This window comes from Anomaloglossus baeobatrachus, chromosome 3, assembly GCF_048569485.1.
Source record: "Anomaloglossus baeobatrachus isolate aAnoBae1 chromosome 3, aAnoBae1.hap1, whole genome shotgun sequence".
Lineage (NCBI taxonomy): Eukaryota > Metazoa > Chordata > Amphibia > Anura > Aromobatidae > Anomaloglossus > Anomaloglossus baeobatrachus.
In genome coordinates this window covers 96,825,183-96,897,271 of record NC_134355.1, presented here as the reverse complement: position 1 = coordinate 96,897,271, position 72,089 = coordinate 96,825,183, and positions in this window count along the sequence as shown.

Here is a 72,089-nt window from a genome sequence, read left to right as displayed (position 1 = left end):
CGCCGAGCGCAGGAAGAAGGGGGGCGTGCCTGACAAAGAGCGCGAAGGGAGCGCGCCATCAGAGCAGAGCGCTGTTAACCCCGCGCGACCCGGAAGAAAATTTGAAAAGTGAACGGAGCCTGGTAAGGTTCACTAAGGGGGAGGAAGATGTCCGACTCCGAGGGAGAGCAGGTGGCTGCCATCGCCCAGGGCGCCGCAGCACCGGCCGAAGTAGCCCCAGTCGCCGTCGCCCCAGCCCCCACTGTAGCGCCGGTAATGCCGATCACCATGCCGTACATACCAGGAGCAGAATGGCTGCCGCAGTACTCCGGGGAGTCCCATACCTTGAGTGACTTCAGAGAAAGCCTGCACAGCTTGTTCCGGGTGTATCCTCTGACTGAGAGCCAGAAGGTGGGCATATTAATGGGACAGCTAGCCGGCGCAGCCCAGCGTGAAGCGAAGTCCTGGCCTGATACAGATAAAGGGACAGCAGCCCAGATACTGGCCAAGCTAAAGAGTACTTTAGACACCCGCACCGCAGCAGAGATAAAGATGAGATTCTTTGGGTGCAAGCAACGGGCCACAGACAGCCTAAGGGACTATGCCTTAAACTTGCAGGAGGCCCTGAAAGCAGTTAAACAGGTGGACCCAGAGAGTGTACGTGAAGAAGACAAACTCCTAACTGAGCAGTTCATAGAGGGGCTCCTGTCAGATGCCCACAGGACCCAGCTGCGTATCCTGGTCCTGCAGAACCCTGCTCTGGACTTTGCCAAGTTTAAGGACCAGGCCATCAGGGTACTGAGAGAATCTACACCGAATGACCCAGTACCCCTCCGGCCTCTTGCTATCACGTACCCCGGGGTGGTGCCTGCAACACGAGCCACTGCAGGGGCTGAGGCGCAGTCCCTGGATAAGGATCCCACTGCGGAGCTCAGACAGCAGTTCCAGGAGCTGACCAAGACTGTGGCTGCCCTTGCCAAGACCGTGCAGTCTCTACAAATGACCCCCTCGCCTGCAAAAATCGAGTTGGCCTCCAGCCCAGAAGACGTCCCATGGATGCGACAGAGGAGGATTCTGCCGACCCGAGGCAGAGACACAGACCGGTATGATTCAACAGGACAACCGATCTGCCGCCACTGCAACCAGGCGGGCCACATTGCACGACGCTGTCCTTTAAACGGGCTGAGCCTGGGGCCAGGAGCCAACCCCCAGGTGTGAGGAAGCCCGGCTCAAACCCCAGCCGCAGCAAGTATGTGGGAGGACGACCGGTCCTTCCCATTGTGCTGGATGGGATCCCTTTGAATGCCCTCCTGGATACGGGGTCCCAGGTAACAACCATCCCCCACAAACTGTACAAAAGATATTGGGCTGATTCAGACATTGACCATGGCCCAGATGATGATTTAACGATTGTGGCCAGTAATGGTCAGCCCTTACCTCAAATTGGGTACAAAGAAGTAACCATTAAAGTGGGGCGGGTGGAATTGCCATGTCAGGGGATGATAATTGTAGATATTGATCGCAAAGAATCTGACCCACTGCTAACCCTTGGTACAAATGTGATAGAAAATTGTATTGCCGAAGTGATAATTTTGTTGCAACAGGCGTCTGAAACTGCCAGCTCCGGGCAGCAGCGTGCCCTACAGAGGGAGATCAGAGCCCTGATGAGGAGGCAGCAAGTAGAGCTAGCCGGAGGAGAAATTGGCAGTGTGAGGGTAAGTGACCCCCTCCCCATTGTAATACCCCCAAGAAGTGAAATGTTGATATGGTGTCGGGCAGCAATAGGCCTCAAGGGTCAGGATTACCATGCCTTGGTAGAACCAGTGTATTCAGACAGTAGGCCTGGAGTCCTGATAGCCAGAGGGGTAGCGGACGTCCGCAAGGGGAGAGTGCCCGTCCGTGTCCTGAATTGTGGGGAGGAGGAGGCCAAATTGCCCCGGTACGCCACTGTAGCAAAACTGTACACTGTCAGTAACAATACCATTAAAGCAGTGGAACCCTTGATCCCGTCCGACCAGGCGGAAGACAATGGCTCCAAGGGGCAGCCGGAAGACTGGTGCCAAAAATTACATGTAGGCACCGACTCCACCCCCTCGCACCAAAAGCATGGGGTTTACCGGGTGGTACAGGAGTACGAGCGGGTCTTCAGCAAACACCCCCTAGATTTTGGGCAGGTGAAAGGGGTTAAACATCAAATCCCCACGGGTGATCATCATCCCATTAAAGAGAGATACCGCCCTGTACCCCCCGCACAGTATCAGTGTGCCAAGGAAATGTTACGGGAAATGAAGGAGGCTGGGGTTATCAGAGATAGTTGTAGCCCCTGGGCAGCTCCACTAGTGCTCGTAAAGAAAAAAGATGGTACAATGAGAATGTGTGTAGATTACAGGCAAATTAACCGCATTACACATAAAGATGCTTATCCACTGCCCAGAATAGAGGAGTCACTAACAGCCTTAAAGTCAGCTAACTATTTCTCCACCTTGGATCTCACCAGTGGGTATTGGCAGGTTCCCGTGGCAGAGGCGGACAAGGAGAAGACTGCATTCACGACACCAATGGGCCTCTGTGAGTTCAATTGTATGCCATTCGGGCTCTGCAACGCCCCAGGGACATTCCAAAGGTTGATGGAGTGCTGCTTGGGCCACCACAACTTTGAAACCGTGCTGTTGTACCTGGATGACGTAATAGTCTACTCCAAGACTTATGAGGACCACCTGAAGCACTTAGCAGAAGTGTTTGAATCCTTGTCGAAATATGGCCTGAAGATCAAGCCGTCCAAATGTCACCTCTTGAAGCCAAAGGTACAGTACCTGGGTCATGTGGTCAGCGCAGAAGGTGTGGCACCTGATCCGGAGAAAGTCACTGTAATCAAGGACTGGCCAAGACCCACCACAGTGAAGGAGGTGCGGCAGTTCCTTGGACTGGTGGGCTACTACCGAAGGTTCATTGATGGTTTCACCAAGATAGCAGCGCCCCTTCAAGATCTCCTGGTGGGCCAGCCAAAGCAGGCTAAGAAGCAGAGCCCTCCATTTGAATGGAGCAGCCAACTGGAAACATCCTTTGTCCGGCTGAAAGGGGCTCTCACGGGAGAAGAAATTCTGGCCTACCCTGACTACAGCCAACCGTTTGTACTGTATACAGACGCCAGCAACGTGGGACTGGGAGCAGTTCTGTCCCAGGTACAGGGAGGCAGAGAGAGGGTGATAGCGTACGCCAGTAGGAAGCTTCGGCCCACAGAAAGGAATCCAGAAAACTACAGTTCCTTCAAGCTGGAGTTCCTCGCTATTGTTTGGGCAGTGACTGAACGCTTCAAGCACTATCTGGCATCGGCCAAGTTCACCATCTTCACGGACAACAATCCGTTGACACACCTGGCAACAGCCAAGTTAGGTGCGATGGAACAGCGATGGATGGCCCGGCTGTCTAACTTTGACTTTACCATCAAGTATCGGGCTGGCAAGAAGAATAACAATGCTGATGCGCTGTCCAGAATGCCTCACTTGCCCGAGTCTGGAGAAGACATGGATGAACTCGAAGAGATAGAGTTACCGGCTTTCCATCACCAAGGTGTGTCCCAGTGTGAGCATGCTGTGGGAGTGAAGCGCTCAAGCCAGCACGGGGTCTCGGTCAACCCCTTACTCCACCATAATTGGGAAGAAACACAGAACGGTGACCCGGCCGTGCGATTGGTCAAAGAGAAGCTAGCGCAAGCTGAGACCCATCTTGGCCCAGACGCTCCAGAGGAAGCCCAGCAGCTGTGGAAGGAGAGGGGACGACTGTTCACCTACCAAGGCAAGCTCTGCAAGAGATATGTCAACTATCGAACAAATGAACTTGTCTGGCAGATAGTGGTTCCGCAGAGAGATGCTCCAATGGTCCTAGCAGCGTATCATGATAACGCAGGACACTTCGGGTGGAAGAAGTTGGAGGCCCTACTCCGTGATCGGTTCTATTGGGTGCACATGAGGAAGATGATCGAGAAGTGGTGCCGAGACTGTGGCCCGTGTAACCTGAGGCGGAAAGACGATGCCAGCCAAAGGTCTCCCCTACAGCCAATTGTCACAAAGCAGCCCCTGGAGTTGGTGGCCCTGGACCACGTGAAGTTAACACCAAGCCGGTCAGGCTATGTGTACGCCCTCACCATTGTGGACCATTACTCTCGTTTCCTGGTAGTAGTGCCTGTGAAGGACCAGACAGCCAGGACAGCAGCTAGAGCATTCCAGGCATCCTTCTGTCGACCTCACGGCTATCCGGAAAGGGTACTGACTGATCAGGGTCCTGCATTCGAGGCTGAAGTGTTCCAAGAGTTCTGTAACATGTACGGTTGTAAGAAAATCCGAACCACACCGTACCACCCCCAAACCAATGGACTGTGCGAGAAAATGAACCATGTGGTTATTGATATGCTGAAGACCCTACCGCTGGAGGAAAGGAACCAATGGCCAGAAAAGTTGCCAGATCTGGTAGACCTGTACAACCACATCCCAGTGAATTCGACCAACTGCAGCCCCGCTTACCTGATGCGAGCCAGACCAGGCAAGTTGCCTGTAGACTTTGAGATGGGGACTGTGTCGCCTGAGGCGGTTCAAGAAATAGAGGATTGGGATACAGAACGGCAGCAGCGATACCGTAAGGTCCAGGAGTGCGTAGAGAGGAGCCTGTCTCAAGCAAGAACGAGACAAGAACAGCATTACAATCAAACAGCCCCAGCAACTCCCTTAGCACCTGGAGAACAAGTCCTCAAGAAGAAGCGGATGACGCATAAATTGGATGATCAGTGGGAAAACGAGCCCTACACCATTATCCCCTCCAACTTTGACAATAGTAAGGTATGCCTCATAAGCAAAGATGAAGGCAAGACCTATCAAGCGATTTCCCGAGACCGCCTGAAAGCGTGCCCTGAACGGTGCAGAATCCAAAGAGAAATGGAAGGAGTACAAGGAAGTCCCCAAAGTCAAGAGAAAGAAGGGGAGATGATTCAAACCATCCTTGGAAAGTTCCCCAAAACTTGGACCCGAATAAACAATGCCATAGTGGTACCAGTTTTGACGTTTCCGCAGTTGGTCGAGCCAGAAACAGAAAAGGTTCCGGATCCACCTAAAGAATCGTCCGCTCCAGCACGAGATGACACGCCAGCAGTGGAACAGGAGGATCAACCCCCTGTCAGTGGTGAACCTGTCATACCCTTGGCGACTCTTAGATCACAAAGGCAACCATCACGCTTACCTATGGGGGTTAGGCCCACCTGTAGTGCTGAGATAGAAGACGCACCACGTAGTCAGGGGCAAACACCAGAGCTACGTAGGTCCCAGCGCAGCACTCGGGGACAACCCCCTCTAAGGTATAGGGAGTCAACTGTATAAGGGAAAGAGTACTTATTAGGATGTAAATAGTTATGCAAAATGTCTGTCATGTTGTGTACAAAATGTTTTCTTTTTCTTTGATTGCGAAAATGGACAATTGGGCCACTGGACTATGGGTGGCCAACACCTAAATTGTTCATAGTTAGCACCAGTGTGCTCAACACCCCTGAAGAAAAACCCGTCCGGCGTGCATAGAGTGGGGTCATCAATGCTCTGACGCACGCCCAGAGCCTACGTTGGGGGTTTGAACGCGGCGGGTCCCCCATGGAGCAGTGTAATGGACACCCGGCAGGGAGCCACACTGGACTCTTATAGTAATGTTTAAGGTTGTAACGTTAAAGTAATTGCGCCTCCCATAATGGGATGAAATGTTCTAACATGTCATGTTTGTCTCTACAGTCCGGGAGTACTGAATTTAACTAAGGGGGAGTGTGGCGCCCCAGGACCTGGTCGCCACAACAGCATTGCCCTCCCAGAAGGGTTAATGCTGAGCCTGGAGGTAATTGGGAGATCTATTGGCCAGTAAGTTAACACTCAACACAGTTCTCCCTCCGGCCAGCAGGGGGAGCTCTGAACCTGGAACTTCAGGGAGCATTCCTTAAGTCTGGCTGGAAGGAGGAAGTGGTAGTTAGTCTGGACACAGGAGTGAAAGAGTGCAGACGCAGAGTAGTGCTGCCTTGTAAACTGGGGCCTAGAGCTGGGATAGCTTGGCCCAGTGAAGCAAGGGGAGCAGAGAGGCACAGCAGGGACTCGGACATCGGAGTCTGTAGTTGCCAGGGCATAAAATCCATCCCTGGTAGCTGAATCCGGAGGGCAGGAGAGCTGTAAGCCCCCTGGCCCAGAAGCAATCTGAAGGTACAACTGCATCCCAAGGGCCTGGTGTGGGCTCCAGCAGAGAAGCACCAGAGAGGGCCTGCGCAGTCTACCACACAGAAAAGGGGACGAACAACAAGTCCCAGCAGCAAGAGGGCAATTGCGAACCCAAAGTGCAGTGTCCTAAAACAGCAGAGAAAGATTAAGGAGTAGGCCTCATACTCAACTGGCCAAAGATCACCCCAGGCACTTCCAGGCCGGCCGGATCATCTTTACCATCTGTGACGGTCTCCCTGGACTAAGTTTCTGCCGAGTAAAAGAGGAGAAGGTAAAGAGACTACTGTTTGTGCCTGTTTCTTTCATTGCTTGTCGGCCCTGCACCGTGTTAGTCACGCAGCACCATAGACTTCCACAAACACCAACTGTGCCCCGGGCATTGCTCCACCTGTGGGGAGCAGTACCACCATTGCTGCCATAACACTATCCCGGAGGCCTCATACCGCAGCGGCGGCTTAATAGCCGCATACCACAGGTGGCGTCACGAACACAAACATTAAAGTCATCAGCCACATATTCAACTGACACCCACCAGGGCCACGGAGCCGGGCCCAGCCACCACTGACTACCACCGGACTAGTCCGGCCCGGCACCGGGTGTCCCATAGCCCTGGGGTGGGCGAGTCAAATACTCCATTAGCAGTCTTGACCCAAAATTCCTCCCTTGACAGTTTGGCGCACCCAACGTGGAGCTCCTTCAAGGACGCAATACCAACCTGCAAATACCGATCGTTTGGATGTCACGGACTGAGACCTCCCTCCGCTCCAACCAGGCTGATCACCTCCGACCCCACGGGTAAGTGTTACATACTGTGTATTCACTACCGTTGTGGTTGGTTTTGGAGAGGAGGGAGTGATGGGCTGTGTGTCCATATCGGTGTTAAAAGGTACCTGATTGTGACTCAGGGGTGTTGCCCGCTGGAGCTCAGAGCACGATCCCAGCCCTGAGGTGTGGATCGAGTGTCACAAGGGATCTAGAGGACGGTTGTTAGGGCAGGAAAGACGGTGGTGGCTGGATATAGCTAGTTAGACTGACCCGGTCTGTAATTAAAGACGCGGGGGGGTTCCCGAGACCGAAGATAGTGAGTTAGGACGTTTAAATATTTATACAGCTGACCAAGTCCGGAGGCCGGGACTTGTTTGTATGTGCATATGCATTCTTGTACGACCTCCTCCGTGACACGGAAGATTTTCACGTGACCGAAGATAGTGAGTTAGGACAATAAAAAATATTGGTGCAGCTGATCAAGTCCGGAGGGAATACATTTTGTACCCCTCCTCCGTGACGCGGGATACCCTTATTACTATATAGCTGAGGAGTTGCCAGCTAGTATAGAGGTGTAGCCTTAGGTGCCGGCCGGACTCTAATGTTCACCGCATAGTTATATTAGTGTAATCCAGACACCACCAACATAGCAAAAATGTTCAGACAGAGAAGACAGAAAGCTGAGAGGCCTGAAGGTTCACAGACTGTGTTAGAGCTAGTTGCAGAGAGAGAAGGGAAGAAAGCTGTACGCCATTCCTTGGAGATTTTTAAAATGTTAGAATTACCAAAAGGAGGTCGGTTACAACTGTCACTATGGGCAACAGCATTGAAAGCAAAAAAGGGCAAGTTAAAAGACAGGAGATTTTTGAATGATGCAGAATTGTTTGGCAGAATATCGCAGATATTGCTATCAGAAAGATATATTGAAGTCAAAGAAGAGGATGAGCGAGGAGATGTTGTGTTTTTCTATATGTTACCCAAGTCTGAGGACAGATCTGAGGGTTCTCCGACAGGTTGTTTGGTTCCTGCCCCACAACCTCATCCCCATTCTATTTCCCGTCCCGGAGATATTCACAGATGCTGCAGTCACTAGACAGCATCCCTTAACCCTTTCCACACCCATACCCCTTTTCCCTCCCATACCTGCAATGCCGTCTCTCCCCTTACCGGCCAGTCTGCCGTTACACTCCCCAATTACCAATCCCCTCCCCTTGGATCCCCCTTTTTCCCTTAGGACACATAGTGAGCCTTACCCCGAACCTGACGAGGAACAGCCCTCATTTAAATATGTCCCTTTCAACCCCACCCAGTCAGCGGCATTAATCCCCTGCCTGCCAGATCCCAGCATTAACCCTATGCGATTTTATAGGAAGATGCTACAGGTCCATCAGTTATACTCAGCTGCCCGGAAGGACCTTGTTAATCTCACCAAAGTAAAAGCAGGAGACAGTTTTTGGCCCTTAATGGAGCCCCATCTCACAATGCCCCCAGGCACTGATGACACCATTTTCCAAAGTGGACAACAGTATTGTGCCGCTTTAAAAAGATGGGCTCAAGATCAATTGGTATATACAAATGTGCCGGTGCAGCCCCCGCCACAGCCCATGCCCCAACAAAGTCCAAACCCCGTATACGTAGCTCCCAATCAACAAAGCCAGCAACAGAATTGTTGGCGTTGTGGTCAGCCCGGTCGCTATCAAAGAAAGTGTCACGCCCCCAAATCTCAGTGTTTGGCCAGGTACCCTCAAAACCGTAACCAAAACTTGCAACACATAAATTTACAGTAAAGGTGTTCCCTGTAGATTCAGTAATGATCTACCTGAAGCCTGGTGTGCCTTTTCCCAGAGTATCACAGTATCCCTTTAAATCAGTCTCAGGAGATTTCCCAAGATACTGCCCACAGTCCGGCTGCACCCACGAGTCTGCCCCAACCTTCCCTAATGACGCAGGGGGGAGCCCCGGACTGCTTGTTTTTGTTGCAGTGATTTCCAGTCCCAAGCTACCCGCTCTAATGATGCTCTCCATTCCATTCCATCAATCTTAAGCTTTCTATAATATATGTTTCTGTAGTACTTTTGTTTCTGCTGGCTGACACGGTACAGAAATATATTTTATATATTTCTATAGTGAAAGTTCTGCCCATGGTTTTTTTTCTTGTATCTGTTTTTCCCACCAGCTGTTCTAACATCGCACATCCTGAAGGAGACAGGGGGGGCATAAGTCAGTGCAGGGATGTGTGGGAGTGTTTTCAGTAAGCTGCTGCTAGTCATAAGTTGTAGAGAGCAGAGGAAAAAAAAATAAATAAATAAAATAAGGAAGTAGAGAAAAGTAAAAAAAATAAAACAAAATAAAAAAAATAGTTTCAGCAGATTTAAAAAGCGGTTTCTGTCTTATGTACTAACAAGTGTTTTTTCCGGCTGGTGGAGTGGATTTTGTTTAATCCTTAGAGTTCAAAATTTCATAGGAGATTGTCAATAGTATTCTGCTGCTATTTAAATAATTAAATTAATTTTGCAGGGAAAAGTATATTTTTTAAAATATACAAATTAGGTTTTTTTCGTTTTTATGGTTATGTTTTTGTTTTCTATTATTTTTGCATACAAACTGCCAATATTGATTATTTTCCTTTTTCTTTTGTAGATACAGAATATCTATGAACCCTGTTGTAAGGTTCCAAAATTTCCCAGTAGAGTATAAGTTATATTTATTTGTTGGTTAATCATATTGTTTACTGTTATAGATCTATATATTTTGTCAAAGTAGTATATATAAAAAGGGAGGAAGTAGATATCTATTATATTTTTCTAGCAGCAGACATATTGGATAGGCTTTAAAGCAGGCTTTAAAGATGGCCTTTCTTTTGCAACAGTTATGTCATGTTTATTGGATTATTATGAATGTAGGAATATATGTCTGTTATAGGAATGATCTAATCTATATTTATTTTAGTCTTTGTTTTTATAGATGAAACCAGATGGTGGTCGATTCTGCACTGGATATGCTACAATTTGCACAACATGAGGTAGTCTAAATTTAGGCCACTTCCTCCCCTTCTATCGGTATGAAAGGAAGTGACGTAAGTGCCTCTCTAGATGGGTGGAGCAGAGGTAGGTAAGATAGTCAAAATGTATGTAGGATGTAGATCTTTCCTGTTGTCAAATAAGCTAGGTATGCCGAAAAGAAAGTCTAGATCTGAGCTGATGGAATCGGATGGAGATCCCTGCACAGGTGCAGCTGACCAAGAAGCAGTGAACGGGCCTAGAGTTGAGCAGTCCTTTACCATGCATAAAGACCATGCCTCGGTGACATCTGTCACGTCAGTGACTTCTGTCACTCCTTGTGTTCTTAAATCCCTACAGGAACAAGCGAATCAACAAGGAGTGCAGTGCGAGACGCAGGGAGCCGGCTGACTGAGGAAGGTCTGTGGATGAAGGGCGGTAAGCTTTCTCTGCCATGAGATCTCTTCTTAATGATGGCCCAAGTAACATGGACTAACATCTGTGAAAGTTGGATATCAGTGTGCGCTTTGGTGGCGCCAGGGTTCAGTACCCAGGTAGGCAAACTCACCCAGTCTTGTGGAGCACGTTTTTAAAACAATGAGGAAAAACTGTAAAGAGTCCGTAGAAACACCCTGCACCTGCTCTACCCATTCTTAGAGACTGCAAACTGATTATAGATGTTTATCATGAGCACGTTGTATGCAAGTCTGTGCGTGTTGTGTAGATTTCTTTCCAGGTCTGGTCAGAGGCATTCCAATGCAGAAAATGTAGTCATTGCTGAAAATCCACATAATGCAAGTGGTATGTAAACAAACAAACAAACTGATAAGTTGTAAATCAATGCATGTTGTATTTCTCTTTAGTGTGTGTTGTGTTTCTCTTTAGTAATAAGCAGGTTCCAATGTAAAATGTTTTTCTTTGGTCTAGCGCAAACCACGTGTAATTGTCATATGATTGACTAATTAGAGAAATAAACAAGTGTATTTTCTAATTCCAGATCCTAAATCAGAGTTAGTAGTATATGGTTTTCGGTCAGGAGACTGATTAATCCTAAAAGGACACAGAAATTTCGATAAAGCTCAACGGCAGGACAACATAGATTCATGCCCCGCATTTCAGAAGGGTCGATCCACCGAAGCTGCACAAAGCGTCCTGCTCATATTTATCCTTTACAAAAAAACCTGTACAGTCCCAAACCATCATTGCCGAAACAGTTAGAAGAGAGGACTTAGAGAACCTTGAGACATGGGAAAGTCCAACTACAAAGGGTGAGGACTCGCCTAGGGGTCCTTGGTCTCAAACCGGTGAAGAAATCCCATTCCCCTCTCCACCCATACCTCAACGTTCAGTCAGACAGGATTTCCCAACAGATATTTCTTCCTCTTTTCCTAAGGGATCACAGTACCCTTAGTATTTGGAGATGGCAGAAGTGAGTCAAGGGGGGACTGTTGAAGGTACGAATTGAGTAGTCGAAAATACTTAATTCAGCCATTTCATAGACCCAAAAATGTGGTTTGGTTAATGTAATCTAACCATTTACAAATGTTTTTGTTTCCTACTAATTTCAATAATTTTCCTTAATATAAAATGCTAGATATGGATTTTCTCATTTCAGGAAAAGTTTTAGAAGAGCCTATCCCATCAGGCTGATGTCTCTCCGGCCTAGTCTGCTGAGCACTGGCAGTGACACGCGAGTTAACGTTATATTTCAAAAACCAATGGACCCGACACAACCGAAGCAGAAAGCGGACGCTATTCTACCCATTATCCCAGAAGGTTTTTCCAAGTCTGTGCCACAAACTGTTCACATGAAGCCTCATCATGTTTTGTTGTTTTTTTTTTTTATCAAGAGTAGATTATCCAGGTTCACAAAGTGGCCCTAAGTGGACTAGCACTGACCAAGCATCCTTCTTTTTGTTTTATATCCGGAAAGAAGAACGATGGACAATTTCCAAATGTCCTTTTGTTTTTTTGTTTTTCAATTATGTGCTAATTTTTAAATAAGGTTTAAATTCAATTTTTCTTAATCAGGATAATGTGCCCTAATGAGAGTAATAACGCCAATTCTAATAGCCTCTATAAATCATAGAGTTATGTTTAATAAATAAAAATAAGTATTTAAGGGGGGAGCTGAAGCCTATAGTGTTAAATTAAACCACAATCCCATAGAAAGCCCACATATATAGATATGGATATAATTAAAGTCCCAAGGGCAGTAGGTCCCAAATAAGTCCCAAATAATAAAATATATCTAAATGGGGAAAAAAAATATTTAAATTTAAGGTTAATAATATTCACAGATATTTTATTAAGGGGGGACTGTGGAGGTCACCTGAGCTGTAGTATGTTTGTTTAAACGTAATAAGAATATCTGTGTATATAACTAAATCAAAATGTAGATGTAAATGCAAAATTATCTGTCTGTCTGTGTAGCAATTGCACAGACCTATAGTATAATTTAAAGTTGTATAGTCATGAAGGGGTTAACCAAAGATAATGAAGCCAAAATGTGAAGCTACAAACTCTTATCAGTAGTGTCCACACAGAAAGAATGTTTTAATGAACATCTGCTGGGAGAAATAGGGGAGTGACACTCCCATAAACTCTGTGTATCATTTTCAAGGCCGAAGGTGCCTTCTGTAATAATTAAGTTTCTTTCAATATAATAATGAGCTCAGTGGGTATTGCTGACTCAAGGAGAGAGCATGTTGTTTGTGTGTTCTTTGTCTTATATACATTGATATATATCGGCACTGGTATACAGCATTAATGGGGCACCGTCTCTGGATCCTAAACGAAGACTCCATTAGCAGTCTTGACCCAAAATTCCTCCCTTGACAGGTGCTATGGGTAACTGCTTGTGTGGCGCCCCTGAGGCTCCAGTCGCCACAGGATATTGCACCTGACTTAAGGTGGGATATTCCTTCCAGGTTCGGAGGAGGACAGTGTCGGTTCCACCACATCCAACATCACACATACACACCATTTCCCCTTCCCTCACCAGGCGAGCGTCGGGTCTGTAGAGTGGCCACCTAATGGTAAGGGCCTCCCACCCACTAGTCCAGAGATCCGGGAGGGGGAGGGGTGATGTCTGGGGGGGAGCAAGGTGACAGAAGAGAGTGAGAGGGGAAAGAGTGAGGAGGAGACGGGTGGAACTGGTGAGACGCAGAGAACACGGTCACTGAGGGGATACGGAGTCAGCTTCCCTGGCATCGATGCAGACAGGGTGCAGAGCCCTAGGTTAGAGGGAACTTTATGACCTTTAACAAATCTGCCAGGTGAGGAGATTTCAAGTTTCCTTCACTCACCTCAAGTGCCTGGGGCACAGCAGCAAACAGAGCCAGGAGCCAAGACCACAGTTCAACAAAGGACTCACGCTGCCTGCTAAATGGGATGGAATGTAAAAGTACAGAGAAGGTACCCTGTGTAGCTATAGGTCACAGGGATCCATTACACACCCCGCAAGAAGGAAGTGTGGCGCCCTGGACAAGCCAGGACGTCACAGGTACTGCAACAACACACCCCACACCCCGGTTAGGAACACCTAAGTCAGACACAAATCCTTGTTGCCTCCCTCCAGGGGCTGATATCCACACCAGGTGGGGCGGAGCCAGGCGGTTGACTCCACCCACCGAGGAGTTCACAGTCCTGGAGGCGGGAAAAGGGAATAGAGAGTGAAGTGGAGTTGAGAAAGGAAGGAGGGAAGTGGTAGTAGAGGAGCAGACTGACCGTGTCCGGGTACGTGGCCCGGGCACCTGAGAGCAAGGTTGGCAGACGGTGGTGACCGTCTGCAGGAGAGGCCGATTGACGCACAACCGTAAGGACCGGGGACGGGCGGTGGCCCACCGGTACCAGATCGGGGGAGCGAAGAGAAGCCAGCACCATCCGGCAGGGCCTACGGACCCTGACCAGGCTTGGAGTCTACGTTAAACCGGTCAAATCCGTCAGCGATGGGAACCTCCGGGGTTTCCCAGCAGTAAAGACCCGACTAAAGGCAACCGCTCAACCGTGAAGGGAAATACAGCTACCGCCACAGCTAGAGTTCCCAGGGCCAGCGCCTGTGGGCAAAAGGGGCTCCTCCGGCAAATATACTGCAGGGGAGCGGGTTACCGGTGGGAAGCCATCGGGGCCGAGAACATAACACCGGTGCAGGGAGAGACAGTTACCGCCAACCTACCGGGAGTGACCGTTGCAGCCGTCTGTGGGACTCGTCCAGCCAGCCGTTTGTTTTACCAGAGACTCCGTGTACGTTACTGGCTGAGTAAGTACCACCGTGCCATCCGGCACTGCGCTGCCCCGCGACCCTGCTCCTGGCCAAGCCTCGCAATCCACCTTACAGACAACAACTCCGGGCCCCGGGACTACCAAAATCCCCCTACCCACGTAGGGGAGGAAAACATCCCAGCTGCTCCCTGTCATCGCTCCCGGGATCCCCGTACAGAGCAGCGGTGGTGCCCCAACCTCACCACACACCGTGGGTGGCGTCACAAACCGACATCCCAAACACCAACAAACCACCCCTTTCACTCACGGGCGAGGAGCGCCGCTCGAGTCCCCGGATCCGGCCCACCGCTCGAGCCACCGAGCAGCAGCAGCAGCGCCGGAGCCGAGCGTGGTGAGCCCGGGACAGAAGGACTCACCGTCCACAACACCGGCACTGGCCTCCGAATTATCCGAGATCAACTGGAACCCATCTTGGTGGAAACCGGCACTCCAAGGATGATAATCTGACAGTGAGTAAAGAACTTGATCTGCAGACCCTGTGTCGTCCCCATCATTGTCGGCGCCATCGCCCCTGCACTCCGGTGCTATAGACTACCACCACCATCATCCTTTCTGGGGCCTAGCTCTACCTGTGGAGAGCTGAAACACCCCAGCTGCGTTACCATCCACCCCAGAAGAGAGAGATCTTCTGCAGCAGCTTCCCTCATAGCCGCATACCACAGGCGGCATCACTAGACAACTACTCCCAACATCCCTGACCCCCCTTCATCTTTTAATGACACCTCGGGGCCACGGAAATGGGCCAGGCCACTGTGACAACCTAAGCCATCGCAGCACCGGTGACGAGTACAACCCAAGGCCCCATGGGTGCGTCACTTGCCTCCGCCCTCTGGCCACCACACTGCCTTTCCCTGCCTGTTATGATAGTATTTGATAGTACTGTGGAATCCTCCCCCTCTGAAATGCTAGCCTCACTCTGGATGGCACCTTCCCAGGTTGGGTCAGTGAATTCATCATCCACCACCTCCTCTTCCGTTTCTGCACCCTAGTTCTCCTGATTTGTTGACTTAACAAAGTCACTTTTTGGCCACTGTGTCACATCATCATCTATCTCTTGGACACTAATTGGCATTCCGCACCATCATCTTCTTCTGATCACGGCTCCTCAAATATTTGTTCATTACTGCACACACTCTCATCATGTCCTTCATGAACCGTGCAGGGGGAGAATCAATAAGTAGAAATGTAAAGTGGAGTGTCCGAGTGTGGGATTGCTTGTTTCCTGGGACTCACCATGGTGGGAGAAAGAAGAATCACTGTGAGAGTTATATAGTGCAGACTCTTGGCTAGTGAGACTGGACCATGTGGAAGGCATGGTGGTGCTGGGAAAAAAACTGGAAGCATTATCTGCCATCCAACTGACTACCTGTTTGCACTGTTGTAGCTTTAAGAGTGGTGTTCCGTGCCCCCTGCAAAGTGGAACAGGAAGCTATGTCTCCTGGATGAGCGTGTTTGTTGTGCTCCCGCAGCAGGCACAGTTTCATCTGGCCCACAGCCTTGTTCTCTGCATACCTTATCAGCATTACATTCACTTCTCCGTCCCTTACCGCACACCTTGCGCATTTTAAATTAGGTATATAGTATTTGCTTGAAAATTTTCCAGAATTAATAAGGAAAAGAAAATATATAGCCCTGAAAATGACTTTTTTGTTTTTAGGTTGCAACAGCTTTAGGCCCGTTTCACACGTCAGTGAAAAACAGTGACGTTTTTCACTGGCGTGTAAAACACGCACATGTCCCTGCGTGTGCCGTGATTCACGGCACACGTGGGTTGTCTAAGTGCAATCTGGGCTCCGTTCTCCGTGGCCCGTGATTGCACTTAGAAAACAACTCACCTGTGCGCGCTCCCGCTGTCCATGGTGCTGATCGCTCCCGCGGTGCAGCATGCGGCCGACGCTGACCCCCGCAGCAGCTGCTTCCGGGTCGGCTGTGTCGCGCATAATGAATATGCGCGACAATAATGAGCCGGCTCAGAAGCAGCAGGGAGAACGGGCTGCAGAGGACATCGCTGGACGCCGAGTGAGTTAAAATGTTTTTTATTTTAAAAGCACGTTTTTTTCTGGCACATGTTTCAGGGACCACACCACTGCGTGGTCCGTGGAACATCAGTGATGCCAGAAAAAAATGGACATGTCTCCGTGCGGCAATCACGCACACGCGGGTACGCCGCACGGAGACACGTGCAGTGAAAAATCACTGACGTGTGAGCAGACCCATTCATTATAATGGGTCTGCGTATGTCAGTGATTCTGGTACATTTAAAAAAAGCACAAACGTCCCAGAATCACTGACATGTGAAAGGGGCCTTAGAAGGACTGTAAGGCAATATACCCTGCCTATTTGCCGCTAATCCAAATGTTATCCCTCCTCTACCAGCTATGCTTACACTGAATGCAGCTACCAGTGGTTTTACTAGAGAAAGGACAGTATGTAGTCTTGAAAAGGACTTTAATTTTAATGGTGTAGTAGTGGTATACAATTACTACAATAGCAATTAAACACTGCCTATATTCCTGCTCTAATCTAAGCTTTCCTTGCTAGATCAACGTTCTCTTAACTGCTTCCAGAGGAGAATGCTCTGAGCATCACATCACCAGGTCTTATATAAAAGCATACTATGTAATAAGTGATGGAGCCATACATAACAAGAGAGGATGCTGTAAATGTGACGCCCTGGACTAGTCAGGTCGTCCCAGGTAGTCCCATGCACACACACCCCCTCCCTAAAAAGGTGACAGCAGCCAAACTTCAAAACCCTTGTCACCTCCCTCCAGGTTTGATGTCCACACCAGGGGGGTGGAGCCAGGCGGTTGGCTCCACCCTCCGAGGAGTTCGCAGGCTTGGAGGCGGAAAAACAGTAGTTCTAAGTAGATTAGCTTTGACAGTGGAGTGGAGTAGTCAAGTTCAAGGGCAGACCTGTGACCAGGCCTGCCATAGTCTACCAGGTGTCTGGGTTGGAGCCCAGTCACCTCTAGCAAGGAGGCAGACGGTGGTGGCCGCCTGCAGGAGCTGGGATTACAGCCGGTGGAACCGTAGGGACCGGGGTCGGGCAGTGGCCCACCGGTACCGAACCGGGGAACTGATTGGGAACCAGGGCACCAGGAGGGGTACTCAGACCCAGTACGAGGCCCAGAAACAACTAGGCTAAGTCGAATCAACTGACTGAGGACTGGACTTTAGGACCTTTCCCACACAAGACCCGACTGAAGACAACAGCCCAACCATTAAGGTAAAGCCACCGCCAAGGCATAGAGACCCAAGGTGCCAGCGTCTGCGGGCAAACAGGGCTCTCCCGACACCCAGCAAGCCGGGGAGCGGGCTACGGTTGCTTAGGCATAGGAGTCATAACTTCCATACTAAGGAGGTGCAGGAGAAAGGCAGAAACCACCAACCTATTAAGGGGAAGCTGCAGCCGGCTGCGGGCACCGTCCATCATCCCGTTTGGTTTACCAGAGACTCCAGTGTGTTGTATCATAGTGAGTACACCAGTGCCTTCGGGCCGCGCACCGAGTCGCACCACACTGACACGCCAGCACCATCCATTCCCCCGCTTCAGCACCTCCCTCGGGCCCCCGGGACCATCACTCCCCTACCCACGGAGGGGGTCAACACCAGGCTGTGCAACACCATCCTCGGGAGGCCTAGTCAACGGCAGCAGTGGTGTCCATCTATTCACCACAATCCGTGGGTGGCGTCACAAACTCAAATCTCCTACAAATCACCGCGGCTCCGGCCGTGGATCTCCCCACCGAAGTCCCTGCATGTAGCGCCAAACCCCCTTTTCAGAGCGACGTGACCCCCGGGTCCATGGAGAGCTCAAGCCACCCATCGAGAAGCTTGGATCCGAGCGGCTCGGCAGACGGCCGAGCCCGCGGGGCGGTACACATCCATACTCGGGGCAGTAGTCATGGGACAGGTTTCCTCCTCGTGGCACACTACAGACAAGGGTTGAGTGTGTATGGAAGCTTTACCTCATCGCAGCAACACTTCTTGGCTGCAGGCCGGCTCCTTATCTTCTAATGTACACTGTGCAGTACTGCATTCATACTAATTAAGGAAGAGTCGGTTAAAAACTACACGTTCTTTACTGGCAACACGTTCCACTTTGCTTGCGACACATTTCAAGCTTAGTTTCTCACAATACATTGACATTTTAATACAGACTGGCACTTCCATTAAGGATATTCACACAGGTTATCAAGGAGAAAGAAGGAGTTCATCTCATCTCTATTCCATGAGTATCTAACCACACGGGTCAATATATTTCACTGTGATTAGGGTACTCATCATGGCTCTGCTACTACTCCGGGGTGCATCCTAGAGTCTATTTCCCTGTGCCAGCAGCCTTCAGCCAGGCAACCTTTTTTTCTCTCTTTAAAAGGGTTCCCATAACAAACTGCTTCTCCCACTGTCTGCACCTTTGCACACTACCTGCATAGTCAGGAGTCCTCTCTTGTCCCTCAATAAGTCTCAGTGCAGCTTGTCTACAGTCCAACTCGGGTAGCCTCTGCTTTCTTCTGCACGTGACCTCTGCCTTAGCTTCCCCTACACAAAACTGATAAAACCAGGAAATACTCTTTACTATATTTCCCTCACTATGGGTCGGCCCTTCAGTTAACCCTGCCAAACCCTGTTCTTGTTTCTGAAGCCCAATCTTTCCCCTTTAACCAGGAAACCCAAAACCGGTGACATCTAAGGGTGGCTGGTAGCACTGCGCTCTTACACGGGGAATTAACAGGTTACCACAATTATACATATAAATATACATCACACATAAAAGCAATGACATCTTTAAGGGGCAAGCTTATAGATCACCCTGCTACAATGCTTTCACACTAGAAGAAAAGAAGCGCAATAGGGTCTTACCCTGGTAAACCAGGAGATATGATTGCAATGAGGCTCACCTTGTCAGGTTATGAGAAGCCACAACCACTGAACCGCACATGTAAAAACTGCTGCTGCAGCCCTACGTGCAAAGGCAATCAAACTTCAGGGAAAGAAGGGGTTAGTGACACGCTGCCAAAGAAATTCTAGATGGCAATGTAGGAACATGATGTTTTATGAAGTCAACGCGTTTTAGAGATCTATGTCTCCTTCATCAGGACAATGTAATTTCTTGTCCTGATGAAGGAGACACAGATCTCTGAAACGCAATGACTTCATAAAACATCATGTTCCTCCATTGCCATCTGGAATTTCTTTGACACGGCGGCATTAATCCCTTCTTTCCCTGAAGTTTTATTGCTGCTTCAATGCTATGGAATAAGGGAAACATTTTCTCTTATGTACAGCGATGAACATAACAAGAGAAAACCCTATATGCTAAGTGACAATGCTTTGCATAAAAAGGGAGTTTCTTTTGCAAACAAAAGTATTACTTCCATCATTTCTCTGCATGTATAAAAAGGCTATTAAACGACTCCTGATTGTTAATGGTTTATTGCTCAGCGGTCATTAAGGTGGGCTTTGCACACTACGACATCGCAGATGCGATGTCGGTGGGGTCAAATTGAAAATGACGTACTTCCGGCATCGCATGCGACATCGTAGTGTGTAAAGGCTCGATGATACGATTAACGAGCGCAAAAGCGTCGTAATCGTATCATTGGTGCAGCGTCGGCGTAATCCATAATTACGCTGACGCGACGGTCCGATGTTGTTCCTCGCTCCTGCGGCAGCACACATCGCTGTGTGTGAAGCCGCAGGAGCGAGGAACATCTCTTACCGGCGTCACCGCGGCTTCCGTAGAATATGCGGAAGGAAGGAGATGGGCGGGATGTTTACATCCCACTCATCTCCGCCCCCCCGCTCCGATTGGCCGCCTGCCGTGTGACGTCGCAGTGACGCCGCACGACCCGCCCCCTTAATAAGGAGGTGGGTCGCCGGCCAGAGCGACTTTCGCAGGGCAGGTGAGTGCATGTGAAGCCGGCGTAGCGATAATTTTCGCTACGCCAGCTTTCACAAGATATTGTACCTGCGACGGGGGCGGGGACTATCGCGTGCGACATCGCAGCATCGGCTTGCGATGTCGCAACGTGCAAAGCCCGCCTTAGTGCTGCTGATCATCTGTGTAAACGGACCTTTGTATGGTGCAGATACAGAATAAACATTTGCATCGTTACTTACTGCTTACATCTTGTGTGATTACAGCTATTTTTTTTTCCATCAGCATATTGTCAAACTTTCCTGTTACAAAAGTCTCATATAAATATTTACACATACATTTGTATGCCCCCCCCCCGCGCCAGCAGTTGGGCTGCTTGGGTCTGGATCCTGCAGTCTGGCTCTAGGAATTCTACCGGGGGTCGCGTGGGCACTTCACATAAAAGGGGACGTATTTGTACGGGATTTGCCGTAAACTGTTTGTGACGCCACCCACGGTGTGTGGTAAAGTATGGCACCACCGCTGCTGTTGCGGGGTTCCCGGAGGCGATGGGCTGGCAGCTGGATGTTAACCCCTCTGTGGGTAGGGATGGATGCCCCGGGGCCCAGCGTCTCTATACTGGGGATGGTGATTGCAGAGGCTGGCGTGCCCGGTCGGACCGAAGGATGTTAGGTTACTCACGGTTGAATAAATCACACAAGTCCAGTGGTAAACCAAGGTGCTGGTGGCCGGCCGCCGCGGTCGGGTGTATCTGGTCCTACACCCGGGCTCATGATCCATATCACTTTCCTCTGCACTCAGTGTGTGGTGTGTTGGACTTCCCGGTGTGAAACACGGGAGTCCGCTCACGGTCCTTTTTGTTGGGAGCCTTGCCCGCTGACTCTGAACCTTCGGATGCCCTATCCCGTTGTCTGCTTTTGGGACTTTGGTTGGGACAGGACCTATAATCCTGCACTCAATTGGTTAATTAGCTAGGCCGTTGGTTCCGGTCCTGGCTCCAGGGTCCAAGTACCCCCTCTGTGCACAGTTTCCGGGTCGGTTCTCCGGTGTCAGTACCAGCGGGCTCAAACCCTGTCCCGGTCCACCTCGGATCTCCGGCAGCCGTCTTCCCATCTCCTGCTAGATACGGACCATCGTCTGCCACCTAGCCAGTGCGCCGGGGCTCCAACCCCGACGCTCTTCCTTTCTGACTCCGCACTTCACTGGAGCTACACTGCTCCCCTTGAACTTCACCTCCTCCACCACTGAACTCCTGAACTGAACTAACTGTCTTTCCCGCCCCGGGTTCTCCAGACCCCTAGGTGGGCGTTTCTTATCCGCCTGGTACGGCCCACTGGTGTGTCTGTCCTACCCTAAGGGGGGGTGGCTAGGGTTTCAGGTCGGCTGTATGTAACCCTGTGTGGGAAGGTGTTGTGCGGGGGCCTTACTGTGTGACTACCTGGTTTTGACAGGGCGTCACATTCCCCCTTGGTTTAATACAGACCGCCCGCGGACGGACGTTTATTAAACAGGAACTGTAGAAAAACCGGGAAAAAGGGATAACATGAATAGTAACATTTTTCAACAATTCTTCCCATTATGGGAGGCACATATCTTGAACCGTTACAAACATTGGAACGGGACGGAACCGACCACCTTCTCATTGCACCCACCCAAAATAACTTGTTCCCTGGTGCCACCGCTAAGCACTGGTGCACACCCCTTTGCCCAAGTCCAGGAACGGGTCCGGGTGACGCCCACATGGGTCGGGTAAAAAGTTCCTTATCTGGCAGTCCTTGTCACGGGCCCCAAGTCCAGGGACCCCTGGCCTGGAGGTTAGCCGCCGGTGGAGGTACAACTGATCACCAACTTTCACCCACTTCCGTACATCGAGGGCGAACCACCCCCTCTCTCCGCAGTGCCGGGTGTATGAGACCAACTCTCTGGGATCCAGGTTTCGATCCGGGTGGCCAGTAGGTAGGTGTGGGGCCACATGCCTCCGGCAGACGAATATCTCGGCATCCATGCTCAGCTTGTAGATGAAGCCCCATCCTTTTTGGGCATTGAAATGCCGGACCTGTCCTTGGTAGGTCGGGCCCCGCACCCGGAAGGTTGCCTGTTGGAGATTGTCCTTCTCCCAGTATGCACGGTTCAACACTTCGGCCTTCCACTTCTCTCGGGCCGCGATCTCAGTCTTCAGCTGTTGCCGCTTCCAATACGGGGCTTGGATCATCCGGACGCCCTGACTGCTGGCTATGACCGGCCTCACGTGAAGTGGAGGGCTCAGCTGATCCGCGACCTGCTCTGCCGCCTTGCAGGTGCATCCCGGCTGTGCCTCAGCCAGGAAAGGGGACTGGGGAGCGGTCGGCGTCTTTGCTGGTGCCAACTTCTGGTCAGGCGTCGCCTCTGTTGTGGCTGGACGGATTGCCGGGGCCGACGTTATCAAGCACGCCGCCATCTTAGGGACCGGGGGTGATGTCATCTTTGGCGCAGCTGGGCTCGGGGCCGGAGGGAATGTCTTCCGGGCTTTGATCTGGCGTTGGGCTGGTACGGGTGCCGGAGCGGTGGTGTGCTCATGGCCCGAGGACTCCATTGCCGGGTCCTCGCGGGCAGATGGAATGGGTTCCGCTGCCGTGGCTTGGGGCAGCGGACCGATTGGGTCAGTAACTGCAGGTACGGGCAGCGAGGAAGGCGACGTGGCGGACGGGGGCAGACCGAGCTGCTCAGCCTGGTGAGCCGGTTCCGGTGGAACATAGGGGCGTGGGTCGCTTACCCGCTCTTCCGAGGCCATGTCCTCTTCGCACGCCTGGACGGCAGCAGCCAGATCCCTCATCTCAGCCGTCCATCTTGCCAGCATATAGTTGGCCTGGGTCTGGATCCTGCGGCACATCTTCGCAGCTTCCACCCATTCAGCAGTCCCGGGAGCTGGTTCCTCCATGATCAGGTCGCCGGACCGGGCAGACATCCTCTCGAGATGGTGTCCAGGAACAGAAGATGGCAGAGTCCTGGTGTCCCTGCCTCTTATCTCCTCGGGTCACATGCCGCAATTCTCGCTCGCCCCCCTGGTTTTTCGGGAGCAGTCTCTAGACGCGGCTCTCTAGTTTCGTTTTCGGCCTCAGGGTGTTACTTCCTTCCGGCCGTGTTCCCAGGGGGCGGGGCTTCAACTTTGTGCCCTTTCTCAGGGAAGAAGACGCTGGGTCATTGTTTTTCCTGCCCAAAAATGGCGGCAAAATGGCGGCTTTCCAAAATTTTGTAGCGGAGCACCACTGACAGTCCAGAAAAAGGCGCACTTCCACCAGGTAGGTGGATGGGGTGAGAATCCTGTTCGTGACGCCAAGTTTTGAGGTGTGCCGTTCCCCCACGCCAGCAGCCGAGCTACTCGGGTCCAGAAGGTGTTGTGCAGGGGCCTTACTGTGTGATACTTACCTGGTTGCCAGGGCGTCACACATTTGTTTCCAAAAAAAATTATCTCCCTCCTTGCACCCCTGAATAGCGCAGCAGCATTAATGTATAATTAGCTATTGTCCACCCCACCATCCAAAATATAAATTAATAAACCCGCCCTGGGCCCTAACTATAATTAATAGTTAATTAATTATTAATTAATAATAATTAACTATAATTAGCCACTTTTCCCTGCCCATTAAAAGCATAAATTAATCAGCTACTGTGGTATTTCCCCCTGTTCATTGCCAGTCAGTCTTCTGTGTTCTCAATTTACACCACCACTGTGCACCTCTCACTTCCCCAATTCATTATAATTACATACACCCCAATTAATTGTGCAATGTCCTCTTTCCAACCCCATCGCCAATTCATTATAATACACTGTGCTCTCACCCATCCCCTGCCTAAATTCATGATAATATACTGTGATCTCACCTATCCACCACTCCTATTTAATTATAATATGATGTGTCCCCACCCATCACCCACCCCCATTTATTATAATACAATGTGCTCTCACCCATCGCCCACCTCAATTCATTATAATATACTATGCTATCACCCATCCCCCACCCCCAGTTTATTATACTACATTGTGCTCTCAAAAATCCCCCACCCCCATTTCACCATAATATACTGTGCTCTCACCCATACCCCACCCAACTAATCATTATAATACACCTTGCTCTCACTCTTCCCCCCAACCAATTCATTAATTTATTGTCACGATTCCTCTACTCAATGATCAGGGCGTGCTTATCTGTCAGTTGGGTGAGTGACAGCTCAGTTGCGCAACCTGGAGCAAGGACATTCTGAGCTGTAAGTATTCTGAGTGACAGCTGAGTTGTCAAATCACATACTGGAAAGTGCTGGATTTCTGCAGGTGTTCTCTGTTCCCAGTAATTGCCCAGCTAGTTAGCTGAGCAGTTTATCCCAGAGCACTGCCAATCTTAGCCTTCTGCTCCATGGTGCTTGTTGGCCTCATTTATCAATGCTCTGTGGATTGAACTTTTGCTGCCGCTGACTTTGTTTGACCTCCCTTTTGTATTCAAAAGGATTATCGTTATCTCTCTGGACGATATTCTAATTTTTTCTCCTGATTTAGAATTATACTATGAACATGTGCTGCAAAAGCTTAGAGAAAATGATTTCTTTACTAAGTTGGAGAAATGTTCTTTTTCTGCTCAAGAAATTTTGCTCCTAGGGTTCTTTGTATCTACTGAAAGGTTTAAGATGCATTCTTGGAAAGTATGGGCCATAACCGATTGGGTTTAACCTAGGGACCTTAAAGCATTGCAATGGTTTCTGGAATTCACCAGTTACTACAGAAAATGTATTAGTGGTGTTTCTCTGATCGGTAAACCTCTCACAGATCTTACACAACAGAGCAGATCTTAGGATTTGGTTGCTGGATGCTGTTGGGGTATTTAACAACTTGAAAAAGTATTTCATGTTCGCTCCCGTTTTAATCCAATCCAATCTCCAGAAGCCGTTCATTGTGGAGGTGGATGCTTCTGAAATCAGGGTAGGGGCTGTATTATCTTAAGGCCCCAAAACATTGACCAACTTGTGCCCATGTGCCTATTCCTCTAGGAAATTATTATCTACTGAGAGAAATTATGATGATGGGAATCCTGATTTGCTTTTACTCCAATTAGCTTTTGAAGGCTATAGACACCTTTTGTCGAGATCTATTTATCAAATCACAGTTATGACGGATCGTAAAAATTTAGCTTATATTGAATCTGCCAATCGGTTGACCCCAAGGCAGGCCAGATGGTCCTTATTTTTCTCTAGATACAATTTTTCCATCTGTCGGAGTTTAAGAATGTGAGAGCTGATGCTTTGTCTTACATCCTAGATTCGGTTTCTCTTGCAAAACCTTCATCCTCCATTCTTCCTTAGGGTATTGTGATTTCTATTGCATCCTCAGAGTTGGAAGCAAAGACCCATAAAGCCCAGTCATTGGCTCCTTCTGCTACTCCAGGGTGTCCCAAATGTTTGTTCCTGTGTACCTGAGATTATGTTTGTTGCAAGAATTTCATGACTCCATTTTGAGTGCTCACTCAGGGGTCACAGCTACCCAGAAAGTTATTCCTAGACTCTTTTGGTGGTAGTCCATGCATAACAATTTTGTATCCACTTGTGAAACTTGCGCAAACGCTAAAGTCTGTCATAGCTGGCTAGCCAAGGAATTGGCTCCATTACCATTTCCAGAAAGACAGTGGACTGATTTGTCCATGGATTTCATTACTGATTTGCCTTTGCCTAGTAGGAAACCCGTGATTTGGGTTGTAGTCAAACGATTCAGTAAACAAGCCCACCTTGATTTGTTATCAGGGTTACATAACGCTGAAATGCTTTCCTGGTTGTTTATCAATCATGTGGTAAGATTGCATGAAATCCCTCTTAATATTGTATCTTATAGAGGGGTGCAATTAGTCTCCAAATTTTGTGTTTTGTAAAAAGTTGGGAAGTGATTTGTAATTTTCCTCTGCTTATCAACCTGAAACCAATGGTCAGACTGAAAGGACAAATCACTCATTGGAGGAAATATTAAGATGTTTCCTTGTGGCTCAGCAGGAGGACTGGTCCTCTTATTTACCTCTTGCTGAGTTCATCTTTAATAGATGAGTCAGCCCACTGGAACCACGCCTTTTCTTTGTAATTATAGATTTCATTCTAATTTTGCTGAATTCTGTAGCATGTGTCCCGGATATCCTTTGGTAAAGGTAGCCATACAGAAACTCGGGGATGTCTAGAGGGAGGTTCAAAAGAATATTGGTATGGCTCAACTTTCTCAAAAACGGAAAGCCGATAGGAAACGTTCAGCAGGTTCTACCTTCAAAGTAGGTGATAATTTTGGTTATCTTCCAGAAAAATTAAGCTGAAGGTGAGATCAATGGGTCCTAAATTTATGGATTTATGAGATTTTTGAGGTAGTTAATCTGGCGACCTTTAAACTCCTTTTTTTCTCATCCAAAATGCGTTCCACAGATCTCTGTTAAAGGAATTTATTTGTTCAGTGTTGTCTCCCTCCTCTCCGCCTCCTCCTGTTTCCATTGATGGGGGTTTAGTATAAGAGATACAGAGGATCGTGGATTCTCAGAAGGACCGGAATGCTCTCCATTATCTGGTTCAATTTAAGGGATACACACCTGAGGAGAGAGCCTGGATTCTGACTCATTCTTATAAAGCTGATCGTCTCATCACCATCCATCAGAGGCTTCCTGGAAAACATGTGGTCCGGTGGCCACTCTTTTGAAGAGGGGGTACTGTTACGAATCTTCTGATCCTCCACACAGTGATAAGGGCATGCTGAGCTGTCAGTTGGGTGAGTGACAGCTCAGTCATTCAACCTGGAGAAGGGGCATCCTGAGGTTCCAGTGTTTTGAGTGACTGCTTCATCATCCAATCACATATTGGGAGGTGCTAGATTTCTGCAGATTTTCCCTGTAAATTCCCAAGCTATTCCTTTACTTTAAAAAATAATAATTTACCTCTGCTGGCAATCATCTGCAGGTCTGCTTACTTACTCTTCTTGCCGGCTTGTATATGGTAAAACGACGCAGTCGGCGGGACAATTGTGGTGCCCCTGAGGCTCCAGTTGCCACAGAGGTACTGCACCTCAGGGAGAGGTGTGGTATTCCATTCCCGGGTAAGTGGGAGGCCACAGCTTGTTGCTCACAAACACACACACAAGCACACTCCATCAGGCCAGGGGTTTTCTGTACAAGCCAGCTTGGAGGTGGGGTTAGCTAGTGAGTGGACACCTAGTGTGTAGGAAGGAAAGTGAAACTAACAGAACTAGTCAGAACAAGTCTGGAGGAAAATAGAGTAGGACGTGCAGGAGACAGGTCCTAGGGAACTTGAGCTGAAGAGGCTCACCTGGGACCAAAAGGAGAGAAGGGGTCCTAGAGCCCACGGGACGTGCGCCATACTCCCGTGGCCTTATTGCCCATATGATATATTGGAGTTGAGGGATTTGGCCGCAGACAGGGATCCGGTCCTTAGACTAGAGGAGAAGAACCAACGTGATCATCTAGTAAAACCGGAGGCTAAGGACACATCTAGTACTGAAGCCAACTTCATACACGAATCCGCGGGAAGGTGACCACATAGGGCTAAGGGATAGAGCTTCATGCCACCCTACAGGGTCAACGGATACTGGTTCAGGGCACTGTGTGTGAGGGCGCAAGTCAGGAGGGAGAAGCCAGCGCAGGAAGACGACCAGGGAGGGAAGACAGAAGGGTGTATCGGATTGTGCCTCCAAACTATCCGGGATTGGCTGGGGCCCCATCACAGCAGGTATCAGTGCTCCAAAGGCAGAATCTCAAACAGTGAGTAAAGAACTTGTGACTGCATTCCTGTGTTTCCCAGTTATTACCTGTGTCTCCGACCCTGCACCCCGCCATTACTCCACAACGCAATCTTCAGCCCTGGGCACTCAGCTCTACCTGTGGAGAGCTATCCCAACCAAGCTGCATCACCATCTGCCCCAGAGGTCCTATCCCGTAGCGTCGGCTATCTCTGGCCAAGTGCCACAGGTGGCGTCATGAACTACTAACCCATTTATTATCCCCTTTTAATTGACACTGCCGGGGTCACGGAACCAGGCCTTGCCACCGCAGCATCCCGGAAACCGGACCGCTGCCCGGTAATGAGTAACCCCCAGACCCCGGTGTGGGCGTGTCACAATATCATAATGCTGGCTGGCTGAGTCATAGAGGACGCAATCTACTGCAGCTACAATCTATCCCTCTATTGCCGGCAGCGGAGCAACAGGTACACTCCCTGCCTTCAATAAGCGCTGCCGATAGTGTAGCAATAATGAGGGCAATCTGGCCATTGCCCCCAAAGCCAAATTGTCCCCGGAAACTTGGGCGCCGGGCAGCAGCCCAGATTGCCCTTATTATAATCCACCTATGAATGACATGCAGTGTTTTTTTCTGTGAACATAATATAAAAGCTATTTTTTCATGAGATCATTTTTACTATTTTATCTAGTCTGCAGGATATCTCTTTCATGACTTGAAAGAATAGTTTACCTGCCATACTAAGTACAGCTTTATAAGTATTTGTGCTGATCTTCTGTCCATCATGACCTCTGTGTATGAAGTCTAGTTGCCTTCAGCATGATGTAAGGCATGAAATGATGTCGTGCAGCTTTTGCATCCTCAATTATTTTACCCGCAGTATCTCATGTTCATGACCTTCTGAATTCAGTCATTAACTATTGTCATGTAGTTCACTTTCTCATTCATAGTAACCAGGACATTTAGTACTAAAGCCCTTATTTCATAGGCAGTCAGGTTCTTTTAGTGACAGTACAGATATCAGTATTTCATTTATAGCTATGACATGCCACAGAGCAATTTGTTAGCGCCCCCAGCACTTAGGTTACTGGGTTCTTGATTTGCAAATCTGTAGTTATTGTTCAAGGGGTTGTGATATATATCTGCAAAATTAATTTGGAAAATGATTCATATATAACTCTATTTTATTGTCAGCAATACTTATTTAACTTAATGCATAATATTAGGAGGTGTAAATAGGTTAATATTACTACTAGTGATTAGCGGACCCGTGAAAATTCGGGTTTGACTGAACCTAAATTAAAGGGAACCTGTCACCAGATTTGGTGACTATAAGCTGCGCACACCACCAGTGAGCCCTTATATACAGCATGATAGGATACTGTATATAAGAGCCCAGGCCGTGCTATATAACATAAAAAACACTTATAATACTCACCTAGGGTGCGGTCCGGTCCGATGGGTGTCACTGGTCTCCTGTCCGGCGCCTCCTCTTTCCAGTCTGGCGCCATCATCCACACAGGCCAACATTGCAGTCCTGTGCAGTTTGATCTACCCTGCTGAGATCAGATCAAAGTACTATAATGTGCAAGGTCGAGGAAAGGTGACAGACCGCACGCGCATGCGCACTGCAATAATTTGATCTGCTCTGGACAGGGCAAATCAATGTGTGTCTGTGCAAGACTTCAATGCCGGCCAGTGTGCATGACGTAGACGCATCATGCACACAGGCCTCAAAAGATGGAGGGCGGCAATTGCCACAGAGAGGAGACGGTGGACCAGACAAAGGAGGCGCCGGACCAGAGAGCAGCAACCCCGATAGGACCGGACAGCCCCTTAGGTGAGTATTATAAAGGTGTTTTTTACATTATACACAATGGCCTGGACTCTTATATACAGTATTCTAGAATGCTGTATATAAGGGCTCAGTGGTGGTGGCCACAGCTTATAGTCACCAAATCTGGAAACAGGTTCCCTTTAAAAGTGTGGTTCAGGAACCGGATTTGGCCCAAACGTGACCCCAGACCTCGAACCCCCTATAAGTTAATGGGAACCCGAACATCTATGCTGTGAAATGGCTGCAAAATGGTTGCAGTAAGGGCCAGGGGTCTGCAAAAGGAAGCAAAATTAGGGCAATTGTATTCCAAACATTTGGCTATAGAATAATTGTTAACTAAAAATGGGGTGGCCTCTTGGCTACTTTTGATAACCAATGCAAGTAATACAGACAGCTGCGGGCTGCTTTACCTTCCCTTTACCTTAATTGTAATGCAACTGATATTGACATTACTATGGTCTGAAGTCTCTCAGGAGCCAATAGAAGAATAAAACAATGAAAAAAAAAATTTAGTTACCCAGCCCACATTTCGTCTTGTCGACTTCTTTGGTCTGGTCACCGATGTAGTCATCACTGGGCTGTCTTCAGACAGCACTTGGAAGACAACAAAGATACTACATGCCATAAGATGCAATGATGACTGCCTGAAGATCGGTGACCGTATCAAACTGAAGGAAGGCTGCGAAGTGGGTCAGGTGAGGATGAGTGAGTATAAGCTAATAACAGAAAACTTAAATTCAGGCAAATCTGATTTACTTTTTATAGTTGAGATCATTTTGACTTGCTTAAAAATGGTTCACTTTTCTCTATTGAATAATTTCTTTAAGTTGACCAAACTTAACAACCAGCAATTCACAATGATATACAATGGTGATTGAAAGCTTGTAAAACCTTAATTTCTATATTTCTGCATCAGTTTAATTTAAAACTACATTGAATTTTCAAACTTAAAAGTAGATATGAAACAAAATTAAGCCTCAATGATTGGCCAGTAAACTCGCCTGACCTAAACCCCATAGAGAATCTATGGGGTATTGTCAAGAGGAAGATGAGAGACACCAGACCCAACAATGCAGACGAGCTGAAGGCTGCTATCAAAGCAACCTGGGCTTCCATAACACCTCAGCAGTGCCACAAGCTGATCGCCTCCATGGCACACCACATTGATGCAGTAGTAATTCATGCAAAAGGAGCCTCGACCAAGTATTGAGGGCATTTACTGTACAGACTTTTCAGTAGGCGCCAACATTTCTGAGTTTAAAATCATTTTTTCAAATGGTTTTATATAATCTAATTTTCTGAGATAATAATGGGACCCCCTGGCAAAAACAGGCGACGGAGATACGGTTGTGAGAGACCTTAAGTGCTCCAGGGCAGGGTTGTAGCCTGCCGGTGCCGACAGCGGGAATCCGGTCTGATGGCCGTGCACAGACGGGGTGCCTGGACCCTAGGACGAGGAAGGTTGCATACCCCTTGTTAATCAACCAGCAGAGGACGAGGTTTTAGGCCTTGCGCTCCAGAAGCCCAGAGAGCGAAACGGCAGCCCAACGCGGGGGATAGGGTGTCAGTCAGAACCCACAGAAATCCCAAGGGTCAGATTCCACGGTCCACAGCTCCCAAACAAACTCAGTACCAGGAGTGGACTTTCCCGTTCCATGCGGAGTCGTCCGACAGAAAAGACAAACACAGAGAGCAGGAGGAAGAGATACCTGTTTACTAAACCCGGGTGTGGGACCCGAATACACCCTGGGACTACGCCTCCAATACCCGTGGAGGGGATCCCATCTTGCTGCCACGCTCCACCAGCCCCGAGCGCCCCATCACCAGGCAGCGTCGGTGTTACCATTCCTCACCGCAACCCACGGGTGGCATCACCGACACAACAAACCCCCTGTAAGTATTCCCCTTTCTGATGGTTGTGTGGACGGACGGCCGTGCGAGCCCGGGTCCGGTCACCACTCGAGCCGCAGCAGTGAACCCGGATCCGTGTATTGGGGGGTGTTACTGCTATGGACAATAAGAAACACGCTGCCACTTTAAGAGACAGAAACCTCCCCGTGTCTGGGGGTAATGGAATGTTCTGCTCCCCCTGCAGAAAGTGTGCTAATGGATAGCCCGAGTGTAAGAAGAGAAGTGAGTTTCTATTTTCCTTTTTTTTATGCGTGTGAAGGAACACACAGCCGGTGTGTCTCAGAGGATTGGAGTTTTCTTCTGAATCGAGAGAGAGACTCACAGATCTCAGGGAACCAGCGAGGAATCTGAAGCAAGAAGAAGATTTTGATCTCCTTAACCCGGCCCAGGAGACGGGCGCACCTTCTGATGAGACTGCTGTTGGGGGGCCCCCGGGACTGGATCCACGTCCCCAGCATCACTGTGAGTTGAATATTGTGCACATACTAGGGACAAAAGTAAGCTTCAGTAGGTAGAACACGGCATCCGTGTGGCCCGTTTAGTAGAGGCCAGAGAGGTTACGTGTAGGGTAGCATTGCACCTGACTGTTTTTTTGTGTTTCTTGAACCTGTAATAGTTGGAGCACCGTGCTATTGAGCGGACCAGCTAGAGAATACAAAAGTGTTGTTAAATCACGTTTTGCCACTGTATACCCCGTGCTTGAACCTGCCTTCTCCACATCTTTCCTCGCCTGTTAATAAATACACCCTTGTTGTTCGCACCTCGTCTTGTGTACTGTAACCTACTCTGCACCACGGTGGTCCTCTCGGCAATTGCTTCAAGTGGCGCTGCGAGTAGGGTACGGTCACCAAGATGGAGGCAGCAGACAGCAACAGCGGGAACGCTAATGTTAATGGGGGTGCTGTGGGCAATGGTGGAACCCCTGCAAGGACACTTCCAATGGGCACCATATTTAGTGTGCTACCAAAATTCGATGGCAATAACATGGCACTGTATGACTGGGTGTCCCGGCTGCAGAGCACCCTGAAAGTGTATAACATCGGCCCAGAGCTTGAGGTGGACATCGCTTTGACTGCCCTAGAGGGAGAAGCCCATAGAAATGCCTGTCTACAACCAGAACTCACCCGTAGTACCCTGAAAGAGTTAGTTGGATTCTTGGAAGAGATCTATGGCGAGACTGCTAGCGTGGGACATCTTCGCGCCAATTTTTTTTGTAGGCTGCAGCAGGAAGAAGAAGGGATCTTTCAGTATGCAACAGCACTACAAGAAGTGTTAGCGGAGGTCCAGAGAAAGGAGTCAGATGGACTCGGCGGCATAGGCTCTACCGACCGGATACTCCAGGAACAGTTTATTCTGGGATTGCATAGCGTATCCTTGAGGCAAGCCCTGGCAGAACAGGTCCGAGCGAATCCGGCTCTTACTTTTCGTCAAATCCTAGCAGAAGCAGTAGCCCGAAGTAAAGAAGAAAGTTACGCATCTGGGGTGGTGCGCGTCCAAACCGCAACCTCCAGAGTGGACCTAAACCCCCAGGTGGGACTGGTCCAGGTGGTGCAAGATTTACAGAAATCCGTTCTCAACGTACAGGAGAAGCTGACCCAGATGGAGCAAAGAATGAGGGACTTGTCTAGTGAACATCTCTACCCAGCTGCACCCTCCTCCTTCCAACCTGGCCCATCATACTCACGCAATAATTCCTCGGCTCTACCAATGGGGGACTGGAGGCTGCAGGCTTCCTCTCGTCAGCCACCAGAGGCACGAGGTATTCCCCAGCGAGTAGAAGACATCCACTGCTGGGGATGTGGAGGTCGGGGGCATATTGCCAGGGGGTGCCGGAATAACACTCAAAGCCAACGGAAGCCATCGTTAAACTACCAACCCCCGCAGTAGTGCGGCACTCTGCGGGGGAGGCGAGAAGGGAGGCCGCTCCGTATCATAACGAACATTTGATCGCTGGTTGTCCCATCCTACGTGCTGAATTCGAGAGTGTCCCAGTGAATTGCTTGATAGATACCGGGTCACAAGTGACGACGATACCAGAAGCATACTTCAATCAACATTTCCAGACACTGGCCAGGCCAGAGAAAGAGACACTGATCCGGGTGATTGCTGCTAATCAACAACTGATCCCGGTCACAGGAGTTGTGTGGATGAATGTTCAAATCTGTGGGCAAGAAGTGGGGAGAAAAGGGATCCTACTAGTCCCCGAGCCCATCAACGAAGATGTATCTGTAATATTGGGGATGAATGTCGCACGTGAATTAGATCAGATTATGTTCACCAAATGGGGATCCGGATACTGGAAGGAAGCTACTACATATAAGCCCACACAAGAAGCACTTCAATGGCTGATCCGTGTCTGTGGGACGCAGAAGAGTGTGCCATCTCATCAGACAGTAGGGGTCATCAGGGCTCCTGGGAAGGAACCTATAATCCTGCCTCCCAGACAAGAAAGTATATTACACCTCCCAGTGGGAACCTATCGCAATCTCGATGGGATACAAGTGATTGTTCAGCCTGTAGCAACCGGAAGAGTGGACCAAGAAGTTATGATAGCTCGTACGGTAGCTGTGGTCCAACAAGGACGCGTCCCTATCAGAGCCTTGAATGTGGGACCCGGTGAGGTCGCCTTGCCTCGAGGGACGGATCTGGCCCTGGTGTACGTACATAAAGGCGAGGTGGTGAGTCATAAAGAGATATCCTTATCGCCGATAGAAGGTGCGGGGTGGACCCTAGCAGTCTCTGCGAGGGCCAAAGAGATGCCATCCGCAGAGTGGAGTGGAAAGGCCATCCTCGATCAGATGGAAGTGGATGTGAAATCGCTGGGCCCTGAGCGTGTGCAAGCAGTAGAAGATATGCTGTGGGAGAATCAGGCCGCATTCGCTCGCCACACTGAAGATTTCGGCTGCACTGAAGCCATCATGCATGAGATACCGACCGGGGAAGCTCGTCCGATTCAAGAACGGTACCGACAGATCCCTCCCAAGATGTACCAAGAGGTAAAGACGTTACTGAAGCAGATGCTGGATTCAGGAATAGTGCAGGGCAGCCAGAGCCCTTGGGCGGCCCCGGTGGTACTCGTCAAGAAAAAGGATGGAACCATCCGATTCTGTGTAGACTACAGGAAACTCAACGCTTGTACCATTCGCGACCCGTGCCCATTACCACGAATCGAAGAATCCTTCACGGCATTGGGGAAGGCCAAATACTTCTCCACCTTGGATCTAGCAAGTGGGCACTGGCAAGCACTTGGGGCGGAAAAAGACAAAGCCAAGACCGCGTTCATCCTCCCGATGGGATTGTTTGAGTTTAACCGGATGCCCTTCGGACTCTCCAATGCTCCGGGCACGTTTCAACGGCTGATGGAAAAGTGGTTTGGAGACCTAAATTTTGAAGCGACCCTGATCTATCTGGATTACATCATCGTGTTCTCGGCCTCGTTCAAAGAACACCTTGACCGGCTTGGACAGGTACTCGGGAGACTACAGGCTCATAACCTGAAGGTGAAGCCCAAAAAATGCCACCTCTTCAAGAGAGAGATCGAGTACCTGGGCCACACAGTGTCACAAGATGGAGTCCTACCCTCCGCAGAAAAGGTGGCGGCCATTCAGAAGTGGCCAGTCCCTCGAACGGTGAGAGAACTCAAGGCATTTCTTGGACTCGCCGGGTATTACCGCCGGTTCGTCAAAGACTTCGCAAAGGTGGCGGGTCCTTTGAACGAGCTGCTGAGGGGGACCGCTGGAGTGTCGAAGAACCAGGGCATCTCCTGGGCTCAGAGAAACGGTGAGGCTTTTCAGGCTATGAAGAATGCCCTTACTTCAGCCCCGATCCTGGCCTATGCGGACTTTGACCGACCATTCCTGCTGTACACAGATGGTAGCCTTCATGGACTTGATGCAGTATTGTCTCAGATGCAAAATGGACATGAGAGTCATTGGCTATGCCAGTAGGTCCCTGCGGGACAGCGAAACAAAACCCCCACAACTACAGCTCCTTTCGACTAGAGCTCCTGGCCCTAGTGTGGGCCATGACAGAGAAATTTGCTGGCTTCCTGACAGGAACCAAGATCCAGGTCCGGACAGACAATAATCCTCTGGCCCACCTTGAGAATACCAAATTGGGAGCCTTGGAACAACGGTGGGTGGCTCCCCTTGCAAAGTTTGACTTTACCATCTGTTATTGCCCTGCTACCGAAAAAGCAAATGCGGATGGACTGTCAAGAGTGATGGTGGAGACACCAGTGGGGGATCTCGATGAACGATTAGATGAGGAAGAAACGCCAGACTTTAGCAAGTTTGAGCCCTCGGTGGTTGCGTCTCAGTTAAGTAGGCAGGCTTGCACACTGCCCCGGTCCCTGGGGAGAACCAATGAAGAATGGGGACGTGCTCAAGATGCAGACGAAGGGCTGCAACAGATGATACACTGGGTAACTGAGAAGCAGAAGCCAGACAAACAAGAAAGGGCTAATCTGGACGCCGAGATGAAGTGGGATAGACTGGAAGTTCAAGGATCAGTGTTATATCTAGAGATGAGCGAACCGGTCGTGGTTCGGCTCGAGTTCGGTTCGTCAAACGGAGTTCTCGTTCGAGTTCGGATCGTCGAACGTTCGACGAACCGCGCTCGAACCGCATAGGAAACAATGGCAGGCATTCACAAACACATAAAAACACCTAGAAAACACCCTCAAAGGTGTCCAAAAGGTGACAAACAACTCACAACACAACACAAACACATGGGAAAGTGACAAGGACATATACTCATGCGAAAACAAAAGAGCTGGACAAGGAAAAAGAGGAGGAGACACAGATATAGGCATGGCATGCCCTTCTAAAATCATGTAAAACACTGCAAGGTGACTCCAAGCGGAGTCTCCCTTTTTTCCAAAAATTGGGCCCCACAGACACACCCACCCCTTCAGTGGCAGCAGTTGTGCCCCAGTTGTACACTTCACAGCTAGATTTGCATCAAGCACATTCAAAAATACGCCATTCTTAACCGTCCCCAGGATGACACCGGGGTAGGTAGATAAAGTCTTTGCTGAACCATGACTTGTTCATCTTGGATCATTTTTAAAAACAATGTAAGCAAGGGTTACTCCAAGCGGAGTCTCCCTTTTTTCCAAAAATTGGGCCCCACACACACCCACCCCTTCAGTGGCAGCAGTTGTGCCCCAGTTGTACACTTCACAGCTAGATTTGCATCAAGCACATTCAAAAATACGCCATTCTTAACCGTCCCCAGGATGACACCGGGGTAGGTAGATAAAGTCTTTGCTGAACCATGACTTGTTCATCTTGGATCATTTTTAAAAACAATGTAAGCAAGGGTTACTCCAAGCGGAATCTCCCTTTTTTCCAAAAATTGGGCCCCACAGACACACCCACCCCTTCAGTGGCAGCAGTTGTGCCCTAGTTGTACACTTCACAGCTAGATTTGCATCAAGCACATTCAAAAATGCGCCAGGATGACAACGGGGTAGGTAGCAAAGTCTTACCTTTTTAAAAACACTGTAAGCAAGGGTTACTCCAAGCGGAGTCTCCCTTTTTTCCAAAAATTGGGCCACACAGACACCCCATCAGTGGCAGCACTTGTGCCCTAGTTGCAAACAGGATGTTTTGATTTGCATCAAGCACATTCCAAATCCACAAGCATTTACTCTCCCCAGGATGACACAGGGGTAGTAAATTCCTTGTGGATCCATGACTTGTTCATTTTGATGAACGTTAGTCTGTCCACATTGTCACTGGACAGACGCGTGCGCTTATCTGTCAGCACACACCCAGCAGCACTGAAGACACGTTCAGAGACAATGCTGGCAGCTCGACACGACAAAATCTCCAAGGCGTAACTGGAAAGCTCTGGCCATTTTTCAAGATTTGAAGCCCAAAATGAGCAAGGCTCCATTTGCAAAGTCATGGCATCAATGTTCATTTGGAGATACTCCTGTATCATCCTCTCTAGCCGTTGACTATGTGTCAGACTTGTTGTCTCTGGTGGCCTTGCAAAGGACGGTCTAAAAAAATTATGAAAAGATTCCATAAAATTGCTGTTACCAGCACCAGATACGGTGCTACTGGTACGGGTAGACTGTTGAAGATGACGAGACCGTCCCATGTTTGGCAAGTTACAACTGGGAGATTCACTTCCTGCACCTGCACGGTTGTTTGGTGGAAAAGCCGAGCTAAGATCGAGTAACAGCTTCTGCTGATACTCCTGCATACGTGCGTCTCTTTCCATGGCTGGAATTATGTCACAAAATTTGGACTTGTACTGGGGATCTAATAGTGTGGCAAGCCAGTAGTCATCATCACTTCTAATTTTGACAATACGAGGGTCATGTTGGAGGTAGTGCAGCAAGAAGGCGCTCATGTGTCTTGCGCAGCCATGCGGACCAAGTCCATGCTGTGTTTGTGGCATAGAGGTGCTAACCGTTCTTTCTTCCTCTGACATCTCCCCCCAACCTCTTTCAACTGAAATTTGACCAAGGTCTCCCTCATCCGCTGAGTCTTCCATGTCCATGGACAGTTCGTCATCCATTTCTTCATGTTCTCCTACACCTACCTCAACATTTCACCTGCTACCATGCGACCTTGTTGATCCCTGTCCCCCATGGTCCCATGCCTGCCGCGTTGGTGATGATGAACGTCTGTACCTTGGTGATGTTGTTGTCCCTTGCGCATATGAATCCTCCTGTAGTTCCTCCCCTTCCTGTTGTCCCACCCCCTGACTCCGAATAGTGTTTAGCGTGTGCTCCAGCATGTAAATGACTGGAATTGTCATGCTGATAATGGCATTGTCAGCGCTAAACATATTCATCGCCATGTCGAAACTGTGCAGAAGGGTGCATAGGTCCTTGATCTGAGACCACTCCATCAGGGTGATCTGCCCCACCTCTGCATCTCGTTGGCCCAGGCTATACGTCATGACGTATTGCACCAGGGCTCGGCGGTGCTGCCACAGTCGCTGTAACATGTGGAGAGTCGAATTCCAGCGTGTCGCCACATCGCATTTCAGGTGATGAGCCAGCAGGCCGAAAGACTTCTGGAGCGATGCAAGTCGCTCAGCTGCGGCGGTTGAATGGCGGAAGTGAGCAGACAGTTTTCGTGCCCTGGTCAGAAGGCCATCTAGGCCGGGATAGTGTGTTAAAAATTGCTGGACAACAAGGTTCAACACGTGAGCCATACAAGGCACGTGTGTCACCTTGCCTAGGCGAAGGGCCGCACCCAGGTTTGCAGCATTGTCGCACACGGCCTTACCAGGCTGCAGGTTGAGTGGAGACAACCATTTATTAAACTCGAACCGCAGAGCTGACCACAACTCCTCAGCTGTGTCACTCTTATTCCAAAGACATGTCAATCTAAAGACCGCCTGATGCCGTTGCGCTCTGCTGCCAGCATAGTAATGAGGGGTGCGTGATTCCTTCTGCGCAGTGAGAACGCTGGTGGCCTGACCAGGCAGGCTTGGGGCGGAGGGGGAGGACCCAGATGAGATGGAGGAGGCAGAAGCAGTGGCGGAACTTGGACAGACAGAGGATTGACACACAAGTCGTGGGGACGGCAAGACTTGTGCAGCAGACCCTTCACCATCTATCACCATAGTTACCCAGTGCCCAGTCAGCGACATGTAACGTCCCTGTCCATGCTTACTGGTCCAAGTCTCGGTGGTGAAATGCACCCGTTGACACACAGAGTTTCTCAAGGAAGCGGTGATGTTGTGTGCAACATGCTGGTGTAGCGCGGGCACACCTTTCTTAGAGAAGTAGTGGCGACTGGCCATCTGGTACTGGGACACAGCGACAGACATAAGGTCTCTAAAATCCTGTGTGTCCACCAGGCGGAAAGGCAGCATTTCGGTAGCCAAGAGCTTACAGAGGGATAAAGTCAACCTCTTAGCTTTGTCATGGGTCGCAGGAAATGGCCTTTTATTTGTCCACATCTGAGGGACAGAGATCTGGCTGCTGTGTGTAGACGGTGTTGAGTAGGGTGTCCCTGGAAAAATGCAGCTTTGTGAGGAAAGTGCAGGCGTAGACATGATGTTGCCTTCATCCAACGTTGGTGCTATCGATGTCTGAGAGAGCTGTACACACGCACTTGTTTCCCCTTCCAAACCAACTGACGACCTACCAAGCAAACTGCCTGTTGCGGTTACAGTGGTGGAAGTTGTGCGTGGAAAACCAGGTGTGACAGCTGTCCCCACAGTCCTAGAAGATGAAGAGCGCGCGGATGCACTAGAAGGGGCAGGCGGTGGATGGTTCGCTCCGCTAGGCCGCATTGTAGCACGGTGAGCTTCCCTCCGGGACATATGATATTTATTCATGTGACGATTCATGGAAGAAGTTGTCAAACTGCTGAGGTTTTGACCTCTACTAACAGAATCATGACAAATTTTACAGATCACATAATTTGGGCGATCTTTTGCTTTGTCAAAAAAGGACCAGGCTAGGCAAGGCTTAGAGGGCATGCGACCTGCTGATCCACCCCGACTAGTGCTCAGAGGCAGAGTGGTGGCTGAGGATGCAGTTGTAGACGTGCTACCAGTACTCCGACTCTGTCCAGGAAGGCGCAAGGTAACTTCGTCATCAGTTGCATCCTCCTCCACCACCTCTGTTGACCTCCTAGAGTGCCTGACTGTGGGTTGACAGTAGGTGGGATCTAGAACTTCCTCATCAATTGTTGTGTTTGCACTCCCCTCACCCTCAGACCGAGCCTCTTCTTGCCCTGACTGAATATTTAAGTTGTCATCCCAATCTGGTATCTGCATCTCATCGTCATCAGTATGTTCCTCATTGTCTATAACAACAGGTGTTACAGTTGGTGAAAAAGGGTCAACATTATGCTCAGAAACTTGGTCCTCACGGCCTGAATCAGAGTCACAAAGGTTCTGAGCATCACTGCAGACCATTTCCTGGTCTGTACTCACTGTAGCTTGGGAGCAGACCTCTGATTCCCAGGCTATAGTGTGACTGAACAGCTCTGCAGACTCAGCCATCTCAGTTCCACCATACTGTGCAGGGCGGATGGAGACTTCAGAGCTGGGAGAAAGCAAGTTTGATTGGGATGACAACTCAGAGGACTGGTGTTTTTTGGATGCGGTAGTTGAGGTGGTGGAGAGGGCACTTGTTGGACCACTTGAGATCCATTCAAGCATTTTCCTTTTTTGGCCATCATCTACCTTTGTTCCAGTTGTCCGTGTCCGTAAAAAAGGGAGCACATCGGATTGTCCACGGTAAGTAGTAGACATCTTACTTTTGCTGGAAGATGGTCTATCTTCAGCAGATGTTAATGGAGCTTTGCCACCTTGCCCACGGACAAACCCTTTTTTTCCTTTTCCAACACGCCTCTTACCCTTTCCACCAGCATCTGTCATTTTGCCACTCATTTTGAATGCGAAAAGATTGTGCACTTAAAAAGTGGTAGTAAAAATTGAGAAGTGGTGTAGATTGCAGCGGTGGTCTATCTTTATTAACAGCAGAATAAACAACAATAATTATCACTGACAATGCAACTACGGCCCTTAAACTGGCAGCAGTGTTTGCTAGTATAATGGCTTAGTAACAATGAGTTTGAGTGTGCAATGCAGGCAGACGTGCTGCAAATATCTTTGCACTTGTGGGACGATACAGAAGTCCAACAGCCACGTTTAGGATGCCACTAAGTTCACTCAGTGTTTGCTAGTATAATGGCTTAGTAACAATGAGTTTGACTGTGCAATGCAGGCAGAGGTTCTGCAAATATCTTTGCACTTGTGGGACAATACAGAAGTCCAACAGCCACGTTTAGGATGCCACTAAGTTCACTCAGTGTTTGCTAGTATAATGGCTTAGTAACAATGAGTTTGAGTGTGCAATGCAGGCAGACGTGCTGCAAATATCTTTGCACTTGTGGGACAATACAGAAGTCCAACAGCCACGTTTAGGATGCCACTAAGTTCACTCAGTGTTTGCTAGTATAATGGCTTAGTAACAATGAGTTTGAGTGTGCAATGCAGGCAGAGGCGCTGCAAATATCTTTGCACTTGTGGGATGATACAGAAGTCCAACAGCCACGTTTAGGATGCCACTAAGTTCACTCAGTGTTTGCTAGTATAATGGCTTAGTAACAATGAGTTTGAGTGTGCAATGCAAGCAGAGGTGCTGCAAATATCTTTGCACTAGTGGGACAATACAGAAGTCCAACAGCCACTTTTAGGATGCCACTAAGTTCACTCAGTGTTTGCTAGTATAATGGCTTAGTAACAATGAGTTTGAGTGTGCAATGCAGGCAGACGTGCTGCAAATATCTTTGCACTACTGGGACTATACAGAAGTCCAATAGCCACGTTTAGGATGCCACTAAGTTCACTCAGTGTTTGCTAGTATAATGGCTTAGTAACAATGAGTTTGAGTGTGCAATGCAGGCAGACGTGCTGCAAATATCTTTGCACTAGTGGGACAATACAGAAGTCCAACAGCCACGTTTAGGATGCCACTAAGTTCACTCAGTGTTTGCTAGTATAATGGCTTAGTAACAATGAGTTTGAGTGTGCAATGCAGGCAGAGGTGCTGCAAATATCTTTGCACTTGTGGGACAATACAGAAGTCCAACAGCCACGTTTAGGATGCCACTAAGTTCACTCAGTGTTTGCTAGTATAATGACTTAGTAAAAATGAGCTTGAGTGTGCAAAGGGCAGGAGGGTACAGTGGCAGGGTTGTGGGTCTCTGGGTAGAGGAAAGGAAGCCTGCCTTTCTATCCCTCCTAATGGGGAAATGCAGCGAGGAAATCCCTGACCTTAGCTACACAGACGCTGTCATCTTGTGTAGCTGTTAAACTCTGTTTTCACGGACCTGTCACCTATGGCTCTGACCCTGCCGGTATGAGCCCTTAAAAGGACTGATAGAAAGTGCTATCCCTATGCTGTACAGCACTGTGTATGGAGCGTACACAGCAGTATCGGCGATAGGAGCTGCGCCAGTGATGACTGACACCAAGGACGCAGAAGGCAGATAATGGCGTGCTGGAGGAAAATGTCCGGTTTTATAATGCAGGGACATGTGACATGGACATCCTATCACACATGCCGTTGCTTCTCTGGCTAAAAGTCCACTTAGCTGTGTGTGTGTCTGGGATTGACTGACATGCTGGCCCGCCCCACTACACGTGCGCCCTTAGGGAAGGAAGACAAGGAAAAAAAAAAAAAAAATGGCGATCGCCATTATCCATACAGCAGTGATCTGAATGCGCTGTTCCCGCACACTATACACTGAAATTTCATAATAGTGTGAGTCACAGAGTGACTTACACTATTACAGCGGAAAGCCAGCTAGGAATTAGCTGGTCTTTTTGCTGCTAGACCCGTTTTCGAATGTATCTAGAACTATCGAGCTTTAGCAAAAAGCTCGAGTTCTAGTTCTATCTAGAACAGCCCCCAAAATCACTCGAGCCACGAACTGGAGAACCTCGAACCACGAACCGCGCTCAACTCTAGTTATATCATAAGAGACAACAGCCAAAAGATATAGAGGCAAGATGGCAGGTGGTCATCCCCGGAAAAATGGCTCAAGAGGTAGCCAAGGAAGCTCACTTCGGACCTGCAAAGACCTACCAATGGCCACAGCAGTACGTGTACTGCCCCAGGTTGGAGTTTGTGGTGGAAGAGGTGTGCCGGCAATGTCGAGTATGCGACCTCATTAAAAGCACCAAACACCGAAAAGAACCGCTAGAACTGTTGATGATTGATTATCTCCTCGTGGGACACTCCACGCGGGGACTACAATACTTTTTGGTTATGACCGACCATTTTTCCAAGTTCGCTGTAGTCACCCAGACTAGAGATTAGACTGCTGAGTCGGCAGGACGGGCCATCTGCCAAGACTTCATCCGGGTGTATGGATGCCCGAAGCGGATCCATTCCGATCAAGGTGCATGTTTTCAAGGCAAGGTGATGGAGGAATTATGTCGTATGTATGGCATCGAGCAATCTCGGACTACACCTTACCACCCCCAAGGCAATGGAGCATGTGAACGCTTCAACCGAATTCTACTTCAAATGCTGAGAACATTAGAGGAAGATAAGAAGGCATGTTGGCCGGATTACCTGGCAGTACTGGTCTGGGCCTACAATAATCGAGTTCACTCCACTTCCGGTTACACCCCATATCTACTGCTCTTTGGAAGAGTTGGGCGAGAAATCATCGAGCTGAATTTTGAGCAGCCAGAGGATTTCATGGAACGAACCGTCACTTCATGGGTGAAAGAACATCGACAACGATTACAGACGATACGTCGGTTGGCTTGTCAACAGCTACAGAAGAAAGAACATATGAGCCCTAAACCGATTCAAGAGATACCGCTTCAACCTGGAGATCGAGTGTTAGTCAGAGAGAAACGCCCTAAGGGTAAACTGAGTGAAAGATGGGAAGTTCAACCCTACAGAGTAATCGAACGGGTGTATGCTGACGGCCCGGTCTACAAGGTGCAAATTGAGAATCGAGCATCCGGCCCTAGAGTACTACATAGAAATATGTTGCAACCATGCCGGTCTGAAGCTCTTTCTACGCCAAGATCTCCTGCAGTCTCTGCCCCACTCCCTGAACTTACGTCATCCGTGTGTGAAGTTGATGATGACTGGTGGGCAGTCCCCGATGCAGGGGGGGATCCTCAGCCTTCCGGAAATGGAGATCCCATGGATGAGGCCCTTCCGCCACGGGAAGAAGAGACCAGCCAAGATTCCACTGCGACTCCCACAGCAAGTGTTCCTCTGGAAGCTAGCCAAGCCTGGCCTGATAGTCAAGATCTTAGAAGATCTCAGAGGTCTACTGCAGGGGTTCCACTAATCCGATATGTTGAACGGTGTACTAGGTCTGCTGTACTGCCATTGTTGTCTCCTCTACAGGTGCTGTATGCACATTGAACCTTCCTTCATTACACGGTGGGCTCGAAGCTGTGATGACCAAGGACGACCATCATTAGGTGGGAAGGCATATTGGGGGGTGTTACTGCTATGGACAATAAGAAACACGCTGCCACTTTAAGAGACAGAAACCTCCCCGTGTCTGGGGGTAATGGAATGTTCTGCTCCCCCTGCAGAAAGTGTGCTAATGGACAGCCTGAGTGTAAGAAGAGAAGTGAGTTTCTGTTTTCCTTTTTTTATGCGTCTGAAGGAACACACAGCCGGTGTGTTTTGGAGGATTGGAGTTTTCTTCTGAATCGAGAGAGAGACTCACAGATCCCAGGGAACCAGCGAGGAATCTGAAGCAAGAAAAAGATTTTGATCTCCTTAACCCGTCCCAGGAGACGGGCGCACCTTCTGATGAGACTGCTGTTGGGGGGCCCCCGTGACTGGACCCACGTCCCCAGCATCACTGTGAGTTGAGTATTGTGCACATACTAGGGGCTAAAGTAGGCTTCAGTAGGTAGAACACGGCATCCGTGTGGCCCGTTTAGCAGAGGCCAGAGAGGTTACGTGTAGGGTAGCATTGTACCTGACTGTTTTTTTGTGTTTCTTGAACCTGTAATAATTGGAGCACCGTGCTATTGAGCGGACCAGCTAGAGAATACAAAAGTGTTGTTAAATCACGTTTTGCCACTGTATACCCCGTGCTTGAACCTGCCTTCTCCACATCTTTCCCCGCCTGTTAATAAATACACCCTTGTGGTTTGCATCTCGTCTTGTGTACTCTAACCTACTCTGCACCGCGGTGGTCCTCTCGGCAATCGCTTCACGTGCGGGCCCAGAGAAGCGGCAGCGGCCCGCAACAACCCGAATTGGCGTCACGAACAGGATTCTTACCCCATCTATAAACTTTGATGACGTGCACCTTCTTTTGAATAGTAGACCGTGAATGTTTGAAACATTTTGAACTTCCGCCATCTTGCCCGCCATCTTTGGCAAAGGCGCGAAGTTTAAGCCCCGCCCCCTGAAAAAAGGGGCGGAACCCGGTGACTCTCAAAGCAGGAAGTGCAAAGGACAGTGGGTCCCGCGAGACTACTGTCGAAAGGCCAAGGGGGAGGGCAGGAAAGAGCGGCATGTAATTCGAGAAAATAAAGGGCAGGGATGCCAGGACTCTGCAAAATTCCGTTCCTGGACACTGGATTGAGGAGCAGACAGAGAAGATGTGCCGAAGGATCCAGGCCCAGGCTCACTTCATCCTGACGAGGTGGACAACCGAAATGAAGGGCCTGGCTACAGCTGTCCGGGCACGCGAGATGGAGATGACCTCGGAGGAGCGGGTCAGCAGTGACCCACGCCCCTATGTTCCCCAGGAACCAGCCGTCCCGGCTGAGGGCTCCGGCCTGCCCCCGTCCACCACGTCGCCTTCCTCGTTGCTCGTGTCTGCGGCCAGTGCCCCAATCGACCCGCTACCAAAATCAGTCGCAGCGGAACCTGTCTTATCTAAAGAGGAGGACCCAACAACAGGGACCTCGGGCCTCACCTGCACTACCGATCTGGCACCCGTCTCGGCCGCAAGCCAGGCCGCAACCCCGAGAATGTCTTCCCCGGCTCCGGTAGTCCACCCGGCCGCAACACTGATGACGTCGGCTCCGGCAGTCCGTCCGGCCGCAACAGTGATGACGTCGGCTCCGGCAGTCCGCCCGGTCACAACAGAGGCGGCACCCAACCGGAAGCCTACCCCAGCTGTGGCGCCAGCCACTCCCAAATACCACGTCCCGGCTGTGGAGCAGCCGGGATTGTACCTGCAGAGAGGCGGAGCAGGCCACCGATCGATGTGGCCCATGGCAAGGTGAGAGGCCAGTCGTCGCTGGCGCCGAGGGCATCCGTGTGGGCCTGGCTCCCAAGAAGGAGGTGGAGCACGGAACCCATGCCCCGTACTGGGAGCGGCAGCAACAGCAGCTGCACAGGGAGATCGCTACCCGAGAGAAGCGTAAAGCGGATGTGCTTGTCTGCACTTATAAAGAGACCACCTGCGGCAGGCTACCTTCCGGGTCCGGGGCCCGACATACCGAGGACAGGTCTGATATTTTGACCCCCAGAAAGGGTGGGGTTTTATTTACGAGCCGGGATTGGATTCAGAAATTTTTGTATCCCGGAGGGATGTAGCCCCGCACCTGCCAACCGGCCACCCAGACTGTGATCTGGAACCCGGGGATATGGTGAGCTACACACGGCATTGTGGAGAGTGAGGGTGGTTTGCCCTGGCCATCAAAAAGTGGGTCGTGGTGAATGAAACACCCTGCCTCGCCTCTCACCGTCACTTATATGAAGATATGGAGTAGGTAGTAGATACCAGCTACCCTTCTTTAGTTTACTGCTGTTTTCCCCAGTTTTAAGAGTTAAGATGGACCATGGCTTCAGGACTGGCGAAGCCAACCAAAAATTTTCTTGGGCCTTGTGAATAAACCCCACCCCCAGGACTGTAACGCCTTTGGAAAGGTTGGTTGGAGGAAGGGCCTGCGGTAGAGTCGTCCGAAGCCCAGTCACTAACAAAACCGGTGGCTAACCTCCAGGCCAAGGGTTCCGGACTGTGGAACTCTTGGGGTGGACTGGCGGGTAAGGGACTTTTACCCGGACATTTTAGACACCCACAGGAACTCGGGACAGTGTGACACCTGTGACTAGCGGTGGCACCGAGGAAAGGTTCAGGTGTTTTGGGTGGTGGGTGAAAGGGAAGAAGGAGATGCTGTTGTTGTTTATTGCAACGTTCAAGTGATGTGCCTCCCGTAAGGGACGAAAAGTTTAAAATGTTTTCATTGTTTTATATGTTTGTTAACCTTTTTCTCATTTCAGAAGCTGAAAAATAAACATTAGTGACCGGACAGCCCGATGACAGGCTGTATTCAAACAAGGGGGAGTGTGACGCCCTGTCAAAACCAGGTAGTCACAAAAGTAGTCCACCCTCCTTGTTACCACCAAAAACCCACACCAAGGTACAATACACAGTCATTAAAGCCTAGCCACCCCCTCATGATATAAAGGACACACCAGTGGGCGGGATCAGGCAGATGAGAACGCCCACCTAGGGGTTCTGAGGTGTCAGGGGCAGGAACACATCAGTTTTGAAGTAGAGACAAGTTTAAGCAGTAGTCAAGTCTGACAGAGAAGTGTAGTCAGGGGTAGGGGCCCTTGAACTACCCGGCTAGGTGGCAGACAGTAAACAGGGCCACAGGCGATGGAGATCCAGTCGCAGGAGACCTTAAGTGGACCGGGCAGGGTTGTAGCCTGCCGGTGCCGACAGCGGGAATCTGGTCCGGAGGCCGTGCACAGACGGGGTGCCTGGACCCTAGGACGAGGAAGGTTGCATGCCCCTTGTTAATCATCCAGCAGAGGACAAGGTTTCAGGCCTTGCTCTCCAGAAGCCCAGAGAGCAAAACGGCAGCCTAATTCGGGGGATAGGGTGTCCGTCAGAACTCACAGAAATCCCAAGGGTCAGACTTCCCCGTTTCATGCGGAGTCGTCCGATAGAATAGACAAACACAGAGTGCAGAAGGAAAATACACCTGTTTACTAAACCCGAGTATGGAACCCGAATACACCCTCCAATGGCAGCCGCTCACTGGCAACTTGGTTTATCACTGGACTTGTGTGAAATTACTGAACTGTGAGTACACCATTGACCCCCGGTCCAACCCGGCACGCCACGCTCCAGCAGCCATTACTCCCGTGTACCGACCGCGGGCCCTGGGATTACGCCTCCCCTACCCGTGGAGGGGATCCCATCTTGCTGCCACTCTTCACCAGCCCCGGGCGCCCCATCACCAGGCAGCGGCGGTGTCACCATTCCTCACTGCAACCCACGGGTGGCGTCACCTACACAACAAACCCCCTGTAAATATTCCCCTTTCCGACGGTTGTGAGGACGGCCGGCCGTGCGAGCCCGGGTCCGGTCACCACTCGAGCCGCAGCAGCGAACCCAGATCCGAGCGGGCCCAGAGAAGTGGCAGCGGCCCCCGCCCGCAACAATAACTTTTGGGTTTTCATTGGCTGTAAGCCATAATCATAAACATTAACAGAAATAAACACTTGAAATAGATCCCTCTGTGTGTAATGACTCTATATAATATATGTGTTTCCCTTTTTGTCTTGAATTACTGAAATAAATTAACTTTTTGATGATATTCTAATTTATAGTGATGCACTTGTATATACCTCTCTCTGTCTCTTGTGCTGGAGGTGGGGTAAACAAATAGAAGCTATGCACTGGAAAAACACTTTAGCCATCTTAGTCCTCAGAAAGAATGGGATTAGTCTTCTCCAACACATGGGAATGCACACTCCCTCATTACATCCCAGTTTTGAGCTAATTTTAGGTGGAAATAAATCTTCATACAGGCCCTCTTTATAAGACCACATTTCCTGTGGCTCGCCCTCTTTGCTCTTACCTCTCTAGGATCAACCTGAAGCATGACCAAGGCATGGCTCAGTATCAGTCACTCCTGTACCTTACCTTACCTGTAACCCTAATACCCCTCCATATTGGGATAGAGTTAGTGTTGGGTGGGCTAAGATTGTGTGTGTGTTTTAGCCAATGTGGGTGGTATATTATTTGGTAATTGTGGGTTTATTAGTGAAGGTGTTATTTACTGGTGTTTTAATGTATTGTAATTGTGTATAATTTAGTATATTGATTTGTATATTTATTGACATGTGCCAGATGCCAGTATTATATTGTAAGTTAAGCATAGTCTTATCTATATATATAATTGTCTTATTCTGTCTGTCTGTCTGTCTGTCTGTCTGTCTGTCTTGCTCCAAAATTGTGTCCTTACGGTGACACAAAGCTGATTGGCCGCTGGGCTCGCCATGGCCCCGCCCCCCCGCACGGATTGGCCGCTCGCCCAGGCTGCGCCCCCACACGGATTGGCCGGCCGCTCGCCCAGGCTCCGCCCCCCCCACAGATTGGCCTCTCGTCCCGGCACCCTGCAGGCATTGGCAACTCGGCCACGCCCCGCCCCCCTCACGCAATGCACGCTAGCTCTGGCCCCGCCCCCCCCACGCATTCCCCGAACCGACACGGTCATGGAGCCACGACTCACAGGTGAGTACTGTACCCCCGGGAGCCCACATCAGCGTACGCCGCCAAACCAGCCGACACATACCCTCGCATTGCTGGGGCTGGCCGGCGTATGCTGGTGTGGGCTCCCGTGCGAGCGGGGGACGAGATACGCTGGTAACCATGGTAGCATAGTTACCAGCGCATCAAGGTCCTGCAGCTGCGGAAAATCCACACGCACACACATAACAGCACACACACACACATACACACACACCCACATCAGATCACACTCACTCTCACACACACCTCACACACACATCACATCGCATCCACACACTCACAGCATCCGGAGATATCGCTTGCTTCTCAGCGGCGATACTGTGCTTTGAGCTTCCAGGACCTGCCGGAGGATCACATGGCCGGAAGCATGTGGTATCTCCGGATGTTGTGAGTGTGAGCGCGTATGTGCAATATCGTCAATGTGTGTGTGCGTGAGTGTATGCGATTGGGTGTGTGTGAGTGTATGCGATCGGGTGTGTGTGAGTGTATGCGATCGGATCTGTGAGTGTCGGCAGAGGAGCACGACGTGCTGGAGGAGGCTGGGAGGAGAGAGGCTGATCCTGGGGAAGGCTGGGATGGGGAGGCTGAGAGAAGAGAGGCTGATGCTGGGGGAGGCTGAGGCTGGGGTAGGCTGGGAGGAGAGAGGCTGATGCTGGGGACCGAAAAGGCTGATGCTGGGAGGAGAGAGGCTGATGCTGGGGGAGGCTGAGGCTGGGGGAGGCTGAGGCTGGGGGAGGCTGAGGCTGGGGTAGGCTGGGAGGAGAGAGGCTGATGCTGGGAGGAGAGAGGCTGATGCTGGGGGAGGCTGAGGCTGGGGTAGGCTGGGAGGAGAAAGGCTGATGCTGGGAAGAGAGAGGCTGATGCTGGGAGGAGAGAGGCTAATGCTGGGGGAGGCTGATGCTGGGGGAGGCTGAGGCTGGGGTAGGCTGGGAGGAGAGAGGCTGATGCTGGGGACAGAAAAGGCTGATGCTGGGAGGAGAGAGGCTGATGCTGGGAGGAGGGAGGCTGATGCTGGGAGGAGAGAGGCTGATGCTGGGGGAGGTTGAGGCTAGGGTAGGCTGGGAGGAGAGAGGCTGATGCTGGGAGGAGAGAGGCTGATGCTGGGAGGAGAGAGGCTGATGCTGGGGACAGAGAGGCTGATGCTGGGAGGAGAGAGGCTGATGCTGCGGGCAGAGAGGCTGATGCTGTGGGTAGAGAGGCTGATGCTGGTGCAGCATGGGGGATGGAGCACGATGGGGGGTGCGCAGCATGGAGGATGGAGCACGTTTGGGAGTGCGCAGCATGACGGATGGAGCACGTTTGGGAGTGCGCAGCATGGCGGATGGAGCACGTTTGGGAGTGCGCAGCATGGCGGATGGAGCACGTTTGGGAGTGCGCAGCATGGCGGATGGAGCACGATTGGGAGTGCGCAGCATGGCGGATGGAGCACGTTTGGGAGTGCGCAGCATGGCGGATGGCGCACGTTTGAGAGTGCGCAGCATAGCGGATGGTGCACGTTTGGGAGTGCGCAGCATGGCGGATGGAGCACGTTTGGGAATGCGGAGTATGGCGGATGGAGCACGTTTGGGAGTGCGCAGCATGGCGGATGGAGCACGATGGGGAGTGCGCTGCATGGGGGATGGAGCACGATGGGGAGTGCGCTGCATGGGGGATGGAGCACGATGGGAAGTGCACACCTCCCCCCAACACACACACACACACACACACACGTGCGCGCACTGCACAACACACCACACACACACACTGGGAACCACAAACAACTGCCCTACACAGACACCCACACACACAGACAACGATGCACACACACAACACCCAACACACAAACACCGCGGCACACACAAATATACGCACATACCGCACAACACACACATTGCACAAAACATACCTCCCCCCCAAAACACACCACACACACACAAACCGCGCAACACACACACACACAACGCTACAGACACACAGCGCTCCACAAACAACGCAACACACACAACACACATACAACACCGCTCTCACCCCCCGTCACACCCAGACAACACCCAGAACATGTACAGCGCCCTACACAAACACTTCGTAACTACAGACAACAACATCTATATATATATATATATATATATATATATATATATATATAACAAAAATCATACATGAACTACACAATACGTAAATTCTAGAATACCCGATGCGTAGAATCGGGTCACCTTCTAGTTAGCAAATAAACTAACTTTGTTATATTTTATTACTATAACAAAGTTATAATATTCATGTTGTGAGTCTGCGCATATATGGGACACCAGATAGGGCTAAATAATAACACAAAAATACCCTTGGGAATATATCCTTGTGTAGGAATAATATTATAATATAATAAGTATTCTATTCCCTATTACACTACCGTTTTGCTTCCCTTTGCTACATCTGAGCCCTTACTATGACCATTTTACAACCATTTTACAGTATAAAAGTTCAAATCTTCATTGATTTTGTTAAGCTCACAGGGCGCACACCGGGTTAGTGAGTCTACTGGAGCGAAGGTACCGATCACTGGCCTGGAGGAGTGAACTGGATCATCTAGTGCTCACTAAAGGCACCAGAGGTGGCAATAGGCACTCATGCTGGTAGGTAGCTGATAGAGGGCAGCCCCAAGATATCAACAGTACCTCGGCTGCTGGCGCCATGGATACAATACAGTCTCTGGTTGTAGAAACAGCAGCAGCTGGTGTCATGGACTCGTCCAGGACGGATGGATGCAGTAGCAGCAGCCGATGTGGATACTTGCAGCAAAGACAGAGGATATTGTGGTAGACAGCTGGGGAGGATACTTGTGAAACGCCCACGCCGGGGCCTGCAGGGGGTGGCACGGTCACCGGGCTTGTGGTATTAGGGGTCAGGCTGTGAGTGGCCCGACCCTGCTTCCGTGACCCCGGCGGGTTTCAATAAAGGAAAAGTCCGACAGTCAGTCCGGTGTGACAAGGGGGATGGAAAGAGGGTAACGGGGTTCCTTGGGAGCTTGCTATTGCTCACAGCAGCCACTGAGGTCTCGGGTGCTGGTCCTCGCGGCCTGTAGCCTCTGGTCGGTCCCGGGCAGGTAGGAGGAAGGGTCCGGTGGAGTGATCTGGGGGTCCCTCTCTTTCGGTGCGTTAGTGCTGTCTCCATGGAATGGAGCATCTTGGGGACTCGCCGCTATTCTGTCTCTCTCTTCCCGGTAGCGCATAACACCAACCGCCACTGGGTACAACATTCTCCATGGTCCCCAGTCCTCAGCTCCATCCCCTTCCTCTAGATGTTAATAGCCCTGGTCTCGTGGCATCTCCTCAGCAGGGAGCTGTTCTGTGGAGGTCTGCACTCTCTTGCAGCCTCTGACGTTCTGACTAAAAGTTCAGTCTGCTCTGCACTGAACTCACTCATTCAGGCCCCCTCCCCTTGGGTTGTCATGGGGAGCTGCACACCTGCTCATTAGGGAGACAGGATGAGTCATGAGGCTCAAACTACATGCTGAAAAGCTATTAACTCCTTCCTGCTAGTGTGATGTGTGTGTGTGTGTGTGTGTGTGTGTGTGTGTGTGTGTGTGTGTGTGTGTGTGTGTGTGTGTGTGTGTGTGTGTGTGTGTGTGGACTCTTCTCCTCCTGCCCGGGAAAAATGGGTAATATTTCATACCCTGTAGTGACCCGGCTGCAGGGGCGTTACACTTGCAGCAGCATATTTCATGGTAGGCATCTAGTGTGTATAGTTGCAGCAGCAACTGACTTGTACACTTGACTTGACTGAATGCACTGAAACGCAGATATGAATCAGCAACAGCATACAGCCCAATAACAGCAGCACAATGAACCTGAAAACTAGCAACGTATAGAATTTGTTGCCCAGGCACCATCCTTAAGAGGAAGCTGCTTTAAATACCTGATGCTTCTCAGCTGAGCTAAGAGGCACTTCCGGTTCAGAGCGACCGCGCACACACCCTACAGGCATTACCAAGAGGTGTGTTTGGCATTCGCAGGGGAGGGGACAGGACTGTGCAGTGACGCTGGTGTGGGCAATACAGACTTATATGAGGTTCGGGGATCAGAGTCAAGTCCGAGTCCCGAACTGAACTTTTATTTAAAATCCAACCAAATCCAGCGTCCCCAAAAATCAAGGTGTCCACTCATCTCTAGTAACAAGCAATTTGACACTTGGACAGGCTCGACTCATGTACTGAGTATAATGGAGGTTAATAGGAAACTTCAGCAATTTACCGGTTGATCTTCTAGAAAAATGCTTAAGTTCCCCATTGATGAAAATTATACTCTGTACACAGCTCTAGCCCGTCTGAGCGTCCGACTGCTTGTTACGAGTACTGCGCACCCGAGCATTGTAATGCTCACTCATCATTATTAGACATCAGTTGTAAATGGGATTGAACATCATTGACCCTTTTGTCACAACAAGTCTAGGGTTTTTTGTAATGATTTCAGTCAATAGGATATTCTATTTATATATTCAATAGATAGCTTTTAGAAAGTGACTAAACAAGCTATTATTGAAGGGAAGAAGCTAAAAGAACATTATATTCGTGTAATCTGACTGCAGATCATGACACTTCAGTTAATAAATAGACATGAAAGCATCTATATTTGCAATAAACCTCAAGGACATGTGCAGAACAGCAAGCCAAAGAGACTAAACGCAGACCAAGCCACTAGAAACTGATTAGATCAAATTCAATGACATTTCATTAGTAGATGCACAACACCTGAAAAAGTCACTTTTATATCTAATTTTCATGGACTTGAAGTAAAAGATAATTTTGAAAAAAAAAATATTAATATATAATTTTACTTCAGCATAATCTATTTTGCAGAAGGGAGTTAAAAGTCCTAGAATACAAAGAATGAGAAAATAACTGTATTGTTACGAACCGGCGCCGCCATAGCCGCAAGCAGCCTGCTGCGGTTCCTGTTGCACCCAGGCGCCGGCTGCCGTTCTTGGCCGTGCCTCGGGTCGTCCAGTTGGCTGTTCCTTCCACCACGTCTAAGTGTGGAGAGGCGGCTAATGTGCATGCGTGCGCCGATTTACCCCAGCCAGAGTTTAAGCCCGGTGTTTTGCCTTGTGAGCATGCTCAGCCTGATTGTGTTATGTCTGAGACTAAGTCCTCAGTTCAGGCTACTGAGCATGCTCCCACAATTAACCCTAACAGCCTCTTTGCACAGGTACTTGGACTTCGTGCTGTGTCTAAGTTCTGGGATGTGCCTACTGAGCATGCTCAAACTGATAGTCTGCTTTCTGAGCCTGTTGCTCAGGCTACTGGGCATGCTCAGGCACTTAGTGCACCAGAGGCTAGGTCCGGTAAGGACCTCACTGAGCATGTCCGTGAGGTGGCAGGCCCTGATAGGGCAGAGGGTGTCAGGTGTCCTGATGACGTGGCAACTTCGGACTGGCTCGCAGAGGCCCGCCCCTATGATCTGGCACCTCAGTATTGGTCGTCAGACGATGACTGGTGAAGTGTTTGGGGCGTGGCTGCCATGAGGTCATCAATGACGTGGCGGTTCCGGATAGGTCGCATGTGACGTCACTGATGACATGGCACTCTGCTATTGGACCTTGGTGGTTCCACCCTGGGTTTGGGGCGGACCCAGGTTATAAAAGGGGCTGGAGACAACATGGAGGTGCTCAGTCTTCACTTTTGCTCAGTCTGAGCACACCTCCATGTTAGAGCCTCATTGCGGCATAAGCCTATGTTGGGAAGCGGTAGGTAGGGTTAGGTGAATGGTGCCTGTCACGCCAAGATTCGTGGCTCAGCACATCAGGGTCAGGCGCCGTGCTTCCCTCCTGCCGTTCCAGTCTTGCTATAGCAGCCCAGTGGCGTTAACTGGGCTGCGGCTGCTGTGCTTCCTGTCCGATTGTGCCCCCTACGCACACGGACAACGCACCTGCTGCGCCACCTGTCCGATTGTGCCCCCTACGCACACGGACAATGCACCTGCTGCGCCACCTGTCCGATTGTGCCCCCTACGCACACGGACAACGCACCTGCTGCGCCACCTGTCCGGTTGTGCCCCCTGCGCGCACGGACAACGTACTCCATGACCCCTGTGGAGTTAACAGGGTGTTCCTTATCCTCCTCGGCTTCCCGGTCAACGCTACTGGTGTACCCATCTGGCCTGACGTGTCCTACACACGTGGCCAGTCGAGAGGTGGCCAGAAACGCTAATCGGAGGACCGCTCGGCCTGACGTGTCCTACACACGTGGCCGACAGGGCGCTTTCGTGGCGGTCTTCCGGTCAACGCTACCTGGTTACCACCCAGCCTGACGTGTTTCCTGCACACGTGGTTGGTGTAGCGCTATGTGCACCAAAACGCTAATCGGTTTGTCGTCCGGTCTGACGTGTCCCAACACACGTGACCGGTTCCCAGAGTTCCTGGGTTATCTCAGAGCCATCCAGCTCTATAGTCTCCGCCTAACCCTCAGGTGCCAGCAGCTCCTTTGTCATCTGGAGCACGGTGGGCCCCGACTGGCGATTAGGATATATACCCCCTGGTCCTAATCTGCCGGCCCCCCCATAACATGTATAATAAATTGGTGGTAGACCCTTTAAAAAAATTACACTTTACTGAATGGTAAAAACATGAGTGTTAAAGGGAACCTGTCACCAGGTTTTTCCCTTATGAGCTGTGGCCACCACCACTGAATCCTTATATACAGTATTCTGGAATACTGTATATACAGTAAGTGCCCAGGCCGCTTTGTAGAACGTAAAAGACATCTTTATAATCCTCATCTAGGTGGCGGTCCGGTCCAATGGGTGTTGCTGCTCTCGGTCCGGCGCCTCCTCCATCTTGTGTGATGACTGTCCTCCTGCCCAGCCTGGTGTGCCTGACACATCCTGTGTTATTCACACAGAGGTCCTCATTGCACTCTTGTGCATGCGCACTTTGATCTCCCTGACTGAGGGCATATCAAAGTACTGTAGTGTGATTGTGCGGGCGGTCTTTGCACAGGTGCATTACAGTATTTTTCCTGCCTCAACAGGTCAGATCAAAATAAGCATGCGCAGGACCCGGAAGCATCCTCCTTCTCGGGTCAGAGTCTGCGGGTTCTGCTCCGTCTTGGCGCCATTCTCAGCATTTAGCCCAGTCCTCCGCTGTGTTACTGGTGGCTGCTCAGCCGCCAGAGTCTAAGTGTAGAAAGCGGGCGAGTGCGCATGCGTGGGCCGAGTCTTTTCCTGAGGGTATGTGCGCACGTTGCTTTTTACCTGCTTTTTACCTGCTTTTTTGCTGCTTTTTCTTCTGCGCTGTTTAATGCCAAAATGGATGTGTTCTACTATTCAAGCAAAGTCTATGGGAATTTGGGTTTCTTGTTCACACTATGTTGTTCAAAATGCTTCCTTTTTGAGGCAGAACTTTGGTCAAAAACTCAGCTTTTCAAAGAAGCAACATGTCAATTGTTTTTGCCATTTGGGTTTTGCACTGCAAAGCTGAGTTTTTGACCAAAGTTCTGCCACAAAAAGGCAGCATTTTGAACAACATAGTGTGAACAAGAAACCCAAATTCCCATAGACTTTGCTTGAATAGAAGAACACATCCATTTTGGCATTAAACAGCGCAGAAGAAAAAGCAGCAAAAAAAGCAGGTAAAAAGCAGGTAAAAAGCAACGTGCGCACATACCCTGAGTCTGACTCTTTGGCCGATGTACATGCGCGTGACGTGGCAACTTTGGATTTGTCATTGGACATCAGCATCCCCAGTGACACGGCTTCTCTGTATTGGCCGTTAGACGTCAGCTATGTTGATTGGCCATGAGCTGAGACTAGGCAGTGCTTATGTTACATATGGATGCCACCGACGCCGGACAGTCTTTACTTGCCTTGCGGCGAGAACGTCTCTTAGGCAGGTCTCTTACAAAATCGCTACCTAGTAGTTATAGCCTGTGTCTGTGTGATCTAGCGAAATGATACCCGCAATCCTAGTGACTGTGACAGTGCTGGTGAAGCCACTGCTGTTCCAGAGCCTGCTTCACGTCTACCAGTATAACAGCGCTGGTTAAGCATACTGTTATCTGTACCTTTACTGTATTAGGCGACAGCGCTGGTTAAGCAAGCTGTTGGTCTGAACCTTATTATTTGCTGCAGGTGCAATTGCACAGATGTGCATGGTGTGACTTTGCTGCATCCGTACTTCTATTTGTTTATTGGCGCTCTTACTCAACCGTGGTGGTCCCCTGACCACACAGTTGTTTGTAGAAGAGTGAGAATGCAAATAACACTGACCGTTTTGCGCCCTGTTAATTTGAACCTAATTATACTGAAGTATGTAGTTGTTCGTCCAGCTCTCTGGGCTCTTAGCAACTATATCCATCCATAGGGTGGTGATCCCCGGGTTGCGCTTAGAATTGTATGTTTATCCTCCCTCTAAGCCGCCAACCCTTAGCAATGTGTCATGCACATGTAAGTGCCCCTGAAGCCATCAGGGTGCTACAAGGTTCTGCATCCCCACCAGGATGCAGGGCCCTACCCCCTTAGGAACCCAGAACCCCAGTGCCGGTAACACCAAAAACCCAGGTAATCCCAGTTTTCCCCAACAATGACCCATAAAATGGTATTTAGCTAGGGTGGGACCATGGATGGCCACCTAGAGGTGGAGCCACTCCAGTCCACTAGTTGACCAGGTGGGAGGGGCAGACTGTGGAGAGTAGAGAGTCTAGAGTTGACAATGGGAGTGAAGAGGTGTGACTGAGCAACATCCTGACTTGGGTTAACGGTGACCTGGTACCCCGGAGAGGAGGTTGTCGGTGGAGTACTCCCGGAACTATGCATCGATGGGGTACAGGACCCTAGGACAGGAAAGAGCTTCAAGCTGACCTGTTATCACCTGCACAGCAAAGGGGACCATCAAGGACCTTGCTGACCCTAAAGAATCCGAAGACTCAGTAGCAAAGGGAAAACCAGGGACAGAGCCAGAGACTCCAACCCCACAGGGTTCCCGCTACCGTCAGGCGGACAGAAGTGGACAAACCACAGACCGGGGCTCCCCAGTGTTCCATACCATGGGGACCCACTTACCAGAGACAGGTGCAGGGGAATAAGGTACCAGAGAACCAGACTGGCACTGGGACGATGGGGACATGGAGGCGAAACCAGCAGGCCTCGGGCGACCAGTTAACCTCCAAGTGAGTAAACCAGTTGCACAGAATACCTGTCTGGACTCCTTCTTCCGATGCCCAACGCACCATACACCAGCTGGGGAAATAACCTACTTGCGGGGGACTACCATACTAGCTGTTTATACCATCAGCCCCAGGAGAGACATTTTGCAGCAGCGGCTCCCTACATATAGCCGCAACACCACAAGTGGCGTCGCAAATAAACTTTATTCACCAATCCCCTGTAATTATCCCCATTACAAAAGTGTATATATATATGTGTATATATATATATATAAAATAAGGACGAGGGCAAGCATCCACAGGGTTAACTCAAATCCACAAAAAAGATAATGTGCAAAAAGATTTTCTATCATGTTTTGAAAGTAATAAACCATTTAATTTCTCTACCACTGCTCTATTTCATCTTTTTGCATATTTCATTTTACTAAATGGTCCGGACCTGCATTCATGGCAACATCTTGACCTGTCTGACAATTGATAAAAACGAGTCTACTATAACAAAATAAATTTTTCTTGCAATGGCATAACATATTCTTCATTTGCATATTTCCCATATTTGTTTTCATCCAAGAGAGGTTTGACAGCAGCTTTTCCGCCATTGAAGAAATATGTATAGCCAGCTAATAGCGGACTGCCAGCTTATTGAATACTGCACTTATATAACCACCATAGCCTCTCTTGGCCCCAAAAGTCATTTTCCTGGATATAACCCTGATGCTGTAAAAGAAAAACATCTATTTGTGGAGTAATTTCATGCAGATTGTGAAATTGTCAGAATGTTTGTGATGTATCATCATGAAATACTTAAAAAAAATAACTTACTGTGGAATTTCGCGGAGATTAACACGACGTGCCAAGGCTTTCATTGCTTCTCAATGTGACAATTCCTTGTGAGCACTGAATCCATCTAGTGAGGACCATTTTCTGTAATTATAGTTTATTACTGAAAGGCTTTTATCCAAGCAATTGTATTTCACCTAAACCATGGAGATTCAGAATTTCTGATTAAATCCATTCATTTATGACTCTATTGTAGAATTCCTTCTTGTTAGGCTACTTTCACACATCCGGTTTGAGCACTGCGGCTCAATCCGGCTGTGAAACCTATGCAACGGATGCGGCGAAAACACCGCATCCTTTGCATAAGTTTTTACATGCGGCCGGTCCGTTTTTTTCCGGTTGCGGCACGCTACTGAGCATGCGCATTGGAAGAAACCGCATGCGGCGGCCGGATGCGTTTTTTTCCGCATCGCGCCGCATCCGGCGTCCATAGGCATGCATTGAAAATGCGCCGCAGCGGCTGGATGCGGCGCGATGCGGTTTTTTGTGCCGGAGCAAAAAACGTTGCAGGCAACGTTCCATCCGGCCGCGGCATCTGCTAAATCTGCCGCATGCGGCAAAAACCGGACCGAACGCAAGCCCATGCGGCACAATACGGCACTAATGTAAGTCTATGCAAAAAAAAACGCAACCGGCGGCAAAAAAAAACGGTTGCGGTTTTTCTGCAGAGTGCCGTATTGTGCAGCAGAGCAAAAACCGGATGTGTGAAAGTAGCCTTACTCACAGGTCCGGGCTCCAGCACTGGGGACGTCTGCTCTCCTAGTTAACGTAGTAACCCAGAGTGCTCAAATGATGTCACAATTTCTGACCTTATATAGTGGCGAATCCATATTTTCCAGCACCAGGGGCAGGAATTCCATTTGGCACCTCCCCCCCATCCACACACACACACACATGCGGTTTGAGTAGTTGTCATGTGACCGCTCATTCATGTGCAATTTGCACTCTAAAGCCCGCTTTACACGCTTCAATATATCTCACAATCCGTCGTTGGGGTCAAGTTGTAAGTGACGCACATCCGACATCGTTCGTGACGTATTTGCGTGTGACACCTACGTGCGATCAAGATTGAACGCAAATACGGTGATCGCATACACATCGTTTATTCCTCATACATTGGACGTTTTGTTGCACGAACCTAGTCAATTGAAACGTGTGACATCCCTCATACGATTTTGATGTCTGAGGCTATGTGCGCAGGTGTGCGCTCTGCACCGCAGCTTAAAAAAGGTCCGCTTCAGAGCGCAGCTGAAAAGCTGCGTTCTGAAGCGCCTCACAATGTCTGTCATTCACTAATCTCTGTCAGTCGGTCACTATCTCTGTCCCTCTCTCTCTGTCCATGTCAGTCTATCCCTCTTACCCCCTCTCTCATACTCACCGATCACCGGCGCGGCGCTGCACGGCATTCACACTGCTCCGGCGGCTTTTACTATTTTGAAAAAGCCGGCCGCTCATTAAACAATCTCGTATTACCTGCTTTCCCCGCCCACCGGCGCCTATGATTGGTTGCAGTGAGACACGCCCCCATGCTGAGTGACAGGTGTCTCACTGCACCCAATCACAGCAGCCGTGGGCGTGTCTATACTGTGCAGTGAAATAAATAATTAAATAATTAAAAAAAACGGCGTGCGGTCCCCCCCCATTTTAAAACCAGCCAGATAAAGCCATACGGCTGAAGGCTGGTATTCTCAGGATGGGGAGCTCCATGTTATAGGGAGCCCCCCAGCCTAACAATATCAGAGAGCAGCCGCCCAGAATTGCCGCATACATTAGATGCGACAGTTCTGGGAGTGTACCCTGCTCTTCCCGATTTGCCCTGGTGCGTTGGCAAATCGGGATAATAATGAGTTAATGGCAGCCCATAGCTGCCACTAAATCCTAGATTAATCATGTCAGGCGTCTCCCCGAGATACCTTCCATGATTAATCTGTAAGTGACAGTAAATAAAAACACACACCCGATCGGGGATCGGTGAGTACGAGAGAGGGCTGCTCAATTCAGTTACTCAGGAGTTTAGCGGTCACCGGTGAGTCCTTCACGGGTGACCGCTAATCAGGACGCAACACAGACAGAGCCGCAGCATGACAATGAAGTCGGGTGAAATTCACCCGAGTTCATTCTGATCGTGCGGCTCTGTCTGTGTCTGCTGTCATCTGCCATTCAGCTCTGCTACATGGCTGTCTGTGTCTGCTATCAGCGGCCATGTAGCAGAGCTGAATGGCAAATGACATAGTAAAAACGCATCCCTACACATTACACATGCTTGGCAAGTCAATAAATAAAAAAAAAGGGTGCCCAATGCATACGTCACAGAACACATGATCTAAAGCAGAGTTCCCCAACTCCAGCCCTCAAGGGCCACCAACAGTGCATGTTTTTAGGATTTCCTTAGCATTGCATGGGTGTTGGAATGATCACCTGTGCAGGTGATTAAATTATCACCTGTGCAATACTAAGGAAACCCTGAAAACATGCACTGTTGGTGGCCCTTGAGGGCTGGAGTTGGGGACCACTGATCTAAAGGATCGCACACAAAATTGATCAATTTAACATAGACTACTAACGCACGTGTGACAGCAAATGAACGACCTACGTGCGATCTCATTAAATCGCATATGCGACCTGGCGCGTGTCACATCGCATACGAGATCGCACACCTAATTGTAAAGCTGGCTTTAGTCACATGCCGATGAGCTGCTCCTCATAACTTTCTCAATGTTCAGTAAACTACAGCTCCTGCTTTACTGAGAGAAGCAGGATAATAGCATATGAGAGGAGTGGGCATGTGATGACTGCTGGAACCAGCAAACAGCTGAATCCTTACAGTAAGTATATGACACGCTGTTAGGATTTTTATGCTACAGTGCTGAATTTTATAATTAAAGGGCTTGTCCAGGTTTGTGGTGAAAGTCTGCAGTCAGTAGAGATGACTGCAGACTTCACAATTCTCACAGCACACACACTGCACACTTTTCAGATTCACCTATGCTGGAGGCAAGAGTCGATGGTCATGTGAGCGCAATAATGCAATTTGCATACTTCCAGCCACATTCTGACTAGACATGTCTGCCCTCACTCAATTCACTTGTATTTTGAGACCAGGCATGTCTACTTGGCACATAATTGCATGTACTGTATATAAATCATATACAGTGCCTTGCGAAAGTATTCAGTCCCCTTGAATTTTTCATACTTTTCTCACATTTCAGGCTTCAAACATAAAAATAAAAATTTTAATGTTATGGTTAGAGTTGAGCGCGGTTCGTGGTTCGTGGTTCTCCAGTTCGCGGCTCGAGTGATTTTGGGGCATGTTCTAGATCGAACTAGAACTCGAGCTTTTTGCAAAAGCTCGATAGTTCTAGAAACGTTCGAGAACGGTTCTAGCAGCCAAAAAACAGCTAAATCCTAGCTTGGTTTCTGCTGTAATAGTGTAAGTCACTCTGTGAATCAAACTATTATCACATTTCAGTGTATAGTGTGCGTGAACAGCGCCTTCAGATCACTGCTGTTTCTATAATGGCGATCGCCATTTTTTTTTTTTTTTTTCTTGTCTTCCTTCCCTAAGCGCGCGCGTCTTGTGGGGCGGGCCAGCATGTCAGCCAATCACAGACACACACACACCTAAGTGGACTTTGAGCCAGAGAAGCAACGGCATGTGTGATAGGATCTGCATGTCACATGTCCCTGCATTATAAAACCGGACATTTTCTTCATGATCGCCATTATCTGCCTTCTGCGTCTTTGGTGTCAGACATCAGTGTCGCAGCTCCGTCCTCCTGAGTCCTATAGCCGATACAGCTGTATGCGCTGCATACACAGCGTTAGACAGCTTAGGGAGAGCACATTCTAGCAGTCCTTTTAAGGGCTCAAAGCGGCAGGGTCAGAGAGCCATAGGTGACAGGTCCTGCAAACAGCAACAGCGTCTGTGTAGCCAAGGTCAGGGATTTCCTCCCTGCATTTCACCATTAGGAGGGAATAGAAAGGCAGGCTTCCATTCCTCTACCCAGAGCACCACAATCCTGCCACTGTACCCTCTTGTCCTCTGCACACTCCAACTCATTCTAAGTAAGCCATTATACTAGCAAACACTCAGTGTACCTAGTGGCATCCTAAACGTGGCTATTGGACTTTGCTATAGTCCCACTAGTGCAAAGACATTAGCAGAGCGCATCTGCCTGCATTGCACACTCCAAGTTTTTTAAACTAAGCAATTTTACTAGCAAACACTCAGTGTACCTAGTGGCATCCTATACGTGGCTATTGGACTTTGCTATAGTCCCACTAGTGCCAAGACATTTGCAGCACGTCTGCCTGCGTTGCACACTCCAACTAATTATAACTAAGCCATTATGCTAGCAAACACTCAGTGTACCTAGTGGCATCCTATACGTGGCTATTGGACTTTGCTTTAGTCCCACTAGTGCCAAGACATTTGCAGCACGTCTGCCTGCGTTGCACACTCCAACTAATTATAACTAAGCCATTATACTAGCACACACTCAGTGTACCTAGTGGCATCCTATACGTGGCTATTGGACTTTGCTTTAGTCCCACTAGTGCCAAGACATTTGCAGCACGTCTGCCTGCGTTGCACACTCCAACTAATTATAACTAAGCCATTATACTAGCACACACTCAGTGTACCTAGTGGCATCCTATACGTGGCTATTGGACTTTGCTATAGTCCCACTAGTGCCAAGACATTTGCAGCACGTCTGCCTGCGTTGCACACTCCAACTAATTATAACTAAGCCATTATACTAGCACACACTCAGTGAACCTAGTGGCATCCTATACGTGGCTATTGGACTTTGCTATAGTCCCACTAGTGCCAAGACATTTGCAGCACGTCTGCCTGCGTTGCACACTCCAACTAATTATAACTAAGCCATTATACTAGCACACACTCAGTGTACCTAGTGGCATCCTATACGTGGCTATTGGACTTTGCTATAGTCCCACTAGTGCCAAGACATTTGCAGCACGTCTGCCTGCGTTGCACACTCCAACTAATTATAACTAAGCCATTATACTAGCACACACTCAGTGTACCTAGTGGCATCCTATACATGGCTATTGGACTTTGCTATAGTCCCACTAGTGCCAAGACATTTGCAGAGCGCATCTGCCTGCGTTGCACACTCCAACTAATTATAACTAAGCCATTATACTAGCACACACTCAGTGTACCTAGTGGCATCCTATACGTGGCTATTGGACTTTGCTATAGTCCCACTAGTGCCAAGACATTTGCAGAGCGCATCTGCCTGCGTTGCACACTCCAACTAATTATAACTAAGCCATTATACTAGCACACACTCAGTGTACCTAGTGGCATCCTATACGTGGCTATTGGACTTTGCTATAGTCCCACTAGTGCCAAGACATTTGCAGCACGTCTGCCTGCGTTGCACACTCCAACTAATTATAACTAAGCCATTATACTAGCAAACACTCAGTGTACCTAGTGGCATCCTATACGTGGCTATTGGACTTTGCTATAGTCCCACTAGTGCCAAGACATTTGCAGCACGTCTGCCTGCGTTGCACACTCCAACTAATTATAACTAAGCCATTATACTAGCACACACTCAGTGTACCTAGTGGCATCCTATACGTGGCTATTGGACTTTGCTTTAGTCCCACTAGTGCCAAGACATTTGCAGCACGTCTGCCTGCGTTGCACACTCCAACTAATTATAACTAAGCCATTATACTAGCACACACTCAGTGTACCTAGTGGCATCCTATACGTGGCTATTGGACTTTGCTATAGTCCCACTAGTGCCAAGACATTTGCAGCACGTCTGCCTGCGTTGCACACTCCAACTAATTATAACTAAGCCATTATACTAGCACACACTCAGTGTACCTAGTGGCATCCTATACGTGGCTATTGGACTTTGCTATAGTCCCACTAGTGCCAAGACATTTGCAGCACGTCTGCCTGCGTTGCACACTCCAACTAATTATAACTAAGCCATTATACTAGCACACACTCAGTGTACCTAGTGGCATCCTATACGTGGCTATTGGACTTTGCTATAGTCCCACTAGTGCCAAGACATTTGCAGCACGTCTGCCTGCGTTGCACACTCCAACTAATTATAACTAAGCCATTATACTAGCACACACTCAGTGAACCTAGTGGCATCCTATACGTGGCTATTGGACTTTGCTATAGTCCCACTAGTGCCAAGACATTTGCAGCACGTCTGCCTGCGTTGCACACTCCAACTAATTATAACTAAAGCCATTATACTAGCACACACTCAGTGTACCTAGTGGCATCCTATACGTGGCTATTGGACTTTGCTATAGTCCCACTAGTGCCAAGACATTTGCAGCACGTCTGCCTGCGTTGCACACTCCAACTAATTATAACTAAGCCATTATACTAGCACACACTCAGTGTACCTAGTGGCATCCTATACATGGCTATTGGACTTTGCTATAGTCCCACTAGTGCCAAGACATTTGCAGAGCGCATCTGCCTGCGTTGCACACTCCAACTAATTATAACTAAGCCATTATACTAGCACACACTCAGTGTACCTAGTGGCATCCTATACGTGGCTATTGGACTTTGCTATAGTCCCACTAGTGCCAAGACATTTGCAGCACGTCTGCCTGCGTTGCACACTCCAACTAATTATAACTAAGCCATTATACTAGCACACACTCAGTGTACCTAGTGGCATCCTATACGTGGCTATTGGACTTTGCTATAGTCCCACTAGTGCCAAGACATTTGCAGCACGTCTGCCTGCGTTGCACACTCCAACTAATTATAACTAAGCCATTATACTAGCACACACTCAGTGAACCTAGTGGCATCCTATACGTGGCTATTGGACTTTGCTATAGTCCCACTAGTGCCAAGACATTTGCAGCACGTCTGCCTGCGTTGCACACTCCAACTAATTATAACTAAGCCATTATACTAGCACACACTCAGTGTACCTAGTGGCATCCTATACGTGGCTATTGGACTTTGCTATAGTCCCACTAGTGCCAAGACATTTGCAGCACGTCTGCCTGCGTTGCACACTCCAACTAATTATAACTAAGCCATTATACTAGCACACACTCAGTGTACCTAGTGGCATCCTATACATGGCTATTGGACTTTGCTATAGTCCCACTAGTGCCAAGACATTTGCAGAGCGCATCTGCCTGCGTTGCACACTCCAACTAATTATAACTAAGCCATTATACTAGCACACACTCAGTGTACCTAGTGGCATCCTATACGTGGCTATTGGACTTTGCTATAGTCCCACTAGTGCCAAGACATTTGCAGAGCGCATCTGCCTGCGTTGCACACTCCAACTAATTATAACTAAGCCATTATACTAGCACACACTCAGTGTACCTAGTGGCATCCTATACGTGGCTATTGGACTTTGCTATAGTCCCACTAGTGCCAAGACATTTGCAGCACGTCTGCCTGCGTTGCACACTCCAACTAATTATAACTAAGCCATTATACTAGCAAACACTCAGTGTACCTAGTGGCATCCTATACGTGGCTATTGGACTTTGCTATAGTCCCACTAGTGCCAAGACATTTGCAGCACGTCTGCCTGCGTTGCACACTCCAACTAATTATAACTAAGCCATTATACTAGCACACACTCAGTGTACCTAGTGGCATCCTATACGTGGCTATTGGACTTTGCTTTAGTCCCACTAGTGCCAAGACATTTGCAGCACGTCTGCCTGCGTTGCACACTCCAACTAATTATAACTAAGCCATTATACTAGCACACACTCAGTGTACCTAGTGGCATCCTATACGTGGCTATTGGACTTTGCTATAGTCCCACTAGTGCCAAGACATTTGCAGCACGTCTGCCTGCGTTGCACACTCCAACTAATTATAACTAAGCCATTATACTAGCACACACTCAGTGTACCTAGTGGCATCCTATACGTGGCTATTGGACTTTGCTATAGTCCCACTAGTGCCAAGACATTTGCAGCACGTCTGCCTGCGTTGCACACTCCAACTAATTATAACTAAGCCATTATACTAGCACACACTCAGTGTACCTAGTGGCATCCTATACGTGGCTATTGGACTTTGCTATAGTCCCACTAGTGCCAAGACATTTGCAGCACGTCTGCCTGCGTTGCACACTCCAACTAATTATAACTAAGCCATTATACTAGCACACACTCAGTGTACCTAGTGGCATCCTATACGTGGCTATTGGACTTTGCTATAGTCCCACTAGTGCCAAGACATTTGCAGCACGTCTGCCTGCGTTGCACACTCCAACTAATTATAACTAAGCCATTATACTAGCACACACTCAGTGTACCTAGTGGCATCCTATACGTGGCTATTGGACTTTGCTATAGTCCCACTAGTGCCAAGACATTTGCAGCACGTCTGCCTGCGTTGCACACTCCAACTAATTATAACTAAGTCATTATACTAGCACACACTCAGTGTACCTAGTGGCATCCTATACGTGGCTATTGGACTTTGCTTTAGTCCCACTAGTGCCAAGACATTTGCAGCACGTCTGCCTGCGTTGCACACTCCAACTAATTATAACTAAGCCATTATACTAGCACACGCTCAGTGTACCTAGTGGCATCCTATACGTGGCTATTGGACTTTGCTATAGTCCCACTAGTGCCAAGACATTTGCAGCACGTCTGCCTGCGTTGCACACTCCAACTAATTATAACTAAGCCATTATACTAGCACACACTCAGTGTACCTAGTGGCATCCTATACGTGGCTATTGGACTTTGCTATAGTCCCACTAGTGCCAAGACATTTGCAGCACGTCTGCCTGCGTTGCACACTCCAACTAATTATAACTAAGCCATTATACTAGCACACACTCAGTGTACCTAGTGGCATCCTATACGTGGCTATTGGACTTTGCTATAGTCCCACTAGTGCCAAGACATTTGCAGCACGTCTGCCTGCGTTGCACACTCCAACTAATTATAACTAAGCCATTATACTAGCACACACTCAGTGTACCTAGTGGCATCCTATACATGGCTATTGGACTTTGCTATAGTCCCACTAGTGCCAAGACATTTGCAGAGCGCATCTGCCTGCGTTGCACACTCCAACTAATTATAACTAAGCCATTATACTAGCACACACTCAGTGTACCTAGTGGCATCCTATACGTGGCTATTGGACTTTGCTATAGTCCCACTAGTGCCAAGACATTTGCAGAGCGCATCTGCCTGCGTTGCACACTCCAACTAATTATAACTAAGCCATTATACTAGCACACACTCAGTGTACCTAGTGGCATCCTATACGTGGCTATTGGACTTTGCTATAGTCCCACTAGTGCCAAGACATTTGCAGCACGTCTGCCTGCGTTGCACACTCCAACTAATTATAACTAAGCCATTATACTAGCAAACACTCAGTGTACCTAGTGGCATCCTATACGTGGCTATTGGACTTTGCTATAGTCCCACTAGTGCCAAGACATTTGCAGCACGTCTGCCTGCGTTGCACACTCCAACTAATTATAACTAAGCCATTATACTAGCACACACTCAGTGTACCTAGTGGCATCCTATACGTGGCTATTGGACTTTGCTTTAGTCCCACTAGTGCCAAGACATTTGCAGCACGTCTGCCTGCGTTGCACACTCCAACTAATTATAACTAAGCCATTATACTAGCACACACTCAGTGTACCTAGTGGCATCCTATACGTGGCTATTGGACTTTGCTATAGTCCCACTAGTGCCAAGACATTTGCAGCACGTCTGCCTGCGTTGCACACTCCAACTAATTATAACTAAGCCATTATACTAGCACACACTCAGTGTACCTAGTGGCATCCTATACGTGGCTATTGGACTTTGCTATAGTCCCACTAGTGCCAAGACATTTGCAGCACGTCTGCCTGCGTTGCACACTCCAACTAATTATAACTAAGCCATTATACTAGCACACACTCAGTGTACCTAGTGGCATCCTATACGTGGCTATTGGACTTTGCTATAGTCCCACTAGTGCCAAGACATTTGCAGCACGTCTGCCTGCGTTGCACACTCCAACTAATTATAACTAAGCCATTATACTAGCACACACTCAGTGTACCTAGTGGCATCCTATACGTGGCTATTGGACTTTGCTATAGTCCCACTAGTGCCAAGACATTTGCAGCACGTCTGCCTGCGTTGCACACTCCAACTAATTATAACTAAGCCATTATACTAGCACACACTCAGTGTACCTAGTGGCATCCTATACGTGGCTATTGGACTTTGCTATAGTCCCACTAGTGCCAAGACATTTGCAGCATGTCTGCCTGCGTTGCACACTCCAACTAATTATAATTAAGCCATTATACTAGCACACACTCAGTGTACCTAGTGGCATCCTATACGTGGCTATTGGACTTTGCTATAGTCCCACTAGTGCCAAGACATTTGCAGAGCGCATCTGCCTGCGTTGCACACTCCAACTAATTATAACTAAGCCATTATACTAGCACACACTCAGTGTACCTAGTGGCATCCTATACGTGGCTATTGGACTTTGCTATAGTCCCACTAGTGCCAAGACATTTGCAGAGCGCATCTGCCTGCGTTGCACACTCCAACTAATTATAACTAAGCCATTATACTAGCACACACTCAGTGTACCTAGTGGCATCCTATACGTGGCTATTGGACTTTGCTATAGTCCCACTAGTGCCAAGACATTTGCAGCACGTCTGCCTGCGTTGCCCACTCCAACTAATTATAACTAAGCCATTATACTAGCACACACTCAGTGTACCTAGTGGCATCCTATACGTGGCTATTGGACTTTGCTATAGTCCCACTAGTGCCAAGACATTTGCAGAGCGCATCTGCCTGCGTTGCACACTCCAACTAATTATAACTAAGCCATTATACTAGCACACACTCAGTGTACCTAGTGGCATCCTATACGTGGCTATTGGACTTTGCTTTAGTCCCACTAGTGCCAAGACATTTGCAGCACGTCTGCCTGCGTTGCACACTCCAACTAATTATAACTAAGCCATTATACTAGCACACACTCAGTGTACCTAGTGGCATCCTATACGTGGCTATTGGACTTTGCTATAGTCCCACTAGTGCCAAGACATTTGCAGCACGTCTGCCTGCGTTGCACACTCCAACTAATTATAACTAAGCCATTATACTAGCACACACTCAGTGTACCTAGTGGCATCCTATACGTGGCTATTGGACTTTGCTATAGTCCCACTAGTGCCAAGACATTTGCAGCACGTCTGCCTGCCTTGCACACTCCAACTAATTATAACTAAGCCATTATACTAGCACACACTCAGTGTACCTAGTGGCATCCTATACGTGGCTATTGGACTTTGCTATAGTCCCACTAGTGCCAAGACATTTGCAGCACGTCTGCCTGCGTTGCACACTCCAACTAATTATAACTAAGCCATTATACTAGCACACACTCAGTGTACCTAGTGGCATCCTATACGTGGCTATTGGACTTTGCTATAGTCCCACTAGTGCCAAGACATTTGCAGAGCGCATCTGCCTGCGTTGCACACTCCAACTAATTATAACTAAGCCATTATACTAGCACACACTCAGTGTACCTAGTGGCATCCTATACGTGGCTATTGGACTTTGCTATAGTCCCACTAGTGCCAAGACATTTGCAGAGCGCATCTGCCTGCGTTGCACACTCCAACTAATTATAACTAAGCCATTATACTAGCACACACTCAGTGTACCTAGTGGCATCCTATACGTGGCTATTGGACTTTGCTATAGTCCCACTAGTGCCAAGACATTTGCAGCACGTCTGCCTGCGTTGCACACTCCAACTAATTATAACTAAGCCATTATACTAGCACACACTCAGTGTACCTAGTGGCATCCTATACGTGGCTATTGGACTTTGCTATAGTCCCACTAGTGCCAAGACATTTGCAGCACGTCTGCCTGCGTTGCCCACTCCAACTAATTATAACTAAGCCATTATACTAGCACACACTCAGTGTACCTAGTGGCATCCTATACGTGGCTATTGGACTTTGCTATAGTCCCACTAGTGCCAAGACATTTGCAGAGCGCATCTGCCTGCGTTGCACACTCCAACTAATTATAACTAAGCCATTATACTAGCACACACTCAGTGTACCTAGTGGCATCCTATACGTGGCTATTGGACTTTGCTTTAGTCCCACTAGTGCCAAGACATTTGCAGCACGTCTGCCTGCGTTGCACACTCCAACTAATTATAACTAAGCCATTATACTAGCACACACTCAGTGTACCTAGTGGCATCCTATACGTGGCTATTGGACTTTGCTATAGTCCCACTAGTGCCAAGACATTTGCAGCACGTCTGCCTGCGTTGCACACTCCAACTAATTATAACTAAGCCATTATACTAGCACACACTCAGTGTACCTAGTGGCATCCTATACGTGGCTATTGGACTTTGCTATAGTCCCACTAGTGCCAAGACATTTGCAGCAC